The sequence below is a fragment of the Brachycentrus maculatus genome, unplaced genomic scaffold (assembly GCF_059751285.1).
Source record: "Brachycentrus maculatus isolate JH-2025_06_01 unplaced genomic scaffold, ASM5975128v1 h1tg000310l, whole genome shotgun sequence".
Taxonomy (NCBI): domain Eukaryota; kingdom Metazoa; phylum Arthropoda; class Insecta; order Trichoptera; family Brachycentridae; genus Brachycentrus; species Brachycentrus maculatus.
Genome location: NW_028281060.1, coordinates 1,006,406 through 1,078,494, shown reverse-complemented (window position 1 = coordinate 1,078,494; position 72,089 = coordinate 1,006,406). Strand labels below are relative to the sequence as shown.

The 72,089-nt window shown below is 33.7% G+C and overlaps 3 protein-coding genes across 4 annotated transcripts in view; 1 reads left to right on the top strand and 2 right to left on the bottom strand.

Moving 5' to 3' along the window:
- The window catches only part of Pi4KIIIalpha (phosphatidylinositol 4-kinase III alpha), a 61,379-nt gene extending 49,779 nt beyond the window's left edge, over positions 1-11,600 (top strand). For both annotated transcript variants that reach the window (XM_088267993.1, XM_088267992.1), the window contains exons 27-38: positions 776-957; positions 2,219-2,348; positions 3,216-3,395; positions 4,287-4,407; positions 4,547-4,737; positions 6,060-6,126; positions 7,320-7,444; positions 8,047-8,235; positions 8,803-8,925; positions 9,589-9,712; positions 10,407-10,566; positions 11,015-11,600. In XM_088267993.1, the coding sequence (XP_088124119.1) occupies positions 776-957; positions 2,219-2,348; positions 3,216-3,395; positions 4,287-4,407; positions 4,547-4,737; positions 6,060-6,126; positions 7,320-7,444; positions 8,047-8,235; positions 8,803-8,925; positions 9,589-9,712; positions 10,407-10,566; positions 11,015-11,240 (1,818 nt within the window). In that variant the 3' untranslated portion in view covers positions 11,241-11,600. The remainder of the gene's footprint in view (positions 1-775; positions 958-2,218; positions 2,349-3,215; positions 3,396-4,286; positions 4,408-4,546; positions 4,738-6,059; positions 6,127-7,319; positions 7,445-8,046; positions 8,236-8,802; positions 8,926-9,588; positions 9,713-10,406; positions 10,567-11,014) is intronic.
- A 5,891-nt stretch (positions 11,601-17,491) lies between these two features.
- On the bottom strand, positions 17,492-29,944 carry LOC148304653 (alpha-tocopherol transfer protein-like). The gene is made up of 7 exons (XM_088267999.1): positions 29,846-29,944; positions 28,880-29,004; positions 24,190-24,346; positions 22,482-22,626; positions 21,015-21,122; positions 19,327-19,540; positions 17,492-18,539 (listed from the first exon to the last, which is right to left on the bottom strand). The coding sequence occupies exons 2-7, from the start codon at positions 28,998-29,000 to the stop codon at positions 18,388-18,390; spliced, it is 897 nt and encodes a 298-aa protein (XP_088124125.1). The 5' UTR covers positions 29,001-29,004; positions 29,846-29,944; the 3' UTR covers positions 17,492-18,387.
- Positions 29,945-37,111: 7,167 nt separating this feature from the next.
- LOC148304652 (uncharacterized) lies at positions 37,112-66,433 on the bottom strand. Its single transcript, XM_088267970.1, has 13 exons — positions 66,323-66,433; positions 60,769-60,897; positions 58,812-58,968; positions 57,435-57,687; positions 52,885-53,098; positions 51,161-51,305; positions 43,899-43,901; positions 42,075-42,199; positions 41,003-41,159; positions 39,526-39,670; positions 38,955-39,062; positions 38,409-38,625; positions 37,112-37,358 (listed from the first exon to the last, which is right to left on the bottom strand). Exons 2-13 carry the CDS (start codon positions 60,887-60,889, stop codon positions 37,207-37,209), a joined length of 1,797 nt encoding a protein of 598 aa, XP_088124096.1. The 5' UTR covers positions 60,890-60,897; positions 66,323-66,433; the 3' UTR covers positions 37,112-37,206.
- Between the last annotated feature and the right edge of the window lie 5,656 nt (positions 66,434-72,089).

Below are 72,089 nucleotides of genomic sequence, written 5' to 3'. Positions count from 1 at the left end.
GCAAATGATGGCATCTACACGATGAAAATAGTGAAGAACATTGGCACCATAAACCAAGCTGGGACACAGAATGCCGAACCCTCTTCTAGTGGAACGAATAGCCTGTTGACAACAGTTAGCAGTCCGGATTCTCCTGAGGAGTTTTACGTGGTTTCCTCCCAGCAATGAGCAAATGCTGACAAGTTCCTGACTGGCCCACACTAGATTATCCCTCCTGTTCCCAACACAAATTTAAATAATACATGTTTTTTAGCTAGAAGAACCAAAAATCCACTTGATGATCTATAAACCTTGTACGTAATAAGCAAGGTAAATAATAAATGCAACTCCTATTTATTTTTATTTTTTTAAATGGTTTAGAATGGTTAGGTTAGGCTACGATACTAGAGATCCCTGGTTATTTCTCCTTTTAACCCTTATCTGCTCCTAATGGCGCATAGGGCACGGCATTGTATAAAAGTAGTGTTATATTCATTGTTAAATGCATGAAGGAAAGCTCGGCTGTCCAAACTAAAAACACAGTAAGGGACATTTTTTTTGTAGTATGTATTTTTTGCATTTTTGTACTAAGTAGAATCTACTTAGTCCAAAAATGCAAAAAAAACGTACTACGAAAAAAATTTCTCTTACTGTGTTTTAAGTTTGGACAGTCGAGCTGATCAGTCCTTCGTTTTTGGTACCAGTCCAGGGTATTCTTCTTTCTTCTGACTATCCTCTCGTTATGCACGTGTATGGTATCACTAATGTGCATGTGCGTGTGTGTGTGTGTCTCCAGGCTGTGGAGATAGAGTTCCTGATAATCTGGCACAACCCGGGGACGCGCGCGGAGCTCGCCGTGCCCGGGGAAGACAACATCGCGGCGTGGCGCTCCAAGCCCAGCACGGAGCGCGCCTGGAAGGACTACCTGCGCCTGGCCTGGGAGATCAGCCCCGCGCTCGCCGTCTTCCTGCCCGAGAGGTAGGCAAACTGAACACCAACACAGCCGTAACATCCATATACCGCAATAGGGCATCTTGCATACATCCAAATCAAAGCTTTCCCAATCCAACGCCAGATGACCAGATGGATCTCAGTGAACTGACATGTACAATGTCATGAGATTAATGATATTGATCGGTGAAACTACATTTTATATAATAAAACAACAACTAAGAGTATAGTTTTTTTTATTTGTGTATGCTAAATAAAAACTTTCTCAATCCAACGCTAGTGGCTCTAGTGAAGTTACATGTACAGTGTCATGAGATTAATGATACGTGTAGGTGTTCCGAATACTTGAATAGTGCAGTTGTCAATCATGGGTAGAATGGTGAATGTTGTATGTGTGTAAAGTGACCACTTAACCAGCCTATGACAGGTCATAAGCCTGTAAATACACAGACTTCCATACCATTCTTCGTTAACCTTTTAACCGCGTCAACTTTGTACCTGAGAGACGCCCGTACGCGGCGGTATTTCACCGTTTTTAAAATGATTACTTTTATCATGTATTTAGTTAAGAAACAATTTATTTTCCTAAACAAAAACGTTCAATGGGATTCATTGTGCCTTTTGGTACTCTATAATACACTTGTGTCACATTATTCTTGAAATATATCGTAATATAACAAATAAGATCGTAACATAAATAAATCAAAGCACGCATTGTGTGTCACTCTTACCCACTGGCGATGCGTAGCGTCGAGAGTGAGACAGATATAGGGCATGATAATGGCGCGGACTAATTACCGACCGCAAGAAAAATCAGGGATCTGTTCTTTTATTTATCCTTGTGATGTTACAAATTATTAGTCAAATATTTCAACAGATGTCATAAGGCCAAGGATTGACGTATTATTTTATCCAAAGTTCCACACCATGAAAAAATCCCTCCAAGTTGAACTGAGGTTCGAAACTTGGAGCAATGATAAAACACAAACATGTCAGCCGCGTATGGGACATGTTTTATGAAAACACATACGGTTATGCGAGCCGCGTGGATCCGGTTAAGATATCAATATAAATAAAATTATTGAATGGTTTATATATGCATATATTTTTTTAATCACACACATGATTACAATTTATAAAAATGTGTCCTCACTAGGTTTTATCGTGCCGAGGGTACATTTTACAATATTTATTTTTTAATGAAATTATATGATTTTTATTTGTCTTTGGCATTTGGTTTCAGTAGTAAAGTTTTTAGGATTAATATTAAGTCATTTTGTTCCTGCAGGATTAAGAATGAAGCCATAGTTCAAGAGTTGCGCTGGAAGGTGCGCGTGGACCCCCTGGCCGTGTCGCACATTCCCCAAGCCCTGCAGTACCTGGTCACCACAGACGCTCTCCTCAACGATTCCATAGAGGTATACATCAAACATATTAAGTATATAACCCTTTGGTTACCAAAATCCGATATATCGGCTTTCGATACTCTAGTGAGAAATACCGGATCCGTCAGATCTGACATCATGATTTATAGAAGTATCAGATACATTTTGAACTAGGGGTTCCTTCAGGGTTGTGCAAAAACTTTCAATTCACATTTTGTTTTTTTTTCTTCAATAAGTTATACAACGAAATTTAGATTTATTGATCATTTACATTTAATAATTAGTTGTAATATTATAAAAATACTTAAAGGGAAACGAGAAAAACAAAGCAAATTAAACCAATTTGTTTCCGCGAAAAGTTAGTTTTGTAAAACTGTGTATTTATCCAAAAAGCTACATTTTTACACGTCAAGGTGGAATAAACAATATGCAATAAATTGATGCAAATAACATATATAGCACAACTAAAAAAATAAAAAAGGAAAAAAGTAAGGAATGCTTTTTATATATCGTAGTCGTACAGGAGAAAGTGACCAACTAACAAATTATAAAGTGTTCAGGAGGGCCATTTAAGTCAATTTTTCTTGGCAAGAAAATAAACATCAATGCATTTTGTCATTTTTAACAAATCAATTTATTATACTTACAAGTTTAAAATACTTTGGGATTTTTTCAGGGCAATATTAAGCTAGTAAGATATCAAATAGTCAATGATCATGTTTTTGTAAAAAATGCACTTGGTCACTTTCTCCTGTATAACTACGATATAGAGTATATTACCAACCGCTTTTGCGTCTCAATCAGAACCGCCATCTCTTGACAACTTTGTGGAGTTAATAGCTGTCCCCTTCGGCTCTTTCTCAGTCTTGTTCACGAAACAATGTGTAATTTATTCCGCAGTTGGTACACATGCTCACGTGGGCGCGCATCTCCCCGATCGAGGCGCTGTCCTTCTTCTCGCGCAAGTACCCCCCGCACCCCACCTCCGCGCAGTACGCCGTGCGCGTGCTCGGCAGCTACCCGGCCGACGCGGTGCTCTTCTACATACCGCAGCTGGTCCAGGCGCTCCGACACGACACGGTGAGACATCCCCTAACTGTTTGTGGGTCTATTAAGAAAGGACACCTTTATAAATTATTTTTTAAAGGAATGAGTGTAGAAAGAACAGTAAAAAAAATGAGGCGAATGAAGTATTTCAAGTATTTGACGCAGTGCTCTTCTACGTACCGATCCTGGTGCAGGCGCTCCGACACGAAACGGTGAGACTGCCTGTAACTGTGTATGGGTCTATTTATGTAGAAAGGTGTCCTCCATTCAAAAGAACGGAGGACACCTTTCTAAATTCTTGTTCAAAGGAATGAGTGAAGAAAAAACAGTAAAAAAATATATGAGGCGAATGTAGTATTTCAATCCGATCAAGTATTTCTAATATTTGGGGTGGTCAGTTCAAGAGTTTGAATAATCAACGGGTATGTATGAGGCAGATTTGTCCACCTCCGTGGTGTAATGGCCAGCACGCTCGGCTACCATACTGGAGGTCCCAGATTCGATTCCCAGGGGGGTCAAATAAATATAAGTCATTTTTTTTACTCTAATATTTATTCAATACATATTATCCTGGACTGGTACATTAAGCGGAGGGCTGATCACCTTGCCTTCATGTGTTGACGATCAAGATAACACTGCCTTTATATGATACAGTTCCCTATACACCATCAAGTGCGTATGAAGGTTTATAAAAAATGAATGAAAAGATGCATAAATGTAGAAGAGACGAAGATTTTTTCAAAAGACAGAATGGTGTAGCATTCTATTCTCTGCCCACCCCTACAGCGAAGCAGTGTGATGGTTGGTTTATTATAAGTACTTTTTTTTTAAAATAACATATAAAACAAAAATTTATATATAATGGGTTCAGATAGAAATATGAATGAATAAAGTAAAATAAATAGCTTTTTAAACATGTTTCAGATGGGATACGTTACGGAGTTCATTAAGGTGATAGCGTGCAAGTCCCAGCTAGTGGCCCACCAGCTCATATGGAACATGAGGACCAACATGTACACGGATGAGGAAATGCAAATCAAAGATCGTAAGTCTGATCACAACAAATCACTCATAGAACCACAAGATCTCTGCTGAAAGTGACAATGAACACAGTAAAACAAATTTTATTTATAAGTGGGCTTTGAATATATTCTGTAATGACCAAAGATAATTTTTGTTTTCAGCCGTGCTATTTGACACCCTGGATTCCCTCATCAAGAGCATCATCTCATCGCTGTCGGGACCGGCCAAGAACTTCTACGAGAGGGAGTTTGATTTCTTCAGCAAGATCACCAACATCAGCGGAGAGATAAGGCCGTACCCCAAGGGAGCTGAGAGAAAAAAGGCCTGCCTCGAGGCGCTGAAAACGATCAAGGTTTGATGACAACATTTTGAATTAATTCCGAAACGATTTTAACACATTGTTGGCGGGGCTCCCATCTTATTAAGGGGTGAAAAAAAACCAAAGAGAAATAACATATTTAGTAATTGGATCAAATCATAGTCCTTTGGTGCTTCTAACCTACAGAAAAATGTCTGTACATTGTTGTATACAACACTGTAATACGTTGTTAATGTGTTTAAAGCAGCCATTAAAAATTTAATTAAAATCACTGTTTTAAGATAACGATATTAATGCATTGTTGTTGGGCGGTTTTTTCATCAACCCCGACCCTAATTAGTATACTAATTTGGGTTGTATACTAATCGCAAGTAACAGCAGACCATTATACAATCTGTACAATGTTTTTTGACGACTCTCGCGCTCTATCAAAAGTAAGCAAATAGAACGCTTATAAGTGCTCCCGCTCTCTACCAACAGTATGTAAAAGACGCTTTGAAACGTTTCCCGGAAAAAAATGTGTTGAAATAACAAAGTGCAACACCAAGTAATTCAACAAAATTACAAATCATTTTGATTTCTCAACATGGATGAAGAAGAATACGGAAGTCTGGGTATTTACAGGGCTTATGAAAACAGAACATTGTCAGGCGCATGGCGTAGTTAGGTAGACGCTCGACTGCGAAACCGGCGTTGCGGGTTCGATTCCCGCCGATTGCAAAATAAATTCAAGAATGATTTAATTTCAATTAGTCTGGGTGTTCGTGAAGTATTTTCACATTAACCTTCCCTATCCTTACTATCCTGTCCGCCTCCGTAGTGTAATAGTCAGCACCCTCGGCTACCGTACTGGAGGTCCCGGGTTCGATTCCCACGGAGGGTCAAATAAATAGAAGCGATTTTTTTCACTCTAATATTTATTCAATATTACCCTGGACTGGTATCTGAAGCGGAAGGCTGATCACCTTTCCTTCATGTTAATGATCAAGATAACACTGCATTTATATGATGCAGTGCCCTATGCACCATTGGGGTGCGGATAAGGGTTTTAAATCAAATTCAATCCTCACTATCCTACCTGCAGACAAGCTTCTAAAAATAGAGGCTTTGCGGGTTTTTTTTATTTTTTTATTTTTAATTAACAAAAAACCTTGTAAGCCGGGCTTTCATATTTATCCATCTTGAGATATCAATATAAGTAACTCGTAAGTGAAAACAAACCCCGAATTTGTAAACAAATGTTTAAACGCACTCAAAATGTTGTTAAGTTTAGTATTTTTTGTAACAATATCAAAACAAAAACAAAACTAAAAAATGTATATATGTATATATATATATAATTTTTTTGTCTTTAGGTTCAGCCCGGTTGCTATCTGCCTTCCAATCCCGACTCCATGGTTATCGATATAGACTACAAAAGCGGTAAGAAATTATTTCATCAATTGGATTTTGTTATAGATGTCTCAGAGACAAAGCAGTTTACTGGATATATATATTACAATATTTTTTTTACCTTTTTTTATATACATATTTTAAAACATATATACATATTTTAAAACAAATTACATACATTTTCAATTTCCAGCAATTTCCATTTCTGATTTTGGGATATGGGATTAAGGTTAACAAGACTGAAACACAAATAAGAAAGTCAAATATATGTATAAGAAATTTTAAAAAAACTAGCACAGGGCAAAATATAAAATGTAAAACAATAAATGAGTATAGTAAATAGGATATATTATCGCACAAAAATATACCAATCGCATACTCCCGTCATAAAAACTCACCCAGAAACAATTTTACATCGTAAAAATAAGGAACATATCTTAGTCACACAATTAAATCACATGTCCAGATACTTAGTCACTCGTTTATATTGATACTCGTACATATTACTTTTATTCTCAAGTTATATGTTACAAGTAAAAAAAAAGAATGAAAAATACATTTTATAATATGAAACTCAAAATACTGTAAAACAAAAAACAACACTTATCAACTCCTTCTCAAAACTGACAGAACGTCGCCATCTTGTTTTTTCCCTGTCGTACCCTGTTTTATCGGCGGAACACTTTTAAATTAAAAATTAAAGAAACGCATTTCTTTAGGTTTTTTTATTTTTTTTTTAAATTATTTTTTATTAACATAAATTGTAAATATTTAAATAAATCACAATTTTACATATTTAAAACAATTTTTTTGCAGAGACACACCAAGCCACCTTGTGTGTCTTGTCGGTGGAGTTCTTTTTAAATATTTTTTTTTGTTTTTAACGATTTCAACCTAATATAAACATTTTACAATTTTCATAAAAATAACTCTTGATCATTTACCCATTCCTTTATTTTGCCTTTGTTCCATATTTTAATTTGACCTCTAACATCCGTCAGCAACAAATTAAAAATGTACGGAACGATATATTGCAGTGTTCGACTCCCATATTTATTGTTAATTCTTGGGACTATCAAATCTTCGTTGTATGTAAATCGTGTATCATGGTTGTGTACTAGAAGAATCGATATTTTTGTCTAGTTTGTTGTTCAACGATGATACTCGTCCACAATATTCCACGCACCGGCACGTACGTACATATAATATTGTTATAATTTCAGGTACGCCTATGCAGAGTGCGGCCAAAGCTCCGTACTTGGCCAGGTTCCGGGTGATGAGGCACGGAATTAACGAGCTTGAAAGTCTAGCCCTCACGCTAACTCCGAGCGGAGAATTCAACCCACCGGTATACATACACTTCCTTCCATACATGCGGTATTGACACGGGCACTCCAGAATCATCTTCACTGTCTTCCCCATCTGACTATATCCTTCGTAGCACACATTTTCCCAATTTCTGTGTTCCTTCTTTGGTCTCTTAACGTAATTCCGGTTATGTACCTCAGTGTCCTCATTTCTGAAGTTCTTAGAAGAGATATGGTTCTCGCTGTGTCTGCTCTGGTCTTTATCCCATATGTGGCAATCGATCTTACACATGTCTTGTATATTTAAGACCCAATTTACGATAAATCGCAACATAATTTTCTTTAATCCCATGTAATATTTGACGCAATTGACGTTTTTGTATTGAAAAAATGAGTTTTTTAAAGAGAAAAACATGGCACGATCAGGCATGCCAAATACTTGAAAGTGGTCAGGTTAGGAGTCGTAACAATCGGCGGGTATGTATGAGGAGATGCATGAATTTGGAAGAGACTAAGAATGTTTGCAAAGACAGAGTGGTGTGGCGTTCTATTCTCCCTGCCTACCCCTGCGGTGAAGCGGCGTGATGGTTAGTTAGTTAGTTTTTTTTACTTATCGAATACTAATTGACGTCCTCAATTCCAGGACGATGGCAAGGATCACTTCACGGGCTTGGGCGCGGAGCAGTGGCAGGCGGCCATCTTCAAGGTGGGGGACGACGTGAGGCAGGACATGCTGGCGCTGCAGGTCATCTCCATCTTCAGGAACGTGTTCCAGCAGGTCGGGCTGGACCTCTACCTCTTCCCCTACCGCGTGGTGGCCACGGCTCCAGGGGTCAGTACAAGTACACACTTATTTATAGATTTGGCGTTTAGTTTGTTTAACTCCATTTTAATTTATGTATTGAATGTTAAATCAAACACTGATTTTTTGAGCCTACTGTCTTTGTTTCTCCAATCAAATCACACAGTGAAGCGCCCTTGGGGTATTTTATGAAAATAGCTCTATATAAAATATCCAAAATTATAATTATCTGCACAAAGAAGATTTGGAGCATTGGAAATGTGATGCAGCACCTTTGATCAAACGTAATCATTTAGAAACCACCAGTACAGCGTCTGTTCCTACTATCTAGAAGTGTGTAGTTTATGTATTAAATGTTAAATCGAACACTGATTTTTTGAGTCTACTAAGTTGTATTTTATTGTTAAAAAACACATAAAAATATTTTTTTTGACAATTGTTTCGCACAGTCATGGCATTTTCAAATGAATGTTTGAAAATGCCATGAGACACACTTATTTATTATTTTTAAATAGAAAGTAGAAATTGGTTTTGAATTTTATTCGGTTTGAATGTATTGATGTAGTAACTGCAACACTTTGATATGTTATATTGCAGTGTGGTGTTATCGAGTGCGTCCCAAACGCCAAGTCCAGAGACCAACTCGGGCGCCAGACGGACATCGGGATGTATGAGTACTTCATCAAGAAGTATGGTGATGAGAGCACCAGAGAGTTTCAGGTAAAAATTAAACTATTTCATGTATAAGTAAAATACCAAATTGAAAAACTATATACTGGAACCTCAGTATAACAAATTTCTCATAACCCCTTGAGATTGCTTTGTATTGAGATTCCACTATATAATAATAATAATAATAAAACCCTTATCCGCACCCCAATGGTGCATAGGGCACTGTGTCATATAAACACAGTGTTATCTTGATCGTTTACACACGAAGGAAAGGTGATCAGCCCTCCGCTTCACCCGGTACCTACCAGTCCATGTTAATATTGAATAAATATTACAGTGAAAAAATTACTAATATTTATTTTACCCCCCTTGGGAATCGAACCCGGGACCTCCAGAACGGTAGCCGAGCGTGCTGACCATTACACTACGGAGGCGGACAAATTTTTATAACTTCTTTTTCTTCTTTGTGTAGACCTTATGGCCTGTTTTTAAGAGGGATTAGCCTCATACGATGTCAATTCCCAGCTGTCAATCCATCTTTTTGGTGGTCTGCCCGTGAGTCGACTACCTTAAGGTTGGTGCTGCAGTGCAATATGGGGGAGTCTGGATGGTTCCATTCTCCTCACACGCGCATACCGTTGTCTTCCCCACCTAACGACATCTTCAATCTCGCACACTGTATAACTGACTTAGTTTATGTGAATGTTTCAGGCTGCAAGAAGATGCTTCATAAAATCGATGGCCGCCTACAGCGTTATCGGATTCTTGCTGCAAATCAAAGACAGGCATAACGGCAACATCATGCTGGATACGGATGGACACATCATACACATAGGTCAGTATTAAACACGGACCAAATAAACACTTCTTTTAAGTAATTCCTTACTTAATTTAGCTTATAGATTCAATCATTTAAAGCTAATCAGTGCACAAATTTGGTTGCGTATTGCATATTTCTAGCTAATAAATTTGACAATTTGTTATTAAAAAACTTTAGCTGGAAAGAAATATAAACCGAGAAGAAGTAACGAGTATTATCCCTAACATTTTTATGTACATATGTCTCCACTTATTTGTACATTTTGACATAATTTTCAATGCCAGGTCGTAAGCCCTGGAATGCTCAGACTTATCATTTTTTTTGTATAAAAATGACGGATATTTTAACTCGTTTAACACATCGTTGTTGGGCAGTTTTTTCTGTCGCCCGATACTCAGTATACTAATCACAAGTAATCGCAAACCCAATTCCCATCTGTACAATGTTTTTTGGCATCTCTCGCGCTTTACCAATACCTCAAGTTGGCAAATAGAATGCTAATAAGCATATCCTGCTCTCTACCACCAACAGTATATACAAGAAACTTTTAAGCGTTTACCGCAATCAATGTGTTAAGACACCTGTAATTTTTTTTCTTCTTTTGGCCATCGCTAGCAAAGCTGAGCATTTTTATATGCACTAATGCGCTTCCACTGTATCCCATTCCAACTGTGAATAAAGTCTTGAGTGTGTATCGTTGACTTTCTAGATTTCGGATTCATGTTTGAGTCGTCTCCCGGAGGCAACCTGGGATTCGAGCCGGACATCAAGCTGACGGACGAGATGGTGATGGTGATGGGAGGGAAGATGGAGGCCGAGCCCTTCCGCTGGTTCTGCGAGCTCTGCGTGCAAGCCTTCCTGGCCGTCAGGTAAAATACTATCCGCAAGATACTAAAGTTTGAAGCGGCATTCGCGCCGGACCAATCCACGAGACATTCTGGGACCCGCTCTAATGAGACAAGGCAGTGGACCAATCTAATAAGACAAGCCATTGGTCTCATGTTATTGCTTTAAAATATTACAACAATAAATGGATCGATCTAGACTGATGTCACCTTGCCTTCATTTCATTTAAATCTTTACACCGATACGGAGTGTGGTTCAATATCGTATTTATTACTCCGATATTGACTCTGGCTTGACTTAATATGGCACCATTACATTTCATAAATGTTTCTACAACAAAAAAATACCCATTTGAAATGTGTTCATTTTTTCAATAATGGTTATCTCATATTTAAAGGCAAAGGGTTAATCTTTCGTATACCCCTTGTTTCACTACCTTTGATTGGAATATTACCGATTTTGTGTTTCCAGGCCGTACCAAGAGGCCATCATCACGCTGGTGTCGCTGATGCTGGACACGGGGCTGCCGTGCTTCCGCGGGCAGACCATCCGCCTGCTGCGGGCGCGCTTCGCTCCCAACTCCACAGACAAGGAGGCGGCCGCCTTCATGCTCAGCGTCATCCGCAGCTCCTTCCTCAACTTCCGCACGCGCACCTACGACATGATCCAGTACTACCAGAACCAGATCCCCTACTAGACCTACTGTCCTTGTACTTATCCCTTACTGTCTTTGCAAAGACAGAACTTATCCCTTACTGTCTTTCCACTGTTGTGTCTGTCTGCTGTGCCGGTCGGGGTTGTGGGCATCTGTGTACCGGCCAACGTCGAGTCGGAATCGGATCTAGCTGACTAATTGAACTAAACACTAATCCCTTTCACTGCCTACACTGGGGTACTTCTAGAAAATTCGGTGATGGACAATCTTGTATTTATTTAGATTGGCAGTGACAGGTATATTGAAAGCTTTTAAATGTAAATTCACAGTAAAATCGGGATACAATTTTATATTGTTTCACATTTTCAATAAATTTCGCTACATAATTCAACAACAAAAAAATTGCTTTGCAAGAGCGGGTCTGTTAAGGAAGCCTAGATGCTTCTGTATCAGATCTGGGCATGCGGTGGGACAGCTTTCAATATCCCTTACTAGACCCGTTCCACTATGTTGAAGAATCCCGCTTCAGAAAACTCCTTCAGACGCATAGAACAGATGCAATGTGATATTGTTCAGCATAGCGGTAGATCTTCCTACAGGCATAGCCATCGGCAGGTCGGTCCTGTATATAGGAATGTGAAACAATCTATGCCGACGCTGTCTTAGGTAGGATAGGATAGGTAGGTAAGTAGGATGGAATCTTGATCCTTGGTGTCTTCTGTTAATCCGCCACAGTATTGAGTGTGAGTGTGATCCTGAGCAATCCGATCGACTTGACCTTTGTAATCCCGAGTCAGATTTCACACTGCGTCACGCTCAAAGACTAATTAATTGTATGGTCACTCTGCCCGAGAATTTCAACACCGTCCCTTGTATACCCTTTCTCTAGAGTAGGGGGTGTTGGCCTGCGAAAACATGGCATTACACAATTGCAGTGTGTTTTTGTGTACTACAATTGCATTTGTGGTATTGTGTGGTGGACTACAATTGCATGTGTGGTGTTGTGTGGTGGACTACAATTGCATGTGTGCTGTTGTGTGGTGGACTACAATTGGATGTGTGGTGTTGTGTGGTGGACTACAATTGCATGTGTGGTGTTGTGTAGTGGACTATAATTGCATGTGTTGTGGACTACATTTTTTATTGTAGGATTCCCATCACTACAATGTTGCCAGGTAGAGATATGTTTGTAGTTGGCTAAGTTTGGTATTTTAATAGTATAAATCAAATAGATAATTATACAGTGAATAAATATATTTATTATAAATATAGTAAATTGTAATATGAACGTAGATTTTCACGTGCTGATATCATATTATCAGGTTAAACTGCCTAATATAATAACCTTCTACCGACATTTCGGCCACCCTCACGAGGGCCTATTTCACTATCTCACTGAAACTGTCGAGATGTGGTCCCGTGGTTAGTGTCGCGGACTCTTAAGTCAGAGTTTATCGGTTCGAATCCACTCTACCACAATTTGATACCTTTTTTAAACAATGAGCCCCGCTTAGGATCTCAGAAATATATAGTATGAAATTGAAATATTTGTGTAAATAATAAAAACACAAATATTTCTCTTCTCTTAACCGCCTTACACTTACGAACACACATGAGACACGTCATTTTTCCCCTGTGCCAAACATATTTAATGCTAGACAGAGAGAGGAAACACGCTAAAACCACCAATTATGACAAAAAAAAACTGTTTTTTTATAATTCTGCAGAAAAAATTATAATTTTTTTTCTACAGAATTAACTCAGAAAATAACCCGAACTCAGAAATAAATAAATAAGGTAGGGTGGTTAATAAAAAGTTTAAAAAATGTTTTATGTAAAATAGTGACTTTTTGTGCTTGCTTCTGAAGTGTAATGGTTAGCGAGTTTGGTTATCTTGCTGAAAGATCCAGGTTATTGAACCTGGATCTTTCAGGGACGGTAGCCGATTGTGTTTACTGCTACACTACGGAGGCAGACAAAAAAAGGCACTATTGTAAACCTTATCTGTACCTGGTGGTGCATAGGGCACTGCATTGTATCGACACAGTTTTATCTTGATTGTTAAATAACATACATGATTGATCCTGCGCTTCATGTTCCAGTCCAGGACAAATTCAAATAAATATATATGTGAGTGAATATCATTTGTTTTGAGTACACTGGATATTGATCCAGTGTACTCAAAACAAATGATATTCACTCACATATATATTTATTTGAATTTGTCCTGGACTGGAACATGAAGCGCAGGATCAATCATGTATGTTATTTAACAATCAAGATAAAACTGTGTCGATACAATGCAGTGCCCTATGCACCACCAGGTACAGATAAGGTTTACAATAGTGCCTTTTTTTGTCTGCCTCCGTAGTGTAGCAGTAAACACAATCGGCTACCGTCCCGGATTCGATTCCCAAGGAAGTCAAAATGGATGATTTCCACTCTCATTTATTTATTATCACCCTGGACAAAATGTGCAGGACTGATCACCTTGCCTTCTGCAATTAATGGTCAAGATAACACGTCGTCAATACGATATTGTGCCCTTGTACCGCCGGGTGCAGATAAGGGTTAGAAGATATAGGGAATGAAGTTACTTTTTATATTGATAGTTACTTTTTATATTGCACAATTACAGCGCATTGGAAAAGGCCTCAGTGGCCGAAAAATCTGTAGGATTTAGTATGACACGGGTTATCTTAAAAATCTGTAGCTTGTCAAATAAAGCAACGTGTACCTCTAAGTATTTAAGAAATTTCTGATTTCATTTTAATGTAAGTGCTTAGTGAATAATTTCCACGATTATTTGAGCAAAATATATTCTATCTATTTCTGTTATGATTTTGTAAAATTTTCTCATTAAAACGGGTGTTAAGTAGTTTATAGGTGCCCTGTATTTTTAAATAATTATATATATATATATATATATATATATATATATATATATATATATATATATATATATATATATATATATATATATATATATATATATATATATATATATATATATATATATATATATATATATATATATATATATATATATATATATATATATATAACGTGGTAATATTTTTCTTTGTATATTGGGTGTAAATAATATGTAAAGTGGGTGTATAATAATAAAATAAACAATGTGTTGCTTTGTAATTAAAGTTTATTCTTAATTTATCTTAATAATATTTTTTCTATCTATCTATCTGATTCTGACAGTTCAGAATATTATATTTTTTCTGTCGGAAGTCTTTTGTTTTATTCTGTGCGACGCATGCGACATCTGGTGGTAGAACTGTTTTATGTAGGTACTATTTGTAAGTACTTAATAAAATGTATAGGTAGGTACCTAGGTATTTTATTACATATATATATGTGTGTGTGTCTGTAAAAATTTATGCTAATTATTTTGAACATAATGAGAAAACGTGAGTCACTCAATGTGAATCTATCATCGTACCTTTAATTTAGAAATTTCTACCTTGGGTATCATATGCATTTGACATTTTAGTGAGTAAAATGATACATTTTCAAATTGTATTGGTCAACAATCATTAAACGTTTATAGAAAAACATTCTGTATTGTATTGATAAGGAATCGCAAAAGATATTTTCTTATAATACTACCTTTTAGTCTGTTTAATTTCACAAAAGGTTTTTTTCCCAAGAATTTGAGTTGAGGCGATTCAAAAATAATTTTTTTATCACTTATAAAAGTTTCTCATATACCAAAATGCACCGTCAGGAACTTTCCAGTTTTAAAATAAAATTCAATTCAATTCAAACCCTTTTCCGCACCCCAATGGTGCATAGGGCACTGCATTATAAACACAGTGTTATCTTGATCGTTAACACTCGAAGGAAAGGTGATTAGCCTTCCGCTTCAGGTACCAGGGTTATATTGAATAAATAATAGAGTGAAAAATCACTTATATTTATTTGACCCCCCCCTGGGAATCGAACCCGGGACCTCCAGAACGGTAGCCGAGCGTGCTGACCATTACACTACGGAGGCGGGAGGTTAATCTCGATGTTTAATCTTTTTTTGAGATATCTTATATATATATTTATTTCTTTCTCTTATTATATTAGTTTTAAAACGTATTTAACAGTATTAGGAATATTAATTTATTGTTAATAAATTGTAAGTGTAATACAAGAGTCATACCTGCAAAAATTAATTCAAGAAGTATCTATTTTCAATTGGTATGGGTGTTTGTGAAGTATTTTTCATATCCACTTTCCCTATCCTTACTATCCTACCTGCACACAAGCCTCTAGAAATAGAGGCTTTACGGTTATTCCTTTTTAAAAATAATAAAATCAAAAGGTTTATTTTTTAGGCCATTTTTGCTATTTTCATTTTAGTGACGTCTTAAACCCCGACTTTCTTACCTCAAGTCATCTGCATGTTATTAAATATATTCCACTCCTACCTTTAACAATCTCATTTAATTTTCTATCCTGTTTTTGTTTTTTTCATAAGAACCCAAAAAATAACAGTATTGTATCTCAAAAATAAAAATACAGATATCGCCTACTCCTTTAGAGAACGTCATAAATCAAAAATCGTCTATATTCAGTTGTGCATGTTTTCCGAATGCCCAGATGATGTACTATATCCCAGCAAAAGAGGCATATTTTTAACTTAATATTTACCCGCTACAGGGCAGAAAGTGTTATTTTTGCATTTTGAAGAAAAGGTTTGTTTAATTTTTTTTTAAATTTCCTAAATATTTTTCAAATGAAGAAAAAACCTTCAGGTTTTACCTAAAAAGATCTGTTGCACAGTAAAAAGTTCAGTAAGTGGCTTGATATTTATTTTTAATACATTGTATTATATTTTTAAACTCTAAAAACGCTCTCCTGAAAAATCAAGTTTTTTTATTTATGACGTTCTTGATCCTTTCAAGATCTCACTCCTGTGAGCGATATGATTCTTTTGTATTGCACATATGAACTATTTAAAATATCACATTCCAATGTATTTAATTTAATTTTTAAATAATCATGTATTATAATAAACTAAGTGTGTATATTTTCCTCAGATGTTAGTTAATTATTTTTAGATATTTGATGTATTATTTTTTCAAATATTTTTACATACATGTATTTACTATACGGTACGTATGTATTTATTTATTTATTTATTTTTGCCGTGGTTATAGAAGTTTGTAACAAAGTCTTATTACGAAAAATATTTTGTTGGAGATTTTTTTTTAATGCGAAAACTTTATTGAACATTTTGACTAAAAAAAATTTTATTCTATTTTGTGAATGAATTAAAATAAAGTTTAAACCAAGCTACATATCTCCGTCTTGTAAGTTATATATTCTTTTTTGTTTCCAGTAGTGCATAAGGCACTTCATTAGAATCATGCGGTATCATCTTGAATACGATTTTGTAATAATTGGTCCCGCGCTTATGTATTGTTTAATATAATTAATTGAAGAATATTATCTTTTGACATCTCATCAAAGATGAAGAAGAATATGGAAGTCTGAGCATTTACGGGGCTGACATTTGGTAGAATTGGTGAATGTTACACTTGTGTAAAGTGATCACTTAAACCAGCCTATGACGGTCGTCAGCCCCGTAAATGCCCAGACTTCCATATTTCCATACTTCATCTTTGATGAGATGTCAAAAGATACTATGAAAATAACTCCTATAATTGGAGATAATCCAGATTTTATGAACAAGTATTTGGACACACTCAAAATGTTGTAATTGAAGAATGTTTACCTGAATTGAACAATATATTATTAGTTTCAATTTCACTTGTTAAATACCACTATTTCTTAATATCCATTGTGACACGTGTTTCGATGCATTCCGCATCATTTTCAAATACCGTGAGGTGTAAAGTACCTTAGTATTATACCGATGAAGTGTATTTATTGTAAATATTATTTCGGTGTCTATATATAGTTCTTGAATGTTAATGTTACCGCAATGTTGACTGTTATTTAATTTATTAAAAATATGTTTATCATGTTAATAAAGTTTATTGATAAATAAATATTAAACAAAATGATCCCTCCTTTTATTTATTTATATAATATTATCGATATATAAATACAGACCACAACGTTTGCCCTCCTGGAGCTATATTTTCAAGAATGTTTTGAATCAAAAGCGATCTAAGAATATAAGAAATATAATTCTTAACCTTTCTAGGAGTACTATAATTGATGTCCGACTTTCTCTGGGGAGTGGGTTTTTTTACATTCAATATATATTTTTTTCAATAAAATCTTTAAAGAAATAATGTAAAAATAATTTAAATAAAAAATAAAGCTCACCATCTCTGTTTTATTTTATTACAGAGTTAAATACAAATATCCACAGATGTTATTACTATACAAATTACATCATACAAACTGACAGACGGACTTCGACTTTTATTGACGTCTATACTCCTTTGAAGAAAATTCGCACCGTTGTTCATTTACATCCATCCTCCCGGAAAGTTTAACACAATTGTCTTTGAATATCTTTTTAAATTTGACCCAGGAGCAAGGTAATTTTGCAAAGAGAGCATGATTTCTTAGATATATATTCAAATCATGACAGAAATTACGCCAATTCATAAATTGTATATCTTTGAAAAAAAATTTAAACAAATTTAATATTCTTTTTCTTTGTAAAGTGACCTTTTTTGTATTAAGTCGCATTCTGCAAAATGCACCCATATATACGTCTGGACTCCCGGGAACTATTTACAAATTGCTAATATCGCCCGGACTCCGGATGTGTTCACATTGATAACTTGTATATTTGTGATAAAGCAGGGTGTATGAACAGAATCAATATAATATGCATAGTTTTCTCTCTCAATACCAATAACCTTAAAAGTACACAGAATGGTAGAAGTCTCCGACCAGCTGGTTTACACATGTTTGGGTAGCTGCCCCGATTTGATCAACTAGCCGTATCTCGGATTCTTAAAGAACAAACGTTTAATGAGATGCAGTATGTTTTACTACCTGACTTCAGCAGGTATATTTGCCAAGTTTTCACACACTAGAGTGTCAGTTCTCTCTGGTCAGTTCCATTTCCTGAGTATGCTCTACCACCGAGTAGACTCCTAACAAGTAAGCGCCCTAAACCATAAAGAAGAATTATGAAGATATTTTAGACCCGTTTGCAAAACAAATTACCAAAAAAATTCTACATCAATATTAGTATTTAGTCTATGTCTAGTTTCTTGAAAGACCCTTCTACTCCGAACACTTGGCTGGCATCCTTCGGCTTGCCGGGCCTCAATGATTCAACTATCCTTAGCTTTTCTTCACGCATGAAGTATTCTGCGTTGGCCATCACTTTAGCATTGGTTATTTCTGAAATAAGAAGTTTGATTTGTATGACTTTTCTACATTTTTATGAACAACTGCAAGAGATATGTTCTACACTATCACGGCAGTTAGTAGTACACCTTAGTGACGCTAGGTTTTAGGCATATCAAAATGGCGTATGTCTTTTGTAGGGCCTTTTGTTATACCTTCACTCGTATGCGAGTGATTTTGAATAGGCCCTTAGAAACAAAGATATTGGTGGAATTTAACATGTTTTAACTACTTACTGTAGATAAATTTTACTTTAAATAGTCGAGTCAACAGACAAGAAGCATCTATTATATGATGGAATAGTGTAAGCATTCACAAAGACTACAAGTGACACTGACTGGCTTAAATGATCATTTTGTGCAATGCGCAACATTTACCACTCATTTATGGCGTTCACTGACCATTATTGAGTATCCATATTGCAATATTTTCGAAAGTTGTATATATGTAGTATTATATTAATCGCCCTGTAACAATTCTTAACAGATAGCAGTGCCATATGCCAGATAACAAGGATAAACAAAAAACTTGGATACGGCCTCATGTGTGCTTCAAGATGTAATGAATTTTAATCGACAATGGGTAGAAATTGCCAAAGTTATTATAAATAAAGGTAAGTCCAGAATCAAAGTAAAGTTTTGTAATTTCAATTTTTTTATGGATGTTGAATGATGGCCACGGAGTAAACTGTATATTTTATACCATAGATAGTAAATATGTTTTTAATTTAATTTTAGATAGATATCACTAAACTTTCTCATTGATTCCTATAATATCTTACCCCTTAACTTCAATGAATGCGGTGCCGTCCCTCCGAGATCCTCAGTTAATATTCTCTTGGGAACATGTTCGTAGAAAGATTCCATTTGAGAATGCACAAAAAGCATGTCCATCAGTTCTTTCTTCATAAATGGCCGCATCAACGCCAAGATCTTGTCCATAAATGAGACAGGATGAATGAAGTGGACACCACTAAGTCTGACAGGCATCGCATCCTGAAATAGTAATAGTAGTAGTCACCTTAATTAACCCTCTCCAAAAAAAAAAATGTGTATTTTTTTTAAATATAAAAATATCCATGGGTAATAAAACTAATCATAAAAGGCAAAATAGAGGGTCGATGAGGTGTGGGTGTGAATTTTGAATATTTCAATAGTTAAAATCATTAATGCTACGCATTCCATCAACCGATATGGTCAGCAACACAAATCGCTCACTCCTTTCAAGAACGTCATAAATCAAAAATCGACAATTTTTAGTTATGCATGTTTTTGGAATGCCCAGTAAATGTAGTATATCCCAGCAAAAGAGGCATATTTTTAACTTAATATTTACTTGCTACAGGGCAGAAAATGTTGATTTTGCATTTTGAAGAAAAGGTGTTGTTTAATTATTTTTTTAAATACGTAAAATATTTTTCAAATGGAGAAAAAACCTTCAGGTTTTACCCAAAAAGATCTGTTGCACAGTAAAAAGTTCAATAAGTGGCTTGATATTTATTTTTAATACATTGTGTTATATTTTTAAACTTTAAAAACATTCTCCTGAAGAATCAAGTTTTTTGATTTATGACGTTCTTGAAAGGAGTGAGCGAAATGTGCTCCAAAGAACAGGGAGACAGTTGCTGACTGCCGTCGAGGTCCGGAAGGTATCCTAACTGGGGCATGTGTTCAGAGCAGAGAAGTGCGGGCTATTGCACCTAATCATAAAAGGCGAAAAGGAAAGTCGATAAGGCGTGGGCAGAAGACAGATCTCCTGGCTCTGGAATATACGAGATTGGACAGGGATCAGAACCTATGAGGCGCTGTTTAGAGCTGCCCAAGACAGGGACAATTATTCTCAAGTGAGAGTCAACTTCAGGGGAACCTGACATGACACACACATAAGGAGATTATTTTTTTTTTAAATGTATATTTAACAAATCAACAAAATACAAGAGAAAATCAAATATACAAGCATGTGTAAGACAATTGCACAGAAAAAGAAGAATAAAAATAAAATACTTTTTTTAGATTTCACTTTTCGGAATTTCAGGAACCCCTTATAATTTTGCTTAGATCAGGCATGTCAAACTCGCGGCCCACGAGTATTTTTTTTGCGGCCCGCGGATACCCGCGTTTATATTTTTCATATATTTTAATTCTTCTTTTTTTTATGGGAACATATGATATTCTTTTACTAAATCATTGAGTTGGATCTATGTCTATCTACTGTATCTCATGTGGCTGTCTTTGATTTCAAATTATTCACTTAAAGTTAGATAAAAATGAAAATGAGATTTTTGATGTAGCTCGCCGGCGTACCCAAAGTACCTTATGCGGCCCTTGGTGCCTTTTGAGTTTGACACCTCTGCTCTAGATATTATAAATATAAATTTAACGGTACGGTTCGGATAATTTTTTCTCAATTATTTTTCGAGACTTAATTATTACTTTTACCACAATGAAATACTATCTTTACAGTACTCACCTGTAGATACATCAACGTTTTCTTGACTGTCAATATTCCCAATCTTGCGAGGTGACCTAATGTGACACCTTCTAGATCGAAAACTATGATAAAACCATCTGAAGTTCCCTAAAGAATACACAAATTGTATTAACATTTCTCAAGTGCTCGGAAGAAAAGATGAAATTGACCAAATGAAATTTAATCATCAAGAATTTAACATTTTCAGGCTACAATGAAAAAAAGGGAATATCATTTATTGTTTTTCTCCGTTTAAGTCCTCATTACTGAGGGTTATGAACCTTGTCAAAGCAATGACTCTTCTCCAGTTATCCCTTGACTGCGCTGCACTTAGCACTCCAACCAACTAGGTACCTGCTTGGTAGCTTGATTGGTCCATCGTGTGGGGATCTTCCTCTCCCACAAATTAGATGTAAGGGTATTTAAATGCTGTCACTGCTTTTTTAAAAGCGCCAAGTGTTTTGTCTAGAATTTACACTTATGAATTATTTTATTTTTATTTATTAAAAAAAAATATATATTTGTGTTTTTATTATTTTCACAAATATTTCAATTTCATACTATTTCTGTGAGCCTAAGAGGCTCATTATTAGAAATAGGTATCAAATTGCGGTAGAGGGGTTCGAACCGAGAAACTCTGACTTAAGAGTCCGCAACACTAACCACGGGACCACAACCCACCGGGACCACATCACATGAAATTATAGTAACATCAAAGGGTAAATCAACTCATAAAACAGGCTATAAAACTTATTAAGTTGAAACCTAAGTAAGGATTGAAGATAAATAATAATAAAAACAGGGTTTCAAAACAGTTATTTTAACAAAAATAACATTTTGAATCAGTTAATTTTTTAACAGTTACTTTTGTAAAATGATGGCAGTTTCACTGTCTTTCACGCATATAAACATTTTTGTTTTTAAACTTTCCTGCGATAAAAAAAATCCTTTTAAATCGTTAACATTCAAGTTTAACGATTAACAATGGGTATTCAGAAAAAAAGGACTATAAATATCGATGGCAAAGTGATTTATTTTGTAAAATGGCACAGGTCTTGTGACTTGTACCTGACCCATAATGTATAAAATTGAAACACGGTAGACACACAGAGTAGGTACTTAAGTACTCATTTTTTTCATTCAAACCCTTATCTGCACACCAAAGGTGAATAGGGCACGGCATCATACAAACACAGTGTTATTTTGAACGTTAACACATGAAGGAAAGGTGATCAGCCCTCCGCTTCAGGTACCAGTCCAGGGTAATATGAAATAAATATTAGAGTGAAAAAATTACTTTTATTTATTTGACCCCTTGGGAATCGAACCCGGGACCTACAGAACGGTAGCTGAGCGTGCTAACTATTACACTACGGAGGCGGACAAAAACTAAAGTACAACTTCTGTAAGTTAATGAAAGGGTTTATAATTATCGCAGTTGTGCATAAAATTATTTATAATACTCACTTGTTCCTGCAACACCAAATCCGTTATATGCATGAAGTACTTGATCATGTGAACGAATATGAATTGTGTGGGATCCTGGTTATATAATTTGATCACCATTACCCTTCCACCTTTATCCGTCAGTTCAGGAAGAATATAAAAACATCTGAAAACATTTTTTAAACCATTTGAATAAGAACGTTCTTAATAGATTATGTAGTAACTCATAAAATTACTTTATTTAGAATAACATATCGCTCACTCCTTTCAAGAACGTCATAAATCAAAAATTGTCAATTTTCAGTTGTGCGTGTTTTCAAAATGCCCAGAAAATGTACTATATTCCAGCAAAAGCGGCATATTTTTAACACAATAAGTACGTAAGCGGGTAACCGCTACAGGGCTGAAAGTGTTGTTTTTGCATTTTGAAGAAAAGGTATTGTTTAATTATTTTTTTCAAATGTACTAAATATTTTTTAAATGGAGAAAAAACCTTCAGGTTTTACCTAAATAGATCTGTTGCACAGTAAAATTTTTAATAAGTGGCTTGATATTTATTTTTAATACATTGTATTATATTTTTAAACTGTAAAAACGTTCTCCTGAAAAATCAAGTTTTTTGATTTACGACGTTCTTGAAAGGAGTGAGCGATGTGATAAATAACTTTTTTTTTTTTTTTTTAAGGATAATCTCCAAAGCATCTTCTTTTAGAGACTTGTCTGCAGGTAGAATAGTAAGGATTAAGGAAGGTAAATGTGAAATAAATATCACAAGCACCCAGACCAATTGAAAATAAATCTTTCTTGAATTTATTTTGCACCATGACAACTGGTTTCGAGACAAACCCATTATAGCTCCATTCTATTATAAACTGCACCCGGCCACAAGTTGCTATGGCTCAGTTTGGTTAAATAGTAAAGAAAAAAATTAAAACACTTACATATTTCTACTAATTTGATTTCACAATGCTTGCGAAAAAGTGAAAATATCGAAAAAAAATCTATGAAACCCAATGCAATCAAGTGACAACAGCATCAAGAAGCACGCTGCCTGCCATGAGCAACGTTTATCATTGCGTGTTTTGCTATTACATTCAAGAGATGGCGCTGGCTTTGCAACCAAAACATGTCTTTAAAAAACACGTTTTACTGTCACAGGTGGTTATAAAAACACTCGCACACTCGAATGCAATGTTGTGTAAAAAAATCCAAGCAATCGCTGAACTACTTTTGGAGATTTGAGATTTTGAGCAAACAAGAATTTACATTTTTACTTATATGGATCTTCATATCATTTTTTGACATCTCGTCAAAGATGAAGAAGAATATGCAAGTCTGGGGATTTATGGGGCTGACGACCGTCATAGGCTGGTTTAAGTGACCACACTACTCAAATTCTTGGAAGTTCTATATATATATGAACCAATTTAGAAACTTTGTTCTTGAATCACTAGAACTTCACTAGAGACATCTATTGGTGAGATGTAAAGAAGCTTTTTATTAAGCAGAAACTCTTATATTAGTATGTGAGGTCCGAATCCTGGATTATAATCACACACGTGAGAAACGCCAGAAAGTACCATTTTCATTTTTATTATTAAGCTTATAATTTGACCAGATATTTGATCTTCATATCCATCCTTTGCTTTTTTAAATTACTATTTCAGTTTTCATTGAAAGTTTATTGTGATATATATTTACTGTTTATGCCGCCTGAATTTTCACTTACGCGCTATCCATTGCGTTAACAACGGTTGCATGAGATGGGTTCCTGTCTGCAAAGAAATCGGGACTATGGGTTCTCATGGTGAAATAAAAGTCTATGGTCTGCTTTGTCAACTCCGTACTGTAGTGACAGCTATGCAGGAACACAATGAGATCCAAATCTGGGAAATTAAAAACAAACTTGAACATTTCGCTCACTCCTTTCAAGAACGTCATAAATCAAAAATCGACTACAGACAGCAACAAATAGAGCCGCCAATAATTTAGCAATGACACCAACATTAAAATAACGCCATCGTTTCTGTGACGTCATTCATTGCCAACTTACGTAAATGACGTTTTTCCGAAGGCAAATTTTCCAAAAGGAAATGATGGATGAAAATATGAATTATATCGGTTGTTATAAACATAAAACGAGTCTTATAAGTTCTATAACAACACAATCTATAAGTTGAATATGTTAAATTAGATATTCCCCGCGTTTAAAAATGATCCATTTACGCATTTCGAATATACCTATATCAAAATTATATATCTGTAGATAATTATACGGTGGGTAAATACTGATTCTTATCAACAAGTATATAATTAGGTCTTATTACCCTGTTTTCCTCTTTAATATATACTAATTTGTATCTCATTAATGTGACAATGTTGCCATTGAAAACGTTTAAAAATAACGTTACAAAATTCAAAGTATCACGCGATCCCAGTGTCTCCTAGATATACTGTAAATGGCATCACGCAAATAAACTTGGCAACTTCGCATTAAACATGCATAATAAAGCAAGAATATAACTCTGATATAACTTTGTCCGCCTCCGTAGTGTAATGGTCAGCACGCTCGGCTACCGTTCTGGAGGTCCCGGGTTCGATTCCCAAGGGGGGTAAAAATAAATATAAGTGATTTTTTCACTTTAATATTTATTCAATATTACCATGGACTGGTACCTGAGGCGGAGGGCTGATCACCTTTCCTTCATAAGTAAAACGATCATGATAACACTGCGTTTATAAGACACAGTGCCCTATGCACCATTGGGGTGCGGATAAGGGTTTCATTATTTTTTAAGTAGAATTTTTAAAACATACACGTATTTATTTGACTTTTAATGAATGGAAGGGCGTCTCGACAAAGGCTCCTGGGTTTTCTCCACTCCAAATTCGGCAATTCTGCTTATTGACCTAGGTCAATGGCTAGCCATTTAACCAAAAATGTGCCTCATCGGTGAACAAAATTTTGCGTTGAAAAAGAGGATCAAGCTGAATATTGTTTTCGGCTCATTCACCGAACCTAGGACGCGCATAATCGTCATTCAGTCTATTCATGGTGAAATGGCAAAACGAGCTGACTACAAATCAACTGTCAACTATCAAATTGACAGTCTGTAGAAACAATGTTTTCAGTTTAAAAACCATACGTCTAAAAAAAACACCCAATATTAGGAGCTAAAAATACGCAATACGTAACCAAATTTGTGCTTTAATCGATCTAATCCAATAAAACTGAATAAATTGAACGACTTATTTAAAAGCAGTCGTTATTGGATTCGATTTTTTAATTCGATCGCATCTCTACACTGTTATCCCAGTCCTTAGGTATGTTTAGTTATGGACGAATTACATATTATTAATAAAAATAGAATTCAATCCAATAACCGTGTTTAATTTTGGATATATTACCCAATAATTCAATATGGAATTCTACCGACTGTCTGTCTTTACAATAAATAAGAAAATATCCTTTTCATTTGTGTCGCCTACTTTCAAAATCCGACAAATCCATATAAGTCAATTTACAAAAAATGCCAAATTCTCCGGGTAACATTTATGTTAAAAAGATTTGTGTATCTTTAGATAAATATTATGAAATAAGAGAATTTTCACAATTTTTAAAAATTATTTTTAGTGTTTTAAAAAAACACGAAACACAAACCGATAATGACGTCATCTTAATTTTTGACCTATCCCCGCTCTCTGATTAACGACATAGGTCAGAAGGCAAGTTTCATGAATACAACGCTGTTTTTAAGTATTTTTAGCAGGGTTTTCAAGTATATAAATATTTTATTTCACTATTCGTACATCTATCATACATCGTTTTGTCGCACATTCTTCTGAGAGATCGCATTTCGACTGCATTCAGTCTACTTTCATCCTTCTTTTGCCAACTCCATGTTTCACTTCCATACATTAGAGTTGGAACCAGGACTCCGTTGTGCACCTCTAGTTTAGTTTAGTGCACGATCAGGTACGCCAAATACTTGAAAGCGGTCAGGTTAGGAGTCGTAACAATCGGCGGGTATGTATGAGGAGATGCATGAACGTGGAAGAGGCGAAGAATGTTTGCAAGGACAGAGTGGTGTGGCGCTCTATTCTCTCTGCTTACCCCTGCGGGGAAGCGGCGTGATGGTTAGTTAGTTAGTTTTTAAATATTTTAAACGATAAAACGATAGAGTACTTATTTTAAAATCTTATAAAATTGGATCTGGCGGGTTTGAAAGCAGGCGACACATTTTATTACTTTAGCTGATAATTTGACCATTATTTATTAATTTATTTATAACATTTTGAGTGTGTCCAAATACTCGATTATTTGGACATCAAACTATTGTGAACTTTAAGAGATCAAAGTAGACACAACGGAATATTATTACGTTTACATAAATTATGAATGAGTTTTTCTCATGCAGGATAATGAGTCATAAACCCTAACATCGATGCAAAGCTAAAAATTAAAATATTTTAATGTATTATTCTTATCACGATAACACGAGGAACGTTTGAAACAACAAAAAAATGAACAAAGTCCCCCTTTTGACGCAAAATAACACTTTAATTCCTTGTCAATGTCAATTTGGCCATTTTTTATATTTTTTTATTTATGTATTTAAACGTATTACATATATAATATTCCCGATGAGTGATTTCCATTGCTCATTTTGATATCACTCGGCTACCGTTCTGGAGGTCCCGGGTTCGATTCCCAAGGGGGGTAAAATAAATATAAGTGATTTTTTCACTGTCATATTTATTCAATATTACCCTGGACTGGTAACTGAAGCGGAGGGCTGATCACCTTTCCTTCATGTGTAAACGATCAAGATAACACTGCGTTTATATGACGTAGTGCCCTATGCACCATTGGGGTGCGGATAAGGGTTTTATTATTATTTACATTTTGATATTATTTTTTAACATCTCATCAAAGATGAAGAAGAATATGGAAGTCTGGGCATTTACGGGGCTGACGACTGTCATAGGCTGGTTTAAGTGATCACTTTACACACGTGTAACATTCACCAATTCTACCCATTATTGACAACCACATTACTCAAATTCTTGGAAGTTCTATATATGTATTTGAACCAATTTAGAAACCATGTTCTTGAATCACTAGAACTTCACAAGAGACATCTATTGGTGAGATGTAAAGAAGCTTTTTACTAAGCAGAAACTCTTATATTAGTATGTGAGGTCCGAATCCCGGATTATAATCACACATATGAGAAAATACCATTTTCATTTTTATTATTAAGCCTATTATTTGACCAGATAATTTATTTACATTTTAAGTGTGTCCAAATACTTGTTCACAAAATCAACAAAATTTTGTGAACAAGTATTTGGACACACTCAAAATGTTGTAAACTCATTTTGAGATATCGCTCACTCCTTTCAAGAACGTCATAAATCAAAATACTTGATTTTTCAGGAGAACGTTTTTAAAGTTTAAAAATATAATACAATGTATCAAAAATAAATATCAAGCCACTTATTGAACTTTTTACTGCGCAACAGATCATTTTAGGTAAAACCTGAAGGTTTTTTCTCCATTTGAAAAATATTTAGTATATTTAAAAAAATAATAAAACAATACCTTTTCTTCAAAATGCAAAAACAACACTTTCTGCCCTGTAGCGGGTAAATATCATGTTAAAAATATGCCACATTTGCTGGGATATAGCACATTGTCTGGGCATTCCGGAAACATGCACAACTGAGAATCGACGATTTTTGATTTAAGACGTTCTTGAAAGGAGTGAGCGATGTGTGCAAGAAAAGTTTGAATTGCTGATGAATGTGCAGCAAAGTCGTGGTTTTTGAAAGAGATCAATGTAGATCTGGGTGGAAAATAGTAGTAAATGGGGAAACAGGTAGATGATTTCCTATATTTAGGAAGTATGTTTTCTAGGGATGGAAAGCTTGAAAAGGGAAAGAAACGATAGCGATTGCTGGAAACGAACTGAATAGCGTACTGATTTTTTTTCTTTTACAATACTCACGAGAGGCAAATATTTTTTAATTCAAATTTAAACTGTCGTAAATCAAATTCAACCTTTGAAAATCATGAAAAATAATAAAAATTATTCGAAATTAAAAGTGTCTAACTTGATTCAAAGTTGCATATTTTGTTACATTGACCGTTTAAATAAAGAGCAATCCTTTTTTTATAATGTATAAAAAATCATTCTAAAATCCAAAGCCCTTGTTCTTTGCCCCTGACAAATGTCTTTGCAATCTGGCGCAATTTACTAGTGCTAAAATATTTAATTGTATTTTTTTAAAGAATTTAACTGTTTTTTACAAGAGTAGGTACTTAAAACGAGATCCAGGAACTTGTTTCTTTTAAATATGTTAGTCGATCAGTTCTTATTAGGCCTTATGTTCAGTAAGTATTAAAGCAAACAAACCTGGTATTTTGGGGAGATACGGTTGGTTTGCCAGCCATTCTTTCAGTCTATCGAGATCTTCTTTCTTCATTTTAGGATTCTTCTTCCATTCCTCTTCAACTGTTATTGGTGTTATCTCCATATTCCTACATAGTAAAGAAGAAGAAAAAATATTTCAATATTTGATTTATAAAAAGGAACATTATTTTCACTGATTATTTTCCTATGTCATCAGATATCTGTATTCTTATACACGAATGAATAAAATCAAGAAAGAAAATTACTTTAGAATTTTCCAGAAGAAAATGTGTGCATACATGCAAAGCTAAGATAAAATTTATTTAACTCTGTTATAATTCAATACAATTTCAAAACTCTTTACACTATGTCACTTTTTTTTGGTTTTCACAATATAATATATGTATACATATTATACACGTACAAAAATATTCTATAAATGTTCAGTTTATATAAACTACAAATATTTGATTTTAACAGAAAAGAAAAACCCATTAAAAATAATAATTAATTATTATTAGATTAAAACCAATATTTTTAGCTTTTCCACTTTTTTATTTGACCAGCGACCGGGTTTCGTCGTTACCGACATCATCAGACTGGTTACAGACAAGCTAAAAATATTGGTTTTAATCTAATAATAAATTAAAAATGCAATTCCATCACGAAGTGTCAGTGGATAATATAAATCAATTAATTATTATTATGTTTTGAATATTGAAAGCATTAACTTTGTGGATCATATTGATATATTATTTCGAGAAATAAAAATACTTTGTGTTCTGATCCACTCACATTTTTACTAACCAACTAGTTTCGGCAACAACCTGTTGCCCTCTTCAGGTCATTATTATTATGTTTATAATTCGAGTTCCAAAATTATACTTTCTCTAGAAGACACCCTGTAACCAAGGAAGGCAGCCATTTTGATTTATTTTATTTTTTTTAATAAAAATAATTTTTACTTACCAATTAATATTATTTTCTACCGGGAAAAAATACAATGCCAAAGAACACACGGACAATTTTGCACATATGACTCGTTGCGTCGAGTTGCTAATTTACACTGCTAATCTTCGAAAACCCATTAGGAGCATCACTCGAAACCAAGATCGAACTATAGAGGGCAGTCGCTACGTACATTCCCAATCACATTAGTTCTTGTTGTGCTAAGGGCACTGCATACAATCGACGCTGTGTCAACTATTCTTCTTTTTCTCCCTTATTATAGATCCTCGGATCAGTCTGTTCCGTTATCCGTCTCTTGTGACGTGAACTAACGGCTATCACGCCATCGCTTTGGAGGTCTTCCAAGTGCTCTTTTACGATTACTGACCGCCATTTTTGCAAATTTTATTTTTATGGGAGATTTCCAGATAAAATCTAGAAAAAAAATGTAAATGCCCGTGACACTTCTTTATAATACCTAAAATTCTAAAAAAAATATTCCCCAAGTTCGGTTAGATTTTTTTTAGCCCAAAGTTAAAAATAAACATTATTCAAAAGGTGACTAACGCAACAGGGTCGGTGTCCCAAACGTTTGGATTTGGATTTAGTGATCCACTCCTCCCCCCACCATTAAAAAAGAAAAACTAGTGATTCAAGAACAAGGTTTCTAAATTGGTTCATATATATAGAACATCCAAGAATTTGAGTAGTGTGGTTGTCAATAATGGGTAGAATTGGTGAATGTAACACGTGTGTAAAGTGATCACCAGCCTATGATGGTCGTCAGCCCCGTAAATGCCTAGACTTCTATATTCTTCTTCATCTTTGATGAGATGTCAAAAAATAATATGAAAATAACTCCTGTAATTGGAGATAATTCAGATTTTGTGAACAAGTATTTGGACACACTCAAAATGTTGTAAATAAATTATCTGGTCAAATTATAAGCTTACCTAATAATAAAAATGAAAATGGTATTTTCTGGCGTTTCTCATGTCGCTCATTCCTTTCAAGAACGTCATAAATCAAAATTTGTCAATTTTTAGTTGTGCATGTTTTCGGAATGCCCAGAAAATGTTCTATATTCCAGCAAAATCGGTATATTTTTAACTTAATATTTACCCGCTACAGGGCAGAAAATGTTGTTTTTGCATTTTGAAGAAAAGGTATTGTTTAATTATTTTTTTAAATATACTTAATATTTTTCAAATGGAGAAAAAATACTCAGGTTTTACCTAAAAATATCTGTTGCACAGTAAAAAGTTCAATAAGTGGCTTGATATTTATTTTTAATACATTGTGCTATATTTTTAAACATTAAAAACGTTCTCCTGAAAAATCAAGTTTTTTGATTTATGACGTTCTTGAAAGGAGTGAGCGATGTGTGTGATTATAATCCAGGATTCGGTCCTCACATACTAATATAAGAGTTTCTGCTTAGTAAAAAGCTTCTTTACATCTCACCAATAGATGTCTCTAGTGAAGTTCTAGATTCAAGAACAGTGTTTCAAAATTGGTTCATATATATAGAACTTTCAAGAATTTGAGTAGTGTGGTTGTCAATAATGAGTTGGTGATAGAATTGGTGAATGTTACACGTTTGTTAAGTGATCATTTATACCAGCCTATGACGGTCGTCAGCCCCGTAAATGCCTAGACTTCCATATTCTTCTTCATCTTTGATGAGACGTCAAAAAATAATATGAAAAACTACTGATTTTTAACTATGCAAATTCAGCGATTTCACGGTACATTGCGACTGGGCAATTATTATAAAGGCATGTACATATATACGGTACATACTCTTAGTAGCAGAGTGGTACTCGATCATAAATAGTATAATATATACGTAATAAAGCAGTACTATGTGTCACTCAAGTCTCTAGAATCCATTCAATAAACCACCGATCTCCCCGTTCACCACATAACTATTATTTTTTTAATTACGTAACTTCCAAGTTACTCTATATTCTAGCTGCGTCTTATGCAACACCGTTTATTACATCTCCGATGACTGAAAATTCTAGGCAAAAACATTCGCTTTTTTATAAATTACCTTACGTCCACTTGGACTCACTTGAGTGAAATATACCTACGGCTTATCATGGCCATACTCAGGCTTCAAATTCAAAAGTATTATAGCCTTATTAAAAGTATTTTAGGAATCGAACCCGGGACCTCCAGTACGGTAGCCCAGCGTGCTGACCATGGAGGCGGACAACTTAGATATTTAATTTTTTTTTTTTTGAAAACTCGTGTAGTCAGTAGCTAGAATTTCTAGTACCTTATGACTTATATATTTGTCAAAACACAAAACACACACTTATGATATTTGCACACTTATAATTTCAAGTTCTCTTATCGCTCACTCCTTTCAAGAACGTCATAAATCAAAAATCGTGAATTTTGAGTTGTGCATGTTTTCAGAATGCCCAAAAAATGTACTATATACCAGCAAAAGCGGCATATTTTTAACTTAATATTTCCCCGCTACAGGGCAAAAATGTTGTTTTTGCATTTTGAAGAAAAGGTTGTTTAATCATTTTTTTAAATATACTAAATATTTTTCAAAAGAAAAAAAAACCTTCAGGTTTTACCTAAACAGATATGTTGCACAGTAAATAGTTTAATAAGTGGCTTGATGTTTATTTTTAATACATTGTATTTTATTTTTAAACTTTAAAAACGTTCTCCTGAAAAATCAAGTTTTTTTTATTTATGACGTTCTTGAAAGGAGTGAGCGATATATAAGTGTTAGAATGAGGAAGTAACATAGCGATTTTGAAAAAATGTAAACAAACCATCAAACAAAGCCATTATATATTTTTATATTATTATAAAATTATGAAAACTAAAGCTCATGTGGTAGAAACATTTTATAAAATAAGGAATGAAAAATAGGTTAAAAAATGTACATATGTTATAATAATAAATATATCCAGTAGAATCGAGTATATAATCAAGTAAATATATCCAGTAGAAGCGAGTCAATCTCCTCCACTGGGTGTACCATCGGGGACTGCATCCATCCTGCTGTGACTCTAATGCAAACTTTAATTAGAATAAGTTAACCGCTGTTGACTGACACCAACACATTTAAAAAATATTTTAGAATATCCACCTCCGTAGTGTAATGGTCAGCACGCTCGGCTACCGTTCTGGAGGTCCCGGGTTCGATTCCCAGGGGGGTTTAATAAATATAAGTGATTTTTTTCACTCTAATATTTATTCAATATTACACTGGACTGGTACCTGAAGTGGAGGGCTGATCACCTTTCCTTCATGTGTAATCGATCGAGATAACACTGCGTTTATATGAAGCAGTGCCCTATGCACCATTGGTGTGCGGTAAGGGATTTATTATTATTTTTATTATTTTACGATTTCATCTTCAGCTGACAGCTAAAATTAGCAAAACTTCAAGAAGACGACGTACAAGGAAAACCTTTTTAATATGAATATAGAAATTAATAGGAATATTTAAGTAGGAAAAAAAACCTGTTAAAATTCAAGCAAAGTTTGCAAATAATACCAAATAGCTTAAAAAAAAGTATGATTCGATGGAATCGTGCACATTAGCAGTGCACATGTTACACAAGCTAGTACGTGCACGGATGTGCATTCCCGAGTGCCCTACCCATGACTGCTTTACTCTCTTTCCTATTAGCTTTCACAGATTCATTTCATTCCCTATATCTTCTAACCCTTATCTGCACTTGGGTGGCGCCATTGGTGGCGCATAGGGCACTGCATCGTATTGACGCAGTGTTATGTGTGTGTGTGTTGCAAATGAAAACACAACGTTTTTTTCAGAATATATTTCATAGGCGACATCTATGCTAGAATCTTGACAACATTGTCACAAATTTCACAGACTTACAATGTTATATAATATTTTAATAATAACTTTATATGTATATAATTTCAATATATGTACATACCCATATGTACATGTTACATATGGTATGTATTCACTTATACTAGTACAACTGTTTAATTGTATTTTTTTCTTCAATTACAATAAATGTACAAACGTAACTAACATTAATGGATTTAGATTTTGTAGATTGAAAGCATCGTTGACTTTGTGGTGTGGTAATACTGTATAACACTCTCCTTATCGTTCGCTTTACTTAAAATTGCTAGTCTTCTAAATAGAAAAACACTAGCAAAGTATGTAAATACATAAGTAAGTAAGAAAAACCCTTATCCGCACCCCAATGGTGCATAGGGCACTGCGTCATATAAACGCAGTGTTATACAGTTTACACATGAAAGAAAGGTGATCAACCCTCCGCTTCAGGTACCAACCAGTCCAGGGTAATATTGAATAAATATTACAGTGAAAAAATCAGTCATATTTATGTGAACCCCCTTGGGAATCGAACCCAGGACCTCCAGAACGGTAGCCGAGCATGCTGACCATTACACTACGGAGGCGGACAAAATACATAAAACAAAAAAAAACTACATTTGACCTGATCATGGAATGATTATTCCGAAACCGGCAGTCATGAAGCAGTGTTTTTAAGTGGTATTACACTAAGTGAACAATGAATGACTCTTATCATTGAATAAATTGAATAGATTTGACTATTTTGATACTTTCTATGTATTTTTCTTAATATACATCACAAACAGCAAACAAAATGACCACACAGTGCATACTGCAGATAAAAAAGTGGCTAAGTACATCAAATTGAAGGCAGACTCTTTCCTGCCTAGAAATTCCTTCGGGGTGGTTCTTTCGGTGGTAGTTTGCAGATAGTCTGCCGTGGAGGTCCCATTGTGCGCCTCCATCTTGGGGACCCTTGTGCGCAGAAGTCTCGAGGCGCCGAGCAGCTTGATATACTCCAGAGAAAAGCATCCCTCCTGATGGGGTGAGCATTTTCTGTTCTGTCTTTCCCAGCACAGAAAACTTACAATTATCTGGAATGTTTCCATTCACATGGATATCAACATAGACGAAAAATTTACTAAAGTAATACCTCGATATAACAGACTTATTGGGGGGGAGAGGGTGAATTTATTGTAACTGCAGACAGTTGGTAGAATTCCATATTGAATTGTTGGGTAATTTATCCAAAATAGAACACGGTTTTTGTTGGATTGAATTCTACATTTATTTATGTATATTTTAATACGTGACGCGTTTCGTCCTCTTAGGACATTATCAAACATGAGTGTTTGATCATGTTCTAAGAAGATGAAACGCGTGACGTATTAAAATATACATAAATAAATGTAGAATTCAATCCAACAAAAACCGTGTTTTATTTTGGATATATTACCCAACAATACATTATAAGTTTAAAATTAATCAAAAAACCTTTTTTTTAAAGATGACCACTGTATTCAGATATAAATATACAATTTTCTTCTTTTTTCTTCTTTAATAAAAATAATAAAACCCTTACCGCACCTCAATGGTGCATAGGGCACTGCTTCATATAAACGCAGTGTTGCCTCGATCGATTACACATGAAGGTGATCAGCCCTCCACTTCAGGTACCAGTCTAGTGTAATATTGAATAAATATTGTATAGTGAAAAAATCACTTATGTTTATTAAACCCCCCTGGGAATCGAACCCGGGACCTCCAGAACGGAGCCGAGCATGCTGACCATTACACTACGGAGGCGGACAAAATACTTTCTTCTTTAGCCCTCCGTATTTTTTTTACGTTTACTAGATTTTTTTCTCGTTTTATCCGAAGTTCGTTAATTAGGGGTCCGTTATATCGAGGTTTTACTCTACTGATATCTTATCTATGTTGTATTTTATTGTTTAAAGAACACATAAAAACTGACATTCGTTTGAAAATGCCATAACTAGGCGAAACAACTGTCACAAGATTGATTTTTATATGTTTTTAAATCAATAAAATACAAATAAGTAGATACAAAAAATCAGTGTTTGATTTTACATTTAATATATAAATAAAAATGGATTTCTACAAATTAAACGCCATATCATAAATAAATAGATGTGGAAGTCTAGGTATTTACAGGGCTTACGACCTGTGGCAGGCTGGTATAACTGATCACTTTATACATGTATAACATTCACCAATCTAACCATGATTGACACTATCTACTCAAATATCCAGACTTCCATGGTCTTCTTCATATATGTTGAGATGTCAATATCAAATACTTTTGTTCAGTCATATTAAAAGTATTTAAAAATATTCATTTAGTACCTTTGTGGAGGAATTTGGAATTACCACCTCATAGTATAATTTCCCAAACGTTTTTTTCTCTTTTTTTTCTAGCGATCCATTTTGATTGGAAATTGTTACTCTGTGACGGTACGCACATAGCGAGGCCTCTGCATATAAATATGTTGGCCGGAGAAAAATACTCCTGGTCCTTAAAATCTTCATCGAATCGTTAACAATTATCCCGAAACAAGACTGATTCTTTAAAACCCACGCATATTCAACAGCGCTTTCAGATTCATGCGCTATCAAATTCTTAATGAACGGTTGGCACTCCTGCCCGCCGTCCAAACCGTTTACTAACGTCGAATTGTTACAAGCCAATATTGTTTTCTTCTCAACAATGCAATAAATAAAATTAAAAATAATTACAAGAATAAACCCATAAATATTCATAGAGTTCATGCTGTAATTTCGTCTTTTTACAAGAGTAATATTTTGCATGGGACAGGAGACGGACTCCATCTTGTTATTTTTTAAATCGTTCCAATTACAAGTGCTGCCATTACAACAAATTTGCAACTAGGTAGTTAGGTAGGTACCTTTAATATTTAAAATATATAATAAAGGCGCTGTAATTTCGTCTTTTGAAAACAATATTATTTTCTATTATTTTTTTGTTTGTAAATAAAATAATACTTGACACTGGCAGAAACATCCTTTCACTTGGCTGCCAAATAAAAATTAAATTAAAAAAAAAACTTTATGAAACGTCAGAAGACGGACTCCATCTTGTTATTTTCGAAATCGTTCCAATTACCAGTATTGCCATTTCAATAAATTTTCAAAGGTAGGTTATTAAGTAGGTACCTCCAATATTTAAATAAACAAATTTACATATAAAAATTGATATACAGAAAACTAATGAATATCTTTGGACAATTTTATTATAAGGTAACATGTTTCTTCTTTAAATCCTTATCCGCATACAATGTACCAATAATGAAGGTAACAATAATGATATTAGGCTAATAACTTTTATATAAATATAACAATGAAACAATTCTTATCGAATTCACTTGTAAACGAGTGAAGTCAAAAGTATATTTATTTTAATCCTCCTAAGAATGGAACCCGGAGCCTCTACCAAATAGACAAGTGCACTTACCACTACACTACGATGATAAACTAAGGATACTAAGGTCTTAAAAATTGTTAAGTTTCAATCAATATCTAATTTTTTAAATGATCCCTCGACTCCAAATAGTTGCCCGGCGTTCTTCGCTTTATCCAGCCTTAAATTTTCATTGACGCGTAGTTTCTCTTCCTCGAGGAAAAACTTCTCGTTACTTTTTATTTTATCGTAGGTTACTTCTGAAAAAATATAAATTAATTCATTATTACTGTCTTCTTCTTCTTTTTGTAGATTCTAAGGATCTGTTTGTGACTCCGCCTGTCGCTCTCGGGATGTTGACTCCCAGCTATCTCTGAACCTTTTTGGAGGTCTGCGTCCTTCAGGGTTTCTTTGAAGGACGATATGTGGAAGTCTGTCTTCTGACATTCTGTTTATATGCTCGTCCCAGTATCGCCTTCGATGTCGTGAGGTGGGGATGACAACGAAGGCGATACTGGATTATTACTGTAATACGACATTTTTTTCTTTATTTTAAATTCTTTTGCATAATGCAAACATGATATCAATTCAAATACAAAAAAAATATGAATAAAATATAAATACAAAAAAAGATCCCACAAAGGCATGGCCTGTGTGTGGGTAAACAATATAATTTAGGTCATATTAAAGGGCACTAGCAAGAATACAATAGGTATTATACGTAGAACTAGAATAATAGTGTTAATATAAAGTATAAAAAAAATACTTGACTTTCAGAAAACAAAAAAAATAGTTTTTTTTGTATCTTATCATTGAACCAAAATAGAGGATATCGCTTATATGGATCGCACGGCAAGACTCAAATGGTAATGGGCAGGATATATTGCAAGACAAGACCCCACAAGATGGACCCCGAAAATTCAAAGATGGAGACCTTGGGAGAACAAAAGAGGTGTCGTAAGACCCCAAAAGAGATGGTCCGACGACATAATCGCTGTGGGGGGTAGAAACTGGCTGCAAGCAGCAACCGACCGGAGGAAATGGAAGGATACGGAATTATCACTAACACAGCATGCAAACAATACTACCCTTCACCACCATAGCACCATTTACACACTCAAAACTACACAAAATGTCTAACACATGCGATTTTTGGTCGACCCGAAGACCAACATGCACTAAAGTTTTCAACACGAACATGCGTTTCGAGCCGAGGTTAAACATGCAATAGAGTTAGACATATAAATTAATCAACTTATATACTCGTAGGATGAAAGGAGTGGGCGGGGTTCGAATGGAAGATCACTTACTGCTTATTTCGTCAACGCTAGGGCCTTCACCGCCAAGGTCAACTGGGATGACCTCTTTCCCGACCAGGTCGTACAGAGAGTCCAGGCCTTGCGTGTGTATGACAAGTTTAGACACTAGGTCTGCTTTCATGAAAGGCTTCACCAAAGACATTATTTTGTCCATAAAAGGTACCGGATTCACAAAATGGACACCTGTGAGTCGCACTGGCATTGCTTCCTGAAAATACATTCGTTTGTATCCGAACGCTTCCTAAAATCTCATTTATTTTTCTTATATATACAAAGAAACATCGCACAACATATAAATCACAGTAAAAAGTTCAATAAAAGGCTTGGCATTTTTTTTTAATACATTTTATTATATTTTTAAACTTTAAAAACGATCTCCTGAAAAATCTAGTTTTTTGATATGTGCCGTTGTTGAAAGGAGTGATCGAAATGTCAAATATGATTGACGTACGACATCATTTGCAAAAACTATAGCATCTTCCGATCGGGTGATTAATTTTGCGCCATCCTGTTTATTTTTTTTAATGTTAGACGTACCTGAAGATATGTGAGATACTTTTTGACAGCTAGCAAATTGATCCGAGCGAGATGTCCCAGCACAGCTCCTTTCAAGTCGATAATGGCAATAAACGAATCCGCAGTTCCCTGAAAATATAAGGGTTTAATATAACTGTCTTAGACTTTTATCTGAACCCAATGGTACAATGCTAATGTGTAAAGGCAACTAGCCGTAACTCAAGATGCGGCTGTTTGGCTTAACACGGCTCAAACCATTCTTATAACTGGGCTCTATCATATACATGTGTTGCCTCGGAGCTCCTCGTAGATTGGATGTCCGTCGTAAATTTTACGAATGTCGTATCCGTCGTAAATTTTACGAACGTCTTATATTTTAAATTTATCTCGGGTTGTGGTCTCTGCTTCCGGTACCAGTCCAGGGTAATATTGAATAAATATTCGAGTGAAAAGATCAGTAATATTTATTTTGACCCCTCTGGGAATTGAGCCCAGTACCTCCAGTACGGTAACTGAGCGTGCGGACCATTACACTACGGAGGCGGATAAAAATGTAGAGTTATAAAAATATTGGTATTATTTGGTTACTCACATATTCATATAACCCAATATCCTCCAGAAATACGAAAGTCTTTAGTGAATTAACAAACTCGTATTTGGCGGGATCGGTATTTTTGAGACCGCCATAGACAATGCGTTCTCCGTGCTTTCCTAACCGGGGAATTACCCCGTAGGATCTGAAAAATATAGAGAGATGCTAAAAAATGCGAAATTCGTAAAATATATACATAGGTTTTTTTGTAAGAATATTTCAGAAAATACGAAAAAACGTGATAAAATACATATAAATAATATTAACAGTTTATTCATGTTTTTACGTTAACACCAAGGGCGCTTGTGCACTACATGGAATTTTACTATCCGGCAGTCCAGTTAGCATGGTAAAACAGATGATTGGCTTGTATTGGCTTGTGCTTTTGTCCATCTTCTTTCGGATCGGTGCTCTTGATCGGTGCGTGATCACGTTGCGCGTAAATTAGATCACGCTAAACTGTCGTAGTCGTCTTTATTATTTTTTTTAAACTGCCGGACGGTAAAATTCCGTGTAGTGCACAAGCGCTCACAGTCACAGTCAAAAGGGATCAGGGATGTTGAGTGATTAGAAACATATTTAATAACATCCCTGATCCCTTTTGATGACTGTGACTGCTAATCAGCACAAAAAATAAAGCCATTTGAGATCTACCCAAGCTCTTTTGCCTAACGGCCAAAATATTTTGAATTTAGTTTAGTAAATAGTGGTTTAGTATTAATCTGTCTTCATAAAGAAGCGGTTAGCTTTGACACCAGCGAACATTATAATTAAGTTATAATAAAATGTTTATAGTGATTTTAAAACAAAGTTATATTTTAATTATAAAATGGAAAATCACAAAGTTAGTGCTTCAAATATAAATTATAAGTATATACAGGTGTCACACATGTTTATATGTTTCACAGTAACATACAAAAATAATAAAATAATTCTTTACATCAGAAATTCCTAATAAATGAAATAATTATAAAATCAGCTCATTTTGCTTTAAAAGAGCAATATCTTTTTTTCTAAAGTAAAATATAGTAAATATTATACTATATTTGAAATTACATAAATTGAACAAACTTATAAAATAACTTGCCAGGTTAGCGTCATATATTTTTCTTTCAGGGTGAACAGTTAAAGCCCCTTAAAGATTTTTTAAAAATCATTGACCGGATATTAATATTTTATCCCGCAAAGGCAAGCAAGTATTGGTAATATTTTGGACTATGATAAATAGAATATTTATTCAGCATTATGAAAAAAAAAAAGAATATTACTTTATGAAACACTGAAAAAATGGCACTCAAAAAACTGATCTAAGACGTAGATGTTCGGGAAATTCATAAAAGTCGAAAATTTTGGAAAACTAAGGCACTTTTACTGAGGTCATATTTTCGGTGAGTAATAAACTGGCCTAACACCCTTAAAAGGAGTACGTAGGATTATGGGACATCCTGTATAAGGTTACAGAGCTAGGTATACTTACAAGACATCCATGACCTGGAGTATAGCTGGATGAGAAGGGTTCCTGTCGCTGAAAAATTCTGGAACGTGACTTCTTATGGTATAGTAGGACTCTATGGTCTGCTTAGCCAACTCCGTGCTAAAGTAACAGCTTTGTAGGAAAAGAACCAAACTTTTCTCTAGAAAATGTAAAAACAAACTATTCAAATACCATTAGTTATTCCAAGGAATTCGGGTTCATGTTGTTTGCGAATCTTGCATACTCTCAGTGACCACATATCGCTCATTCCTTTCAAGAACGTCATAAAACAAACAAAAAACTGTTTTTTTCAGGAAAACGTTTTTACGGTATAAAATTTTATACAATATACCAAAAATAAACATCACGCCACTTATTGTACTTTTTACTGTGCAACAGATCTTTTTAGGTAAAACCTGAAGGTTTTTTCTCAATTTGAAAAATATTTAGTGTAGTAAAAAAAATAATTCAACAATATCTTTTCTTCAAAATGCAAAAACAACACTTTCTGCCCTGTAGCAGATAAATATTAAGTTAAAATATGCCTCTTTTGCTGGGATATATTAGATTTTATGGGCATTCCGAAAACATGCAAAGCAATATGAAGGAGTCTGGATGTTTCCATTCTCCTCACATCTTCGATCTCGCATGTATCTCTTATCCCGGTGTTCCTTATTCTATCTCGTTTTATCTTCTAACCCTTATCCGCACCCAATGGTGCATAGTACCCTATAAGGATAAGGGTCATATTGACGCAGTGTTATCTTGATCGTTAACACATGAAGGAAAGGTAATCAGTCCTCTGCTTCAGGTACCAGTCCAGGGTAATATTGAAGAAATATTATTAAAATATATAAACCCCCCCCCCTGGGAATCGAACCCGGGACCTCCAATACGGTAGCCGAGCGTGCTGACCATTATATCACGGCGCGGACTTATTCTATCTCGTCATATACCACATTATAAGTACCTACCAATATGAGGAAAATGTTTTTATTAAATATGTTTTCAATGACTGAAGTCTCCCGGATAATCCGACCTTGGAAAATCGGGAGTGTGCTGTAATACAATTTACCAGGAACGTCGGGAAGGTGTGGCTGAGAGCGCAACCAATCTCTCAATCTGTCCAGATCTTCCTTCTTCATTTCCGGGTTCTTCCGGAACTCCTCTTCCACTGTCACAGGAACTACCGCCATGTTTCTAGGAATTCATACTAAATGTCAACAAAGGCTAAAAAGGCATACTAAATATGAACTAAGGCTAATAGGTGTACTAAATATCAACTAAGTCTAAGGCATATTAAACAACAAATAAGGCTACGGCATACTAAATATCAACTAAGGCTAATAAGGCATACTAAATATCAACTAAGGCTAATAGGTGTACTAAATATCAACTAAGGCTAAGGCATATTAAATAACAAATAAGGCTAAGGCATACTAAATATCGACTAAGTCATACTAAATATCAACCAAGGCTAATACATATTTTTATTTATTAAACCATATCCGCTCCCTAAGTGGAGCATATGGAGTCCATAAACTATCTCCAGGCTTTACTGTCGGCTGCCAGCTCCTTTGCATCCTCCCAAGTCAGATCCGCGTCCCGAAGTTCTGACGAGAACTGCCGACGAATTGTCAGTAGTGGAAGAATATGTATGTCTGGGCATTTACGGGGCTTACGACCGTGATAGGCTAGATTAAGTGATCACTTTACACGCGTGTAACTTTCACCAATTCTACTCATGATTGACAACCACACTACTTCAGAAGTTCGTTAAATAGAGGCTGTTAAATCGAGGTTTAACTGTATTGCAATATATAGAGAACGATGAAAAATTTATATAGATACATACCTGTGGAACTGCAAATGACAGTATTAAAATTATAGTACTTCAAATCACGCTTAAATCACAGAATCTCTAATTGAAGTGAGATGAGTGGATAATAAGTGTTAATTAATACCATATATATGTATGTATAGTACTTCAACACTCGACACCGCTTGCCCTAAACACGTTATATGGATGAGAAGTGAGAGGATACTGAAGTGATTAGCGTGTGGATAAGGCGCTTAGTGGCAGCTAGATCATCTTCAGTTATTAAAATAGGTAAATAAACAATCTTCAGTGATCCTAAACCGTTTAAGGAAAGACTCAGTAAGAATCGATTGAGGTTCTGAAATAGCAAGATGTTTATAGATGAAAAATATTGTGGGTATACTGGCAAAAAACGTAAACTCTTCAATCCCTGTTTGAATAATCCCTGTTCTTTAAAGCTTTTAGCCTGAATAAAATACCCGCCATTAAACTTTAAGTTCAATTTACTTTTAAAACCACTTAAATATGACATTTCAAACTACTTAAATAAACTACATAAATACACTGGAAAAAATTTCCACTTTATAGAACGTTGAAAACTTTATAATTTGTAAAATTGTGATGGTAGAGATGAAATTCGATGCGATGGATTTACACTGGCTAATTTTTGTGTCCGCCTCCGTAGTGTAATGGTCAGCACGCTCGACTACCGTACTGGAGGTCCCGGCTTCAATTCCCAGGGGGGGTCAAATAAATATAAGTGATTTTTTCACTCTTATATTTATTCAATATCACCTCGGACTGGTACCGGAAGCGGAGGGCTGAACACCTTTCCTTCATGTGTAAACGAACAAGATAACACTGCGTTTATATGATGCAGTGCCCTATGCACCATTGGGGTGCGGATAAGGGTTTGAATGAAATGAATGAATTTTTTTGATGGTAGAGATCTGACATCTAAACATCTGTTTTTTGTGCTTTATATTTTCAATCGTCTTAAGTCCAAACAATTTTGCAAACATGCCTACTAAAAAGGTTGGCGATCTCTTTCCTTCAAACGAGTAATATTAATTCGCTTACAGAACAATGGAAGGCCATTGAGAACATGAAATAATGTCATATTACAATCAAATCATTATTATATTGAATTGATTACATTAATTTCATAGCTAAGAAGCGTTAGTAGCTCACACCCGCGGAAAAATAAGATAAATGATTAAATCAGCGAGAATTTTTTGAATTTCGAGAATCAGAGATTTTTGATAGAATTTCACAAACCGGGGTAAGATGTACAAGAAATTTAAGAATGTAATCTAGATGTGCGATGATCTTATAATCCTGTGATTTATTTTCAAGGATTTCAGGAATCAAAGGTAGATTGTTCGAGTTAGCGAAATGTATGTATTTACAACATTTTGAGTGTGTTCAAATACTTGTTCACAAATCTGGATAATCTCCAATTACAGGAAATATTTTTCATATAATTTTTTGACATCTCATCAAAGATGAAGAAGAATATGGAAGTCAGGACATTAACGGGGCTGACGACCGTCATGGGTTGGCTATTATTGGAGATAATCCCGATTTGTGAACAAGTATTTGGACACACTCAAAATGCTGTAACTAAATTAAGTGGTCAAATTATATGCCAAAATAATAAAAACGAAAATGATATTTTCCGGCGTTTCTCATGTATGTGATTATAATCTAGGATTCGGACCTCACATACTAATAAAAGAGTTTCTGCTCAATAATAAGCTTCTTTTCATCTCACCAATAGATGATCTCTAGTGAAGTTCTAGTGATTCAAGAACAATGTTTCAAAATTCGTTCATATATATATTGAAAGCTGTCCCACCGCATTCCCAGATCTGATTCAGAAGCATATAGGCTTCCTGACAGATCTGCTCTTGCAAAGCAATTTTTTTAATACTAAGTTGCGAAATTTATTGAAAATGTGAAACAACATAAAATTGTATCCCGATTTTACTGTGAATTTACATTTAAAAGCTTTCAATATCCCTGTCACTGCCAATCTAAATAAATACAAGTTTGTAAATCCATCACCAAGTTTTCTAGAAGTACCCCGGTATAGCCAGTGAAAGGGATTAGTATTTAGTTCAGTTAGTCAGCTAGATCCGATTCCGACCCGACGTTGGCCGGTACACAGGCGCCCACAACCCCGACCAGCACAGCAGACAGACACGGAATAGTGCAAAGACATTTACAGAGAATGGTCAGTCATCGCATCCATATATATAGAGCTTCCAAGAATTTTAGTAGTGTGGTTGTCAATAATGGATAGAATGGTGAATGTTGCACGTGTGTGAAGTGATCACTTAACCAGCCTGAGGGAGATAAGCCCTGTATACCCAGACTTCCATATTCTTCTTCATCTTTGTTGAGATGTCAAAAATATATATACAAGATTGTTAATATTTACCAGTATATATCTTCTACCTGGTAAACTTGTGAACCTATCGCAAAAGGGCAAATCAGAATTTATTTTGTATGCACAGTTTGATCATATCATACTTATAAACACATTATAAAGTGAAATCGTAAATAATTATTTGTACAAAAAATACTAAATGGATGGGCATAATTACAATTTTCAAGGTTAAACATGTCGACCTCGGTTATAACGAGGAAGACGGGACAGACTGAATTTGCTCGTAATAACCGTTACTCGTTATATCCGAGAAAAGGTATTTTTTATAAACATACCCATCACATGATGACATAAAATATCTGGAATGGTCGCATAACAGAATAAGTCGCAATTCAAAATAAAATACACAATTCCCTCCTTACACACATGTCATATTTTTCTATCAATCAACTTTCTATATAAAATTTGGAAAATCTTGCATTTCTTTGGGAATAAAATCTAAAAAATTAACATTTGTACGATCACAGTCCCTATTTTTTTGCGGTGTGTGATGTTATTTTCAAATTCAGTTAAAAATACAATGTTGACACTGTGTATGATGAAAACGTGTCACATACTTTGCACGTTGTATTTCACGAGTAATTTCTACGTTTTCACGAGTAATTTCCACGTTTTCACGAATAAAGAAACACTTATTATTAGTGACATGGTTTATAATTCAAGGGTTTGTTTTTAACTGATCTGCTCTAGAATTGATATGACATTCCCCACCCCATTATTTTTATCATGCATTGTCCATAGTAAACATACAAAATATGGAAAGTATCGTAAAAATCCCCGAAACAAGCATGACATTCATAAACTAAAAAAAAGTTGTTTATTGTATTGAAGTGCTGAGCATACTGACTTCACAAAGCTTTGATGTTGTACACGCAATTTTAACCATATGCGCCGATACTTTTTCAATGTTGTCGGCAAAACACCAATTAGGTACTTAGTATCTCAATTTTTGTCATAAACGTCATCTGATGTATGAGGAGATGCATGAACGTGGGAGAGGCGAAGACAGAATGATGTGGCGTTCTAATCTCTCTGCCTACCCCTGCGGGGAAGCGGCGTAATGGTTAGTAAGTTAGTTAGTTAGTTACGTCATCCGATCCCGGCGGCATCGGTCTAGTTTACTGCCCGATCGGATTTTATTGCTTAGGATCGAAACTGGTGTTGAAAAAAATCTACACATTAACAGTTTAAATATTTTTGCCGATATTTTTGCTCGTTGTAGCCGAGAAGTAACTCGTTATAACCGTGCATAAATGTATGGAGAAAATCACTGACCGAAATGTCAACGAATGTGTCCTCGTTATATCCGAGATCTCACTATATCCGTGCTCGTGATAATCAAGTTCGACTGCAATTCTTTTTATAGAATAATAAAAATAATGCTAGAATAATTATGTACCTACGCACATAATTATTTTATGATCCCTAATAATGTTTTAAATCATTTATTATAATGGTTGTCCTTTGAGCCAGTGCTCGAATATTTTATGTCAAATTTACTGATTGATTTGCGTAGAGTACACAGGTGTATTATTGACATCCTACCAGTTATTGACACTACCAATTTTATACGTGAATATTATTTATTATTTATTAGGATTGTACAGAATATTTGTATATCTGCGGACTTATTATACTAACCAGTATCTTCCAACCAACAAAAAACACAATAATGATATCAAAATTATACAGTCTGCGTTGCTCAATGTTGTTCTGCGATCCTTATTGCATGTCGGCTCTTGGGTCAACCAAAACATATTATAATATAATTGTATTAATATTATATGTAGTTATGTTATAAGCGTGTGAATGGCGCGCTATGGTAGTGACGTGTAGTATCGTTTACCTTGCCTTCATTTAACGATCATCTTAACTTTGCATCAAGTTTCTGCAATGTATTATGTATCATTGAGTGCTGATAAAGGTCAGTTGAAGTTGTTGATGTCAAATATATCGGAAGGTGTCAAATATATGCAATATGCAACCAAATTTGTGCACTAATTGGCGTGATTAGAATCAAAAAACCGAATTAATTAACGAATTTTTTTAAAGAAGTCGTTATTTAATTCGATTGCCCATAACTGGAATGAAGTACAGTGGAACCCCGGAAATCCAAAATCCCGGGCAAATGCAAACAAGATTTTGAAGTAAAACATTTGTAGGAAAACATAAAAAAAACTCGCAAAGACTAAATAACACATTTTTTATTAATTTAAATTATTAAACATAACCTAATTTTGTTTAAAAATTATTGAAAATTTAATAAAGCATACAGTACTGTACCTGTATTGTTATATTAGACTCAAGTACTATTATATTAGATTGTTTTATATAAAGTTGCAAATAATGTACATATGTATGTATACTATATATTAGGAAATACTGTAACTACTGTAGTTTAAAGTAGTATGTATATATTGTATTACAAAATTTGTCGGCTAATCCGAACTTTTCCGAATCCGAACAGGCCACAGCTCCAACGGATTTCCGGAGTTCCTACTGTAATATACTATGTTATAATATGTTCGGAGTAATCTACTGTAAGTGACATAAACTGGGAGCTTTGCGCCACATATGTATGTACACATATCGCTCACTCCTTTCAACAACGTCATATATATAAAAAAAAATATGATTTTTCAGGAGAACGTTTTTAAAGTTTAAGAATAAAATAAAATGTTTTTAAAATAAATATCAAGCCACTTATTGAACTTTATACTGTGCAACAGATCTTTTTAGGTAAAACCTTAAGGTTTTTTCTCCATTTGAAAGATATTAAGTATATTTAAAAAAAAAATTAAACAATACCTTTTCTTCAAAATGCAAAAACAACACTTTTTGCCCTGTAGCGGGTAAATATTTGGTTACAAATATGTCGCTTTTGCTGGGATATAGTACATTTTCTGGGCATTCCGAAAATATGCACAACTGAAAATTGACGATTTTTATTTATGACGTTGAAAGGAGTGAGCGATATATGCCACATATAGGCATAATCACTTTTAGTGCTTATTCCTTACGTATTTAGTGACAAATATAAGTTAAACCCGTAATTTACAATGATTTTTTAAAGTGGTATCATACACAATATGTCCGCCTCTATAGTGTAGTACTTAGCGCGTTACGTTACGGCACTGGAGGTCCCGGGTTTGATTCCCAGGAAGTTAAAATAAATAATTGTGATTTTTCACTGTTATGTCGATTTAATATTACCTTGGACCAGAGGCGTACATTCTATGCAGGCAGAAAAACAGTGCCTTTCCTGGATTATTAGCGTTCCATATAAAAACACGACCAGTGCCTACTATGCCTTATCCTTACCCTTTTAAATGTAAATTCACAGTAAAACCCCGATACAAAGGTGTTTCACATTTTCTATAAATATCGCAACTTAGTTCTTTAAAAAAATTATTGCTTTGCAAGAGAAGGTCTGTCAGGAAGCCTAGATGCTTCTGTATCAGATCTGGGAATGCGGTGGAATAGCTTTCAATATATCCTTAAACTACTCTCTACCCTGATATTTTTTTTTTTTTTTTTAAATGTCCCTTACTGTGTTTTAAGTTTGGACAGCCTTACTGTATTTAAGTTTTTTTCACCCGATTTGGAAAGATTATGCCATTTAAATAAATCTTATTATTTTTTTCACGGTAGAATTTTTTTAAATATTGATTTTAATAAAAGGTACACTGTACTTCCTAGTTTAAAATAATGTGTACTTATGTATGTACATAATAAACCGACAGTTTCGTAAAATACTGCTTCAAGGTAATCAAGGTACCTACTTGACTTTTAAGTACATATACACTTTTTAAAGTGAAAGAAAAATTTACGAGACGAATACGATGATATATATATATATATATATATATATATATATATATATATATATATATATATATATATATATATATATATATATATATATATATATATATATATATATATATATATATATATATATATATATATATATATATATATATATATATATATATATATATATATATATATATATATATATATATATATATATATATATATATATATATATATATATATATATATATATATATATATATATATATATATATATATATATATATATATATATATATATATATATATATATATATATATATATATATATATATATATATATATATATATATATATATATATATATATATATATATATATATATATATATATATATATATATATATATATATATATATATATGTGTGTAAAGGGTGTCCCATAATCCTATGTATTCCTTTCAAATGATATTAGGCCAGCTTATTACTCACCAAAAAATGAAAATATGACCTCAGTAAAAGAGCCTTAGTTTTCCAGATATTTCCACATTTACGAATTTCCTGAACATCTACGCCTTAGATCAGTTTTCGAGTGCCACATTTTCAATTTTTCATATTTTAGGATTCTAATTTTTGTTCAATAATACTGAATAAGTATTCTATTATTCAATATTGTTTATTCAGTATTAGTAGAGATATAAATATTTTTTTTAAATCTTGTTTATGGCAACACAACTTTTTTTTAAACCCTTATCCGCACCCCAATAGTGCATAGGGCACTGCTTCATTTAACACAGTGTTATCTTGATCGTTTACACACGAAGGAAAGGTGATCAGCCCTCCGCTTCAGGTACCAGTCCAGGGTTATATTGAATAAATATTACAGTGAAATAATCACTTATATTTATACAACAACAACAAATGGCTCATTTTTAATTAAAATTTTACTTGATAAGCACCACTACTTCTGAAAATCTATAATGCCACGTGTTTCCATGGATTCTCCATCATTTTCAAACATCGTATATCAAATACGGTGTTTTTAAACGATGCGGAATGCGTCGAAACACGTGTCACAATTGATTTTAATAAGCAGTGGCATCTATCAAGTAAAAATAAAATTTATAATGGATTGACATTACTATAATGTGACATCAATGAATAATACAATTGACTCGTTGAAAGTGAATTAAGGCTCAGTATTCAATAAATCACGACTTGATTTGCTCTGTTTTACCAGAGAACAGAGATAAAATTAAGAAAGGTGTGTTGAGATGGTTTGGACATGTAGAACGAATGAGTGATGGAAAGAACGGTAAAACAAATTTATGAGGCAAATGTAATTGAAAAAAGGAGCAGAGGAAAACCGAGAAAAACATGGCACGATCAGGTATGCCAAATGCTTGAAAGTGGTCAGGTTAGGAGTCGTATTAATCGGCGGGTATGTATGAGGAGATGCATGATCGTGGAAGAGGCGAAGAATGTTTGCAAAGACAGAGTGGTGTGGCGTTCTATTCTCTCTGCCTACCCACGCGGGGAAGCGGCGTGATGGTTAGTTAGTTAGTTAGTTTTTAATTTTCTCTAAAACCGGATAACATTTGACGTGATTGAATTATTTTCTTAAAACGCCGTTTTTAAATTGAAAATATAAGTTTTTCTTCGCAACAAATATATATTTTTGAAAAGAACAGAGGTATTGAAAGGTTAAAAAAAAGTAAAAAAATATTTTTCAATTTTTATATTTTTTTTTAAAACAAGTCAAAGCGTTGGACCCTTCTGAAATTCCTTAATAATAAATACCTTTAAAAAAATGTTTTGTTTCCAAAATTTGAAATTTTGAGGCAAGCGAATCGAAATATAAAAGTTTTCCATATGTATAAATGATCCAAATGTATTATGTTATAAATAAAAATGCAAATATATTAAATAAATAAAAAGTAAAATAAATAAAAAAATGTTTTGTTTCCGTGTCTAAATACCTATATAAAAGATGATATACCGAGAGATTTTTTTAAAATTTTGTTTTTAAAATATGTACAGGGGGAATATAAATCAAAAATGGTACAATTATATATCAGTCTATATCCAATTTTTTGAAGGTGCCGGCAATCTCTGTCATTTTCTTAGATTTTGCAGGTCGTAAGGATTCTTTGACTCTGTCGTTTTTCTCTTCGTCGATCAGAAGCTGCTTATTCACGGTCAAACGGTCCACAGTAATGGCTGAAAAAAACAGTTCAAAATTATAATCGAAGTATAGCCTACTAAAAACCAATATTTTTTTCTTTATTTTAAATTCTTTTGCATTATACAAACATGCAATAAATTCAAATACATTAAAAGATCCCACAAAGGCATGGCCTGTGTGTGGGTAAACAATATAATTTAGGTCATAGTAAAGGACACTGGCAAGAATACAATAGGTATTATAAGTAGAACTAGAATAATAGTGTTAATATAAAATACAAAAAATACTTGACTATCAGAAAACAATTTTTTTAGTATAATTACAAACTTAAAAACATAAAAAAAGATGAAAAAGTAAAAAGCATGCAAGTTAGCAAGCATGTACTACATGAGTGATACGTCTACAAGAAAAAGGAGCTTAAATCTGTCTCTTCAATAAACAATCCAAGCAAAATTTTAAATCCACACAAACTTAGGTAATTACCTCCAACAAATAGTCTTTGTGGAATAATATATATATATATATATATATATATATATATATATATATATATATATATATATATATATATATATATATATATATATATATATATATATATATATATATATATATATATATATATATATATATATATATATATATATATATATATATATATATATATATATATATATATATATATATATATATATATATATATATATATATATATATATATATATATATATATATATATATATATATATATATATATATATATATATATATATATATATATATATATATATATATATATATATATATATATATATATATATATATATATATATATATATATATATATATATATATATATATATATATATATATATATATATATATATATATATATATATATATATATATATATATATATATATATATATATATATATATATATATATATATATATATATATATATATATATATATATATATATATATATATATATATATATATATATATATATATATATATATATATATATATATATTTATACCAATGACGACTATTCACCAATTCTACCCATTATTGACAACGACACTACTCAAATTCTTGGAAGTTCTATATATATATGAACCAATTTAGAAACCTTGTTCTTGAATCACTAGAACTTCACTAGAGACAACTATTGGTGAGATGTAAATAAGCTTTTTACTAAGCAGAAACTCTTATATTAGTATGTGAGGTCCGAATCCTGGATTATAATCACATACATGAGAAACGCCAGAAAATATCATTTTCATTTTTGCATGACGGTCGTCAGCCCCGTAAGTGCCCAGACTTCCATATTATTCTTCATCTTTGATGAGATGTCAAAAAATAATTTGAAAAATAACTCCCATAATTGGAGATAATCCAGATTTGTGAATAAGTATTTGGACACACTCAAAATGTTGTTTTCTCTTCTCCGTCTTACTCCTCATTACTGAGGGTTGTGACCCTTGTGGAAGCTGTGACTCTTCTCCAGCTATCCCTTGACTGCGCTGCACGTAGCGCTCCAACCTCCGAGGTGCCTGCTGCTGCCTTAACTTGATTTTTTATGAACAGTAATTACAAAAAGTAGTCACCTCTCAATTTCTCTTGAGAATTGGCTCCTCCACCGTCCTCTGTGGGCAGGCAACGGCGCGGGACGAACGGGTCCATGGTATCGAGGCTGGAGTGGATGTACAGGATTTCCGTCAGCTCCTTCTTCATGAAGGGCTTGATCAGCGAGAGGATCTTGTCCATAAACACGGGAGCGTTCATGAAATGGACACCCTTCAGCCTCACTGGCATGGCTTCCTAAGTGTATTCAATTTCAATTAAAAACAATATTCAAGGCGTATATTAAAAGTAAGCAAGAAGACTTAAAGGTGTAGAAGAATCCCGCTTCGGAAAACTCCTTCGGACACATGGAACAGATCAATATCCAATGTGATATTGTTCAACATAGCGGTAGCTCTTCCTACAGGCATAACCATCGGCAGGTTGGTCCTGTGTATAGCAATGTGAAACAATCTATGTCGACGCTGTCTTAGGTAACTATCGGGAACATACAGACCAATGTTCCGGATAATTTCAGGATTATCGATCATACCGCGCAACAATGGATAGAAATGCCTCATCAAATACACATTCCTTCTAGTCTCTAAACTACTGTAGCCAAGCATACCCTGGAGAAACTGGGTCGGGTAGAGCCAAGGATAATAGCCGTACTCTCTCATGTAGAGATACCTCAAAAACTTCTTTTATAAGCAATAACACAACATTGTGATAATCATAAAACGCAAAATAGAAGATCGACAAGGTGTGGGTAGAAGGCAGATCTCCAGGCTCCAGAATTTGAGATTGGACGGGGTTTAGGACGGTTAAAGCGCTAGGTGCAATCTATATTTATATAATTCTTCAAAATGATAAAATATGGTACTGTACTGAATTTTTAACTGATTTTTTTTTTTCTTGAATGTTTTCCGCAGATACTTTGTGGCACATTTTATAAACTTTATCAAATTAATCAACTTTGTTTTAACCAATTTTTATTAATACAATTTAACCTACCGGCTTCGACAAGAACCTTGTCATCATCAGGGTTTATTAAATTCTAAAACATTAAAATACTCTCACCCAAAACTCCCACACACTCCGTAAAAAATATATTTAGGATTTTTTACGGAGTGTGTTTTCGGTGAGAGTATTTTAATATTTTTATGTAAACTCTGATGATGACAAGGTTCTTGTCGAAACCGGTAGGTTAAATTGTATTAATAAAAAAGTGGTTAAAACAAAGTTGATTAATTTTATAAAGGTATTTTTTTATTGAGTTCCGAGACCTTTTTTCTTTTAAAAAAAAGCCCTGATTATATTATATTATTTGCATTATTATTTATTATTATTTTAAGAGACAACGTAACTACTGTAGTTTAAAGTACTATGTATGTACTGTATTACAAAATTCTCAACTAATCCGAACTTTTCCAAATCCGAAGAAGCTACAGCGCCAATTAATTTAGATATCCGGAGTTCCACTGTATTCGTAAGAAGCGTAATTGCGAATCATATAATAACTGTGACATTACCTTAACCTTTTCCAAGATATTCATCCTTCCTTTTTCCACACGTGTTTTTTTAACACAATAATCATATAAAACACGAGGAGTAAGAATATTACACCTTCTTCAAAAGTTGTCCACCTTGATAACAACTCGAAGAACTTACATGACAAACATCCAGTGCCGAATTTACGAACAAGTTAAATAAGCTATAGGCCTTAAAATTGATAGCCGTAATCTTTTTCACTTTACATACGTGTAACATTCATCAATTCTACCCATGATTGACAACAACACCACTCACTAGTAACACAGTATGCATGAGTTCACTAGAGACATCTATGGTGGGATGAGGAAAGCTTTTATTAAGCAGAGACACTTTTATTTGTATTTGAGGTCCGAATCCTGGATTGAATTCACATACTTGAGAAACGCTTCAAAAGATCATTTTATTTTAGCTTATAATTTATGACGATCTATGCCAGCCTATGACGGCCGTAAGCCCTGTAAATGCCCAATATTCTTCTTCATCTTCATGTTGAGATGTCAAAAATAGTGTATAAATCACTCCTAATTGGAGATAATCCAGATTTGTGAACAAGTGCTGTTTAAATTGTTGTCAAATTATCTAATGGAAACAAAATGTTGTTTTTATTAGATAATTTAAATTTGAATATTCATTTCTTTTATTTAAAAAAAAAAAGACAACTAATTGACCGCGTTTATATTTTAGCTAAGAAACTGAATACTTTACTTCAAATCTGACACTGGTAACATATACCAGTTACATACTCATTTAATATGTTTTGCAAATTTCTCATTGAAATTTTACCATCGCTTCAGATCAAAGGTGTTTATTTTAATAATATAGCATACAAAAACATTTTATTGTATTGTATTATAATGATTTATGATTATGAATCAAAAATTAACCTTAAGAAGGTCAGATAATTAATGAACTTTCTATTTGACTTACAAAAGGTTAAATAAAATCGAGAGGAACTCACGGGTGACAAGATAAACATTATATTTTAAAAAATCATCATTTTCCTTAGTGGATTCTTCAAAATTATTTAAAATAAAATAACTACACCTAGTTATTTAGCTAACGCTCATGACGTCACGAAAAGTCTACCCTGACAAGGTTTCTCCCTCGAGCCATTCATCTTTTTATATCTCGTTCATCCTAACAAGCTAGCTCCGCAGGAATACCGCATGCGATATACGATTATTTTCTCTACATTTCATCATGCCTAATTATCAATTTACCCCTTCGCATGTTGTTGATTTTCGTTCATATCATAGTTTAATATTTTATTACTAGTAAATTGCGTCTCTCGTGATTATACACTTTTTAGAGACAAAGAACAAAGGCTTTGCATTTTTAAACAATACATTAAAGGAAAAGCACTTTGTTTTATTTAAATATATCTTTATAAAAAAACATGCACTTTGAGTCAAGCTACATACTTTCAAATTCGAATATTTTTATATTATTTTTCATGATTTTCGAAGGTTGAATTCGATTTACGGAAGGTTGAATTTGATGAAAGATTAAATTTGATTTACAAAATATTTTATTTAATTTACGATAGGTTAAATTTAATTTACCATAGGTTGAATTTGACTTATGATAGGTTTAATTTGATTTTCAAAAGGGTGAATATGATTTACGAAAGATTGTGTTTGATTTACTTTGGCTGAATTTGTTTTACGAAAGGTTGAATTTGATTTGCCGAAAGCTGAATAATAATGAGAATTAATGAATAAAAAATGAAGACATTGGGAATAAAACAGAATAGCGCATATCATGGATCGCGTAGCAAGTCTAAAGTAGCAATGGGCAGGAAATATTGTAAGACAGGACCCACAAGATGGACCCCTAAAATTTTAAGATGGAGACCTTAGGAGAATAAAAGAGAGTCGGAAGACCTCAAAAAAGATGGTCCGATGACTTAAAAAAACGTGGGGGATAAAAACTGTCTGCGAGCAGCAACTGACCGAAATAAAATGGATGGAAAGAAAGAAAGAAATAAAATAGAGAATGGAGGATAGAGAGCTGAAGAAAAAGTTGAATTTGATTAACGATATATTGAATCTGGTTTATGAAGTATTGATTTGACTAACAAAAGGTTGAATTTGAATTAAGGTAGGTTGAATTTTATTTACAAAAGGTCGTATTCGATTTTTATCAGTTTGAATTTGGAGTATGTACCATTGACTATGCTAGGGATGGCTAACGTGTGGCGCGCGTGCCATAGGTGGCTCGCGAGATAATTTTGCATTGCACACGAATGAGGAGAAAAAAATTATAATATTTATTTGAAGCACTAACTTTGTGATTTTCCATTTTATAATTGAAATGTAACTTTGTTGTACAATCACTATCAATATTTTATTATAACTTAATTTTAATGTCTACCAGTTTCGAAGCTAACCGCTTCTTTATCAAGACTGATTATTCAGTAGACATTATAATTAAGTTATAATAAAATATTTATAGTGATTTTAAAATAAAGTAACATTTTAATAAGAAAAAAATTAGAAACGAAGGAGATGATTATACAATTATTTTTTAAAGTTTAGACTTACAGACGAATGTACTACTGCTTGTATTCTATTAAAACCTACCAGCTATGAACCCGCTGTAAAAAAATGGCATCTAGCGTCCATCAACAAAAATCTCGATAACGATGAAGTTTTAAGATATTAAGGATTCTACTTTTTTTTTAAATATTTTGTCATTTAAAAGTATGTACTTAATTATTTTTTCCGATGTATTTACGCTTTGTTTATATATATATATATATATATATATATATATATATATATATATATATATATATATATATATATATATATATATATATATATATATATATATATATATATATATATATATATATATATATATATATATATATATATATATATATATATATATATATATATATATAAAAATTAATGTTACACAAACATTTGATGCATTTTTATTTCCATGGCACGTGGCACGCGACATATTATATTGAAATTGGCACTCAAGCTCAAAAAGGTTCTTCATCCCTGGACTATTCCCTCATGTTACGTACCTGCAGATAGTTGAGTACATCCCTGACGGTCGAGATGCTGAGCCTGGTGATATGTCCGAACACCACTTTGTAGAGATTGATGATGATCACCACTCCCGGAACAGTTCCGTTCTCGTACTGGTACAGGTCGCTCATCGACACGAAGTTCTTGACGGACTGCTCCAGACTGAAGACGCTGGGGTTGAAGTCCGTCAGGGCGCAGTAGAAGGCCTGGTATCCTTCGGGAAGAAGCTCCGGGAGAGGCACAAATATTCTGGATAAAAAACAATAAAATAATATAATTCTTCTTCTTCCTAGCTCCATCCCAACTGATCATCTTTGTAAACTGTTGGGGTCAGCTCTCCTCGTCCTCAGGTTGTAGGTCCTTCTGTCATATATAACGTCACCTAGGCCACGCCTTTGAATCATGTTTTCTTTATGCAGCATCCAAGAGCTCTTTAGTCTTCCACTAGATGTTGTTAGAGGAAGACCACACACACACACTAGTCGCATACACCATCCCTAATGGGTATCCAGGCTTATTAGTCTCATATAATCGGTCATCGCTTGACGAATGACAAAAGAGTTATAATAAAAATAATTAATAGAGAAAAAAAACGTAAACAATAATACACCCATAATTAACAATATAACAATGACCAAAGCCTTTCCCCTTTTGTCTATGTTCCCACACATAAAAAAATATATATTAGTTAATAAATAACAGCTTCAACCATTAACGTCCCAAGGATATAAACTATAAAATTTAGACTTTTTTCACATGGGGTGTTTGAAAATGATGCGGAATGCATCAAAACACGTGTCACAATTGATTTTAACACGTTGACTGCCACGGCGATTTTCAGAATTCCAGTCTAAATAGCTAATTTATTAAAAATATCCTTTTAATTCTTGATTTTTTTTTATAATTATATTTTCTGTTCATTTATTAATATATTTTCTGTTCATGTAAGTCAGCATTGATGTTTTGTTCTCTTCCCATGCGCCATCTATCCATATTAGCACTGATATACTATTTCATCGTAGCTGCACGAATATGGCAAGTAAACACAGCACGAGATAACTCGTAGTCGGCGTCCTAGCAAAGAACTTGATCTACGAGCTATCTCGTAGTTGGCAGTCAACGTGTTAAGAAATAGTGGTATTTACTAAGTAAAACTTAAATTTAAAAAAAAAAATTTTTTTACATAAATGTTAGTGATAGTATATAACCACTCACTGAGATTTTTATGTCTTCCGGTTTCGAGACGTACTCGTCTCTTCGTCAGGACAATCACTACCACAGCATGCAAACAATCACATTTAAAACTACACACTTTAAATATGAATAATATTGAGAATATAAAAAAATTAAAAATAAAAATAAAATAAACTTACCCTACGTCGTGAAATGCTATATTTTTCTTCAAAGTAGGATCTCTGTCTTTGAAAACGTAATCGACTTCGGTCCTGAGCGTCAAGTTGAGATCTATGGTTGCTTTGGTGAGCTCCAGCTTGTTCAGACAGCTGTGGTAGAACACTATCAAAGTCACTTCTGAAAAAAACACAATCGACACCAAATGAATAAAGAAAAAAAAGACATCTCAACATAGAGGAAGAAGAATTTCGAAGTCTGGGTAATTACAGGGCTTATGAGGCTTATGGGCTGGTTAAGTGATCACTTTACACAAGTGTAACATTCACCAATTCTACCCATTATTGACAACCACACTACTCAAATTCTTGGAAGTTCTATATATTATATATGAACCAATTTTGAAACATTATTATTGAGTCACTAGAACTTCACTAGAGACATCTATTGGTGAGATGAACGGAAGCTTTTTATTGAGCAGAAACTCTTTTATTAGTTTGTGAGGTCCGAATCCTGGATTATAATCACACACATGAGAAACGCCAGAAAATATGTCCATTTTTATTATTTAAGCTTTATTATACCCACTATCCCGTCTCCCGTGTCCGCCTCCGTGGTGTAATGGTCAGCGTGTTTAGCTACCGTACTGGAGGTCCCGGGTTCGATTCCCAGGAGGGGTGAAAATAAATATTAGTGATTTTACACTGTAATATTTATTTAATATTACCCTGGACTGGTTCCTGAAGCGCAAGAGTGATCACCTTGCCTTCATGTAAGTAATGATCAAGATAACACTGCGTCAATTCGATGCAGTGCCCTATGCACCAATGGGTGCGGATAAGGGTTATAAGTAAGCTTTATTTTACCCATTATTGTACCCATGATTGACAACCACACTTCTAAAATTTTGGGCACTCCTATATATCGCTGGATAAATGCCAAAGAGTCACAAAGCAATCAAAAAATCAAAATATTTATTCCAAAAATGGTATCTAAATCGTCAACATTTTCATATTCGAAAATATATGATTCTAGCGTTAGAAATATCCATTTCTAACGCTAGAATCATGGGCGTCTTTCATAATTATGTGTAATAAGTTCCCGGTCGGATCACCAGGACAACTGACACCTTAGCGCTTCCCACGAGTAGAACAAACTCTAAACAAGGTTCCTATATTCATTAACATTGGTCAACGATGAATTTGGGAATTTTGATGTTCTACTCGACATTGTCAGCACTGAGATCGCTTACATAGTAAGTCGATAGTCATATCGTGGTGTGTCCCAATTTTCACATAATTTGTCTTCGACTTAAGCTTTGATCTTTCCCTTTTCCCCTTTTCCTCCCTACCGCCCCACTTCCAGGTATTTATATTAAATTAAAAATGTTATTTTTTTAAAACTGGAATGGTACAAATATCTGTTTTGTGTTACTGGTTAATGTAAATGTATTTATAAAAATGTTATGTTCTGTAAAATTTCCAAATAAAATAGATTTTAAAAAAAACCTGCTAGCGAGTTATCCACCACCTTCGTACAAAACAGTAAGGGCGTTTGTGCACTACACGGAATTTTACTGTCCGACAATCGATTAGCATGATAAAACGGATGATTGGCTTGGATTGGATTGGATTGTGCTTTTGGTCGTCTTTCTACGGATCGGTGCTCTTGATCGGTGAGTGATGATGGTGCGCGTAAATTTAATCACGCTTCACTGTCTTTTATTTTTTTTAAAACCGGACCGCCGGACGGTAAAATTCCGTGAAGTGCACAAGCGCTATATTTTTTTTCATTGTTTTTTTTACAACATACATATTTAAATCATAGAAAATAGTTGGTAAATGTACAAAACATTTCAAATATAACGTTTCTACCTCTCTAATAAAGTAGTTTTCGTTTCTTTAGAGAGGGAGTTCGTTATACATTTTTTTTAAAAACAAAGTAAATTGTTTGTATATGGACATTAAGAGAGTGATTTACCAGATAATTTAGGCAGGTGTGGTTGCTTATCAAGCCATTCTTGGAGGTGTTTAATGTCCTCTCTTTTTATGTCAGGATTTTTTCGGTATTCTTCGTCAGCAGTCTGCAGTGTGATCGCCATTTCATCAACTTGAAAGAAGAAGAAAAAACAATTATTTCATACACAACAGTCAGGGTGCGTCCAGATGCTTGTCCACAAATCTGGGTTTCTCCACTTTAGTTGAGTTATTTTGATATCTCAAAATATACCCAGACTTCTATATTTTTCTTCATCTATGTTGAGGTAGCAAAATAATTGCAGAAACGAAGTTGGTTTAATTTGCTTTGTTTTTCTCGTTTCTCTTTAAGTTTTTTTAAATATATTTTATATGGTTAGTAATTTTGGCTATAATTTAAAAAAAAAATACATTGAAATTTTTTGCATACCCCTGAAGGAATCCCTAATATACCGTCAAAAATGTATCTGATACTTTTATAAATCATGACGTCAGATGCGATTCGGTATTTCAAAACCGATGGGCGTTTGTCCACTACACGGAATTACACGGAATTTTACGGTCCGGCACGTCAGTTAGCGTTTTAAGACGATGATTGGCTTGGATTGGCTTGTGCATCTGTCCATCTTTCTTCGGATCGGAGCTCTTGATCGGTGCGTGAACACGTTGCGCGTAAATTCGATCACATTAACTGTCGTAGTAACTTTCATTTTTCAAAACGAGACTGCCGGACGGTGTAATTCCGTAATGTGGACAAACGTCCGATACGGATTTTAATAACCGAAAAATATCTGAGGTTAATCGGAAAAAAAACAGTTGAAAGTTTAGTGGAGAAATTAAATGTTTTAATTTCACAGTCGTGTGCAAGCAACCTTACGTTGTTATTAATTTAATTAAAGGCGTACGTGTGCAGGTACGACAAAGCAATCAATAAAAATACCGTAAATAACTTATAAGAACGTACTAATTTAAGCGTTGAAGTAAAATATTATTTAAATGCTGAGTCATGAAGATACGCGATAAATTAATGAATTTAAATTATCAAAAAATAATAATTTCATTTTTATCAATACGCATATGAATTCAAAAACATTTTTAAATGCAGATAAGTACAATACATACAAATGCGTATATACTAATTCCCTTGTGTTTAAAACTATGAATGATTTTTTGGGGGAGCAAGGTCTGAAAAATCCTGAAAATTACAAGATCTGTTATTGAAAATTTTCGATACTCGACAACTAGTCCAAAACGGGCTAGATCTTTCTAGACAATTGAGATCTTAGATTTCTTTAGCGTGGCTTTTTTGTTTGACACAAAAAGATAATAGCTGCTTTAAATGTGTTAAATAACAGTGGCCAAAAAACACAACTTTTATTTTGTAACTGGCATGAAAATACCTGATCTTTATGCATATTGAATTGCTGAATTCAAAAACAAAAACAAAAAAATTTAGCTCGTCAGATTTTTTAGTTATGGATATTTTTAATTCTGATATTGACTAAAGTTTATCATATTGTTTATGTATAAATATATGTAAACATATAATGCTATCGTATTTAATATTCATAAGTTAACATATCGCCCACACCTTTCAAGAACGTCATAAATAAAAAATTTTGATTTTTCAGGAGAACGTTTTTAAAGTTTAAAAATATAATACAATGTATTAACAATAAATATCAAGCCACTTATTGAACTTTTTACTGTGCAACAGATCTTTTTAGGTAAAACCTGAAGGTTTTTTCTGCATTTGAAAAAACATTTAGTACATTTCAAAAAATAATTAAACAATACCTTTTCATCAAAATACAAAAACAAAACTTTTTGCCCTGTAGCGGTTAAATATTAAGTTAAAAATATGCCGCTTTTGCTGGGATATAGTACATTTTCTGGGCATTCCAAAAGTATGCACAACTTAAAATTGTCGATTTTTTATTTATGACGTTCTTGAAAGGAGTGAGCGATATCACTGTTACTCCATAATTATCAAAACTTTTTTTGAATCCCTTAGACCTTAGACTAAAACATGTCTAGATACCAACCATTATTACGGTTTCAACGTATGGGGTCCATACAAACAATAATATGACAGTAACATCAAAACTTGTGATACAAGTTTGTCACCATATAGACTTTGAATAAGAACGATTAACTTAGTACAAATCAGTCATCAAAATTTCAGTTCCAAAATCAATGTTGGTCAGTGTTATTAGTTTTAAAAACGAGTTTAAAAGGATTTGTTGTACTGGCAACATTTTAGTTTTTGCTTTTCAGCAATAAGCTCGCCAATGTACTAATTTGTTTTCTGTACATGAAGTTTAAATAAATAAATACCCAGACTTCCATATTCTTGAGATGCCAAAATGTAAAACTAAGTGGAGAAACCCAGATTTGTGAACAAGGATTTTGACATACCCAAAATATTTCAGATCACGACTTTGTATCCACGTCGACTGGCTTTGATGACTCGCATGGTCGTGTTTTTTTTTAAATTTATTTAAACTTCATTATCATACTGTGTAAAATTAAAATCATGCACTAAAAATTCATTCCCTAAGCCAGGGCTGGGCAAATAGCGGTCCGTAAGAGGCATGTGAAGCGAAGGATTTTGTACCTTTTTTTTTTTGGGCATTGCATTTATATTCTATTTCCCCCTCCCCTGGGAATCGAAGCCGGAACCTCCAGCACGGTAGTCAAATGTGCTAACCACTACACTAAGAAGGTGGACAGCATTATATAAAATATAGCATTTTGAGTGTGTCCAAATACTTTCAACAAATCTGGATTATCTCTAATTGGGAGTTTTTTTACATTATTATTTGAAACCAAAAAAGATGAAGAAGAATATGGAAGTCTAGACATTTACAGGGCTTACGACCGTCATAGGCTTGGTTAAGTGATCACTTTACACACGTGTAACATTCACCAATCCTACCATTAATTGTAATATTTTATTTCTTAAAACACCGTTTTTATATTGAAAAAAGTGGTTTTTCTTCAAAATAAATATATGGTTTTGAAAAGAAAAAGAGTAAGAAAAAGGTGTAAAGAGTTTAAAAAATGATAAAAATGTTTTTTCAATACATATTTTTAAAAAAAAAAATCCGTTTAATCTTTGAGTATATTAAAAAAATATATACACAGACCACACGTGTGGCTTCTTGCGCAACCGCTACGTACTGAATTTATACGTTTGTCACCCAAAAAGTTGACCCTCCCTGCCCTAGACTTTTTGTTGAGAATTTTTCCAAGGATAAACCTGTTTTAAAGGTTGATATGATAGTATAAGGAAAATACAAAGTTAAAATATTAAATTCTATCAATAGTGAAGTCTCAAATAATAATATACGAGTATACATATGTACATGAAATGAGGCAACACTTTTTTTTAATTTATTTTAAATTATTTTGCATTTCAGAATATAATATAAAAACAAGTATAAAAAATACATAATATAAATACAAAAAAAGATCTCACAAAGGCATGGCCTGCGTGTGGGTTATACATTATATTTTATGCTATAGTAAAGGGTACTGGCAAGAATACAATAGATATTATTAGAAGTAAAATTAGATTAAAAGTGTTAATATAAACTACAAATATTTGATTTTAACAGAAAACAAAAAAATAAAAAGATGAAAATTAAAAAAGTTAGCAAATATGTACTATATGTATCGCTCGCTCCTTTAACAACGTCATATATAAAAATCGTCAATTTTCATTTGTGCATGTTTTCGGAATGCCCAGAAAGTGCACTATATCCCAGCAAAAGCAGCATATTTTTAACTTAATATTTACCCGCTACAGGGCAGAAGGTATTGATTTCGCATTTTAAAGAAAAGGTATTGTTTAATTTTTTTTTAATATACTAAATATTTTTCAAATGGAGAAAAAACCTTTAGGTTTTACCTAAAAATATGTGTTGCACAGTAAAATGTTCAATAAGTGGGTTGATATTTATTTTTAATACATTTCATTATATTCTTAAACTTTAAAAACTAAGTCCTGAAAAAAAAAATTTTTGACATGTGACGTTGTTCAAAGGAGTGAGCGATATGTATATACATTCACACAGACAGTATAATAACATTGGTAAAAAAACTACACGCGGTTTTTCAGTAAGTCTTCTTCTTTCTTCTTCTGTGGCCTTCTGACCTCCACTGATGGATCCTCCATTTCTTCGGTCGGTTGCTGCTTGCAGCCAGCGACTATGTCGTCAGACCATCTTTTTTGAGGTCTTCCGACACCTCTTTTGTTCTCCCACTGTGCGTCCTGTCTTGCAACATGTCCTGCCTATTGCCATTCGAGTTTTGTCACGCGATCCATGTATCCTGTACTTCGGTAATTTTCCTGGTATCTTCTTTTTTATTTATTTCATCCATCAGACTTAAACAAAGCGTGGATCTTTCCATATATCGCTGTGTGCACTTGCGTTTCTCTGCATTTCTCTTTGTCTCCAAACCATCTTTTTGGAAGTCTCCCGACGCCCTTTTATTCTCCCAAGGTCTCCTTCTATCTCACAATTTGAGGTGTCCACCTTGTAGGGTCTTGTTTTGCAATTGCAACAAGTCTTGTCTCGGTATGTGCATATGTGCAATGCACAATTTGCCCTCGCACAATTAAGTTGACCAATATCCAGTACTTTTTTTTCATGTAACGCGGTGGTATGGCGTTCCAGCACATTTTTTCACGGATATACTCAGTTAGACGAAACAATGTTTGCGCTTATGTAATTACAATCTATATTTATATAATTCATCAAAGTGATAAAATATGGTATTATAATGATTATTTTAATTATATTTATATATAAAATTTATAAGTAAAAACCTTGACGTGAGTTCCAGGACCTTTTTGTTAAAAAAAGCCCTGTTAATATCTGAGATTTAGTTAGAACATAATATGTGTAAAAATACCATATCATAGTATTTTTTTTTTACATTTTAAGTGATTCCACATACTTGTTCACAAATATGGATTACCTTCAATTAGGATTTATTTTTTACAATATTTTTTTAATCTCAACATAGATGAAGAAGAATATGGAAGTCTGGGCATTTACAGGTCTTACAACCGTCATAAACTAGTTTAAGTGATCATTGTAAATTTATGTCAAATAAATATAAGTGATTTTTCACCTGGTACCTGAAGCGCAGGACTCACCTTTCCATCACGTTATAACGATCAAGATAACACTGCTTTTTATAATGCAATGCCCTTTACACCATTGGGTGCGGATATTACATATATAAATATAAATTTTCCCTGCGAAATCCATGGCAAAATTCGCTATTTTCATAAGAAACCAAATACCGACACTTATAAATTAAAGAAATGTTTCAAAAATAAAATAAAAATGTAAAAAATTACTATTTTTAAAAATGATTTTCACCGTTTTCGACAAATATAACCACTTTTTAAATACAATAATTATTTTTTAATAATTAGTTTAATAACAACGGTTATAAAGTATTAACTACCACAAATATCTGCTTTAAAAAAAGTCAAAACTATACGTAAAATGTATGAAAAAATAATTCAAAAAGAGTTTTACCTCTATTCAGCTATCAGAATTCCTATACAGATTGAAGTCGCCGAGAGATAACAAAATTTCGATCGATATAAACGTAATCCAGCCAATCGATGCAAAAGTACGAATCAAACTAAATAAAAACATGTTGGTATCTTCGCGAATGTATCATTCCGAAATATCTGCGAAATATTTTTTTTATCTTCAAAACTGGTATCTTGTATTGATGTAACGTAAATTATCTGGATTGTCCGCTTTTAGAGTAAGAAGTAGGTACCTGAAGACCGGTTAAGAGAGGCAAAACGATTATTTTTGGATATGGACCTATTGTCAACGAAGTATACAACAAACTGTTGCTTTTTTAATACATAAGTATTGCTCGAATCATTGAACAACGTTAAGGGGATATACGCAAATACAGAACTCATTCGCCGGCCAACAGACGAAGAGGTGACGCGTATTTCCGCACCCGATTTATTTAAAGAATGTATACTTATTGGATATTTTTTGTTTTTTAAAACACATATGTAGAATATTTTTTTACCTCCGTACCTTTCAATAAATATTCTTTTCAAATAATATAATTATTTCAAGGAAAAACTTAACTTATTTTTTCAATGCAAAAACGGTGTTTAAAGAAAAAAATAATTTCGTAAAATGTTACCTGGATTTAGAGAAAATTCAGTTACCAACGACTACACGAATACTTGGCATTAAGGGGGAAGTAACAAACATCCAATTCATTAAGCAATCGGCCGCGCACAATTTTTTCAAAAATATTTAAAACCGGATATTCAACAAAAAAATCAGTGAAATAAATGTGTACAAAAAATCACGACTTTTTTTCTTTTTTTGCATTTCACAATATAATATAATTACAAATACAAAAATATTCTACTATATTCATATAAAAAAAAATATCTTCAAAGGCATAGCCTGTGTGTGGGTATATATTTTATTTTAGGTTATAATAAAAGGGTACTGGAAAGAATACAATATATATCATAAAAATAAATAGCTTAAAAGTACTAATATAAATTACAAATACTTGATTTTAACAGAAAACAAAAAAAAAACAAAAAATGAAAATGAAAAAAGTCAACCCTTTTAACCCCCGTCTTGTTGTATATACAACATATTTTTTTCTAGCCTCCCGCCAGTCTGATGATGTCAGTAACGACGAAACCCGGACACCAGTTTTATAAAATAAAGGTAGAAACAACTATAAAGTCATTTCTTAATATGAAATGCAGTTCCACCAAAAAATGTCAGTACAAAACTTAAAACCATTATATTTTTACTTTTTGAATATCATAATCACATGAGATGATATTTAATGATAAAAATGATTGTCCAAATGTAATATTTATTTCTTATTTATAATAAATTATTATTATTTTATCAAACGTAATTATTATTGATGCAATAATTACCTAATATCAAGAAGCCAATTGTCAAATAAGGTAATCTTATCTTATCTGTATTTACTTTCTTTAAATACTAGGCCAGATTTACATTGAATGAGTAACTGACTTCAAACACAAGGCAAGCCAGTGCTGACTCCGTACTGCTACTACCAATACTACCATTACACCGTTTCTCCGCAGGGGTAGACAGAGAGGATTGAATGCCACTCTTCTGTCCTAAAATACACTCGTCGCTTCCTTCACATCTATACATCTAATCATACATGCCCTCCGATTATGCAGACTTTTGACACCACCAGATTTAAGGTTCTGATTGATTTGTTTGTGTCAAGTCTTTTTCTTCTTCATAAGCCCTCTGACCTCCACTGCTGGATATAGGCCTCCTCCCCTTCTTTCCATTTCCTCCGGTCGGTTACTGCTTGCAGCCAGTTTCTACCCCCTACAGCGACTACGTCGTCGGACCATCTCTTTTAGGGTCTTCCAATACCTCCATTGTAAAATTCTTGGGGTCCATCTTGTGAAGTCGTGTCTTGCAATATGTCTTGCCCATTGCCATTCGAGTTTTGTCACATATATATAACTTCAGTTATTTTCCTGGTATCTTAATTTTTATTTATTTTATCCATCATACTTAAACAAAGCATGTGCATAGATCGCTGTGTGCACTTGAGTTTCTCTGCATTTCTCTTTGTCTCCAAATCATCTTTTTTGAAGTCTTCCGACGCCTCTTTTATTCTCCCAAGGTCTCCCTCTTTGTCAGCCGTCCTTATTTTGTTCTCCCGCTGATATTCGCAAGATTACCTTCTTAGTCATTCTCTCGTTATCCATTCGCTACTGATTCGGTAGTGCTATCGTATAAATTTTATAGTCTTTCAATGCAGACACTTGTACTGTGAACAAACTTCACATTTCTTTGCCATCAATATTTCCATATCAGCACAGGGTGTTCGTCCCGAACATTTGTGGCCGAGCCGCACTCAAGGGGCCGAGGGGCCGCATGCGACTCGCGAGCTGCAGTTTGGCGACCACTGGGCGAGTACTATCCGAGGAAATTTAATACATTATAGTAATAATGAATAAAATGCATTCAATTTCGGTAATTGCATTTGCCATGTAGACACACAATTATGCTGGCAATAATAATAATAATAAAACCCTTATCCGCACCCCAATGGTGCATAGGGCACTACTTCATATGAACACAGTGTTATCTTGATCGTTTACACACGAAGGAAAGGTGATCAGCCCTCCGCTTCAGGTACCAGTCCAGGGTAATATTGAATAAATATTACAGTGAAAAATCACTCATATTTATTTGACCCCCCTGGGAATCGAACCCGGGACCTCCAGAACGGTAACCGAGCGTGCTGACCATTACACTACAGAGGCGGACTATACAGGCATGCTGGCAATACAGGGTAAAAAAAACAAAAACAGTTCCTTCTAAATAATGGTTTATTGCACCAAAATATAATATAAAATATAACATAAAATGTAACAATCTTAATCTCCATAAAAAAATCATGGTTTACGATTTTTCATGATTAACACACTGTTTGCGGGAAATGCTTAAAAGCGCCTTTGACATACTGTTAGTAGAGAGCGGGAGACACTTATAAGCGTTCTATTTGCTTACTTTTGGTACAGCGGGAGATGCCAAAAAACATTGTATTGATCAGAGTTGGGTTTGTGGTTACTTGTGATAAGTATATAACCCTAATTAGTATACTTATTAGGGTCGGGGTTGATGAAAAAACTGCTCGCAAACAATGTGTTAATAAAAAAACATAATAAATAAAAATTTATAACCAAACATTTATTTTATAATCATATTTATATCTTTTATGGATGTGTCTAAGATACCCACAGACAAAATGGCGAGTTTTTAATAATATATTGTTAAAAAAGTTCCGTTGTATGTAATTAGTTTTATCCAATTGGTTCGACTTTACAAATAAGGCATATTGTAGTCTAATTATTGATGGCTTTGGGAAAGATTTTCGCACCATCTTCAGCAGCTAGACACTTGCAGCATCTACCCTAAATCTAAAGACATTTTCAAAACCAACATACAAAATTCAGTGCATCAATCTGTCGGCAAATGACATGAGATCTTGTAGACGTAACTGCATTTGACGATATCTGTAACGCTGTAAATGTTTCAAAACTGGTGCAGAATTCTTGTTACAACATATATTCTCAAGACAATGGTATGGTATGTGAGACAAACTGACAATATCTTTAATATATGTGACAAAAAATGCGATAAGAGTGTCACAAATGAAGACTCTAAGAGCATATCTGGCAAGAGTCTACGAGATAGGTTAAGGAACACCAGGATAAGAGATATATACGAGATGTAAGATGTCGTTAGGTGGGGAAGGCAACAAAGAACACAATGGTATGCGCATGTGAGGAGAATGGAACCATCCAGACTCCCCTGCACGGCCAACTCCCGGGCAGATCACCAAAGAGATGGAGTGACAGCTGGGAATCTCTTAAAAACAGGCCACAAAGTCAAGCCAAGAAACAGAAGAAAAAGATATTCTCAAGACCCAAAACAAAAGCACGACAGGACATCTTTGAAAACTTTATAGACATAAGACATTTGAAAAAATGAGTACGGCAGTGAGATTCAATTATTTGGCTCATTTAGAAAGTTAGATTGATTCACATTGTAATATCTTTTTTTTTATAAATATTATATAAAATAGAAAATGTTTCTAGAATGAATGACAATACAACATTTTTGGCCTATAATTTCAACTGCCACTCATTAAACTATAAATATTTTAACTATAATAATATTATTTACTATTTTACTGGATTATTCACCATACGGATGAAATGTTAATTTATAGGTGTTTCAACTTGATATAAAACATCTATCGTTCCTCTTTATATGAAAGAAGATGAAAATCTGAGTATTCCAGGGTTTACGGTCTTACGTTTAGGAGGAAAAATAGATTTCATATCAAGTTCAGACACCTATAAATATAAATATTTTGCTAAACGACCTTGTTACTAAATATTTTTCCCGTTAAATTACAAATGAAACTTGCTTTGACTAGCGTTTGAATACTTTTCAACTGTTTTGCGATCCATGAAAACACACATACGTCCGAGAAGGAACACGCGTACGAGAAGGACTTGTGTGTATTTTGTTCGCAAACATTAGTGTCTACATGCACAATTTTGACAAAAGTCCAAATCTTTTTAAATGAATAGTTCAAACTTGAAAGGGATTTAAGTGATTTAAGTAATTGTGAGAATTATTTCCAGTACGTAAAGTAGAAAAACCGACCATGTAATCAGTGTTTGGTTGTTTACGGTTGGCAGCGAAAAGCCGACTAACGATTGGTACAGAAATAATAAATGTTTCTGTAAAAATGTGAATGTTTTGACATTAGTACAAATTTGCTTGGTTTTTAAGGAAAAAATATTGGTTAATAAGAGTTAACACATTGTTTGCGGGAAACGCTTAAAATCATTTACATAATGTTGGTAGAGAGCGGGAGATGCTTATAAGCTATTTGCTTACTTTTGATAGAGCGCGAGAAGAGATGCCAAAAAACACTGTACAGATCGGAATTGGGTTAGCGGTTACTTGTGATTAGTATACGACCCTAATTAGTATACTAATTAGGGTCGGGGTTGATGAAAAAACCGCCTGACAACAATGCGTTAAGATCGTTATCTCAAAACAATGGTTTTAATTAAATTTTTACTGGCTGCTTTAAACACATATTCAACATATTCAAAACAATTTCATTATTTCATAAACACAATGCACAGACATTTTTCTGTAGGATAGAAGCACCAAAGTACTATAATTCGAATCAATTACTAAATATGTTATTTCTCTTTGGTTTTTTTCACCCCTTAATAAGATGAAACTTAACGAATATTTTCAAAAGCTATTCGTTCCTATTTCGAACATGTTGACAGCGGATATTTTTTTTTAACATAGGGGAACAGAGGAAGTTTGCTGTGGAATATTTGCATGTTTAAAACATATCAACCCTGATGCATCTACAATGTTGCTATTATTCTTCCTGCGGTAGTGTAAAAACTTGTATAATGTCGCCAGTTCGAAGGATGTGGGTGACAAATTTCTAAGAGAAGCATCTTAAGTGTAATAACTTTGTTAAGTCGTCATGTCGGTTTACTATTTTATTATAATTAGACGGAATGAATTCTTGGCAACATCTAAACACATTCACGTAAACAAGTCTATACGATATGCTTCAAGAGACACAGATGACTCGTATGCAAGTCTTCACATAATTTGAACGTAAAAAAAGATCAGAGTAATATTACTTTAATATTTTGCCCACAAATGCCACTAGAAAGATATTACTAAC

Coding starts and splice junctions, on each gene's coding strand:
- LOC148304652 (XM_088267970.1), bottom strand. CDS start 60,889: ATGGCGATCACACTGCAGACTGCTGACGAAGAATACCGAAAAAATCCT. Junction 51,306..52,884: donor TTCTCAAGAGAAATTGAGAG/GTGACTACTTTT, acceptor TGTTTTTTTCAG/CCATTACTGTGGACCGTTTG. Junction 39,063..39,525: donor ATATTGGGTTATATGAATAT/GTGAGTAACCAA, acceptor TTATATTTTCAG/GGAACTGCGGATTCGTTTAT.
- LOC148304653 (XM_088267999.1), bottom strand. CDS start 29,000: ATGGAGATAACACCAATAACAGTTGAAGAGGAATGGAAGAAGAATCCT. Junction 22,627..24,189: donor GTTAACGCAATGGATAGCGC/GTAAGTGAAAAT, acceptor AAATGTTTTCAG/ATGTTTTTATATTCTTCCTG. Junction 21,123..22,481: donor ATTTGGTGTTGCAGGAACAA/GTGAGTATTATA, acceptor TGTATTCTTTAG/GGAACTTCAGATGGTTTTAT.